We start from the raw sequence: 70,817 nt of genomic DNA, 5'->3' as shown, positions 1-70,817 counted from the left end.
GAATGCCCGAAGTCCACAAGCAAAGGTGGGAGAACTGGAATGTCTGGTGACAAGGGAAAATATTGACATAGTGGGCATAACGGAAACCTGGTGGAATGCGGAGAATCAGTGGGATACCTCAATCCCGGGCTATAAACTCTACAGGAGGGACAGGCAGGGGCGTGTTGGAGGTGGGGTGGCCGTTTATGTTAAGGAAGGGATAGAATCCAGCAAAGTAGAGATTGAAGGTGGGTCCGACTCCACCGTAGAATCTCTGTGGGTTAAATTACCAGGCTTGTACAGCGATGTAATACTGGGGGCGTGCTATCGTCCTCCAGACCAGAAATCGGATGGGGACCTTGAAATTAGGAAACAGATCAGGGAGGTGACAAGGAGGGACAGGGTTGTAATCATGGGGGACTTCAATTATCCTCATATTGACTGGGTCAATTTGTGTTCTGGTCATGATAAGGAAACCGGATTTCTTGACGTGCTAAATGACTGTGGCTTAGATCAGCTAGTCACGGAGCCCACCAGAGGACAGGTGACTCTGGATTTAATATTGTGCGGTACGCAGGACCTGGTTAGAGATGTAAATGTTACTGAGCCATTGGGGAACAGTGATCATGCTGCGATCCGTTTTGACGTGCACGTTGGGGGAAGAATACCAGGCAAATCTCTAACTAAAACCCTTGACTTCCGACGGGCGGACTTCCCTCAAATGAGGAGGCTGGTTAGAAGGAGGTTGAAAGGGAGGGTAAAATCTCTCCAGAGTGCATGGAGGCTGCTTAAAACAACAGTAATAGAGGCCCAGCAGAGGTGTATACCGCAAAGAAAGAAGGGTTCCACTAAATCCAGGAGGGTGCCCGCATGGCTAACCAGCCAAGTTAGAGAGGCTGTGAAGGGCAAGGAAGCTTCCTTCCGTAAATGGAAGTCTTGCCCTAATGAGGAGAGTAAAAAGGAACATAAACTGTGGCAAAAGAAATGTAAGAAGGTGATACTGGAGGCCAAGCAAGACTATGAGGAAAGCATGGCCAGCAACATTAAGGGGAATAATAAAAGCTTCTTCAAATATGTTAGAAGCAGGAAACCTGCCAGAGAAGCGGTTGGCCCTCTGGATGGTGAGGGAGGGAAAGGGGAAATAAAAGGAGACTTAGAGATGGCAGAGAAATTAAATGAGTTCTTTGCATCTGTCTTCACGGCAGAAGACCTCGGGCAGATACCGCTGCCCGAACGGCCCCTCCTGACCGAGGAGTTAAGTCAGATAGAGGTTAAAAGAGAAGATGTTTCAGACCTCATTGATAAATTAAAGATCAATAAGTCACCGGGCCCTGATGGCATCCACCCAAGGGTTATTAAGGAATTGAAGAATGAAGTTGCAGATCTCTTGACTAAGGTATGCAACTTGTCCCTCAAAATGGCCACGGTGCCAGAAGATTGGCGGATAGCAATCTTCACACCTATTTTTAAAAAGGGAAAGAGGGGGGACCCGGGAAACTATAGGCCGGTCAGCCTAACATCCATACCGGGTAAGATGGTGGAATGCCTCATCAAAGATAGGATCTCAAAACACATAGACGAACAGGCCTTGCTGAGGGAGAGTCAGCATGGCTTCTGTAAGGGTAAGTCTTGCCTCACCAACCTTATAGAATTCTTTGAAAAGGTCAACAGGCATGTGGATGCAGGAGAACCCGTGGACATTATATATCTGGACTTTCAGAAGGCGTTTGACACGGTCCCTCACCAAAGGCTACTGAAAAAACTCCACAGTCAGGGAATTAGAGGACAGGTCCTCTCGTGGATTGAGAACTGGTTGGAGGCCAGGAAGCAGAGAGTGGGTGTCAATGGGCAATTTTCACAATGGAGAGAGGTGAAAAGTGGTGTGCCCCAAGGATCTGTCCTGGGACTGGTGCTTTTCAACCTCTTCATAAATGACCTGGAGACAGGGTTGAGCACTGAAGTGGCTAAGTTTGCAGATGACACCAAACTTTTCCGAGTGGTAAAGACCAGAAGTGATTGTGAGGAGCTACAGAAGGATTTCTCCAGACTGGCAGAATGGGCAGCAAAATGGCAGATGCGCTTCAATGTCAGTAAGTGTAAAGTCATGCACATTGGGGCAAAAAATCAAAACTTTAGATATAGGCTAATGGGTTCTGAGCTGTCTGTGACAGATCAGGAGAGAGATCTTGGGGTGGTGGTGGACAGGTCGATGAAAGTGTCAACCCAATGTGCGGCGGCAGTGAAGAAGGCCAGCTCTATGCTTGGGATAATTAGGAAGGGTATTGAGAACAAAACGGCTAGTATTATAATGCCGTTGTACAAATCTATGGTAAGGCCACACCTGGAGTATTGTGTCCAGTTCTGGTCGCCGCATCTCAAAAAAGACATAGTGGAAATGGAAAAGGTGCAAAAGAGAGCAACTAAGATGATTACGGGGCTGGGGCACCTTCCTTATGAGGAAAGGCTAGGGCGTTTGGGCCTCTTCAGCCTGGAAAAGAGACGCTTGAGGGGGGACATGATTGAGATATACAAAATTATGCAGGGAATGGACAGAGTGGATAGGGAGATGCTCTTTACACTCTCACATAATACCAGAACCAGGGGACATCCACTAAAATTGAGTGTTGGGCGGGTTAGGACAGACAAAAGAAAATATTTCTTTACTCAGCGTGTGGTCGGTCTGTGGAACTCCTTGCCACAGGATGTGGTGCTGGCGTCTAGCCTAGACGCCTTTAAAAGGGGATTGGACAAGTTTCTGGAGGAAAAATCCATTATGGGTTACAAGCCATGATGTGTATGCGCAACCTCCTGATTTTAGAAATGGGTTATGTCAGAATGCCAGATGCAGGGGAGGGCACCAGGATGAGGTCTCTTGTTATCTGGTGTGCTCCCTGGGGCATTTGGTGGGCCGCTGTGAGATACAGGAAGCTGGACTAGATGGGCCTATGGCCTGATCCAGTGGGGCTGTTCTTATGTAGCCCCCTAAAGTTAGTTGGCTTGGCTAGCTCAGCTGATGTTTCTCAGTCCCAACCTCTGCCCTATTATTTCTGTGCCTGAGTCCCAGAACTGTCCCCTCATACCCCGGTCCTCAAACCCAGATTTTTCTACAGCGTCACTGTTATGGGTGCAGCAGCAGCCAGAGCTGTGGTAGTGGATTGCTAGCAAGTGCTTGTAAAGGGCTTTGCTATAAGGATGAGACAGTAGCCCAGCTAGAGATGGCGAATCTAATGCAACATTGTGCAAGTAGGCTGTGCAGTAGTATGCCTGGGTGAGCAAAAACTTGGAATAACATAAGAATCAAAATCCCAACAGGATCCCTGCAGAAAGCAGGATAGCTCCAAAGGTGACCCCCACCAAAAGGAGAGTGAAGAGTCCCACCAGTAGATTCTGGACTGGGACCAGCACCGCACACGCCCAGCAGTGCAGAGACCCTTGTAGCTCCAAAGCCCTTTTTTAGCATAGAGAGGAGGTAACAGCGAGGAGACCTCTGGAACGCCTTTGTGTTCTAAGGACCCTGAATCGATCCTTTCAGAGCGTGTGTCTAATCCCACGGCAGCTTCTTTTCTAGCTGCATTCCAAACCTGAGTTCTGTACCCAGTCCCCAAAGACAGTCCTACTTCCTTTCTTATCCCTTAGAATTTTTATCCCTTGATTTCTAGGCTGTGTCTCTGTTGTGTGTATCCTTGTTAAATCAGCCCCACATCTAGTCTTTGCCAGTTGCTCAAGTGCTGATTTTGAGAAAAAGTGAATTAATTTGTGTGCATTTGAATGTGTAAAGCTAATGTTGCAAAAATGCAAGGCTCAAATAGTTTGTATGTTTAGTTACTACTATAGCAACCTTCAGTCTTGAAAGACTATGATATCGCATTCTGAAGGGTAGTTCTAGAACAGTGTCTAGTGTGACCAAAAAGCCAATTTGGGAGTGGCTGTTCCTTTCACACTAAGAGCAAGTGTAGTCTGTCCTTGGTCTGTCTCCCTAGCTATAAGTCTTCCTTCTTTGTCTCTTTGCCTCAGTCTGTTAGCAAAGTGTCTCTTCAAATTGAGAAAGGCCATGCTGTGTAGCCTGTCTCCAAGCGGGCCACTTGGAGGCCAGGGTTTCCATGTGTTGAGGTCTATTCCTAAGGCTTTTAAATCCCTTTTGCAGTTTCTATCAAAAGTTACCTTTGTGTTGAAAGTGCACAACAGTATAAATATGTGTTAACAGTGTCTGTGTAAGCAAACTACAGGAAATTTTTTTAGGAGCACATTCAAATTGTGATATAAACTAGAAATGAATGAGCATGATCAACTTATTCATTCTTAGTAAAAGAATTGAAATAATAATTTCACAGGTTTGAAATACAAAAAACCTATATTTCACAGGTTCTCTTTCATAGTTAGTCTCCCAAGTATCAAGAATGTACCCTTCCAAGACAAAGCAAGACACTAGAGTTAGTAAGGCTTCAATACCAAAGAGTTAAGGTGCACTTAGGAAAGTGTAGTTAAAACTGATTGTTTTAGTTAAATATATACATGCAGTTGCAGAACATTAAGAAGCAAATGTACCAACATAACAAAGGCCTAGCAAAGAATGTATGTCCCCAAATCAGTAGTATAAGAGTGTGACCAAAATAAACACCAAGATGTTTATTTTGGTCAAGAAAAAAACGAAGGATTGATATAGATTTTAGGGGTTAACCTAACTTCTCTCAGAGGAGGAACATTAGGAAAAAGCATGACTAATGTTTTTCTGTTAAAAACAGGGTAGAAAATGTCAAGATGACCTGGAGAGAGAGAAAAACATGTGCGTCATAGCTTTCCCAAAAGGAACATTCCAGAGTCTTGTGAAATCAAAGTTGCAGGCCAGAACTTCCATACTTGGCTAACAGATTTCCCAGTTAGGGCTAGAACCATGCACCAGCATGCCAAATAAGGAGAGGAAAATGACGTGTATATCACATGGGTCACTTGTTTGTGACAGAGTACAATTAGTTTTGAGTGTGGTTCGGAGAGAAATCAAAGATCCACCATGGGGTAATTTCGAACCTGTATCCATCCTAATCTATTCCTAATCTGTAAATAGCATGTGAAATAAACTTTCTATATGCTTGTAAAATGAATCTGTGTCTGCTTAGCAATTTGACCCAGAGACCAAGTCCCAGAAATCTCTCTATCAATTATAAGAACCTAAGAAGACTCTGTCTGGCTCAGACCAATTGTCAGGAAGAGTGCTGGGAGAAGGCAGGCTGACTAAGGGGAGTAGAGCCTAGTGGTTAGCATGCAAACCTTCCTGCTCTCTGCTTTCCTTTTATTGGACCAGGATGTGAGTGCGAAGAACATTCATAGTTTTCTGCCATTGCCATCATCCCAGGCTACAGAAACTAGGCAGGAAGGGGAGGCAATCTGGGGAAAAAAATCCTCTTATTATAAGAACATAAGAACAGCCCCACTGGATCAGGCCATAGGCCCATCTAGTCCAGCTTCCTGTATCTCATAGCGGCCCACCAAATGCTCCATGGAGCACACCAGATAACAAGAGACCTCATCCTGGTGCCCTCCCTTGCATCTGACGTAGCCCATTCCTAAAATCAGGAGGTTGCACATACACATCATGGCTTGTAACCCGTAATGGACTTTTCCTCCAGAAACTTGTCCAATCCCCTTTTAAAGGCGTCCAGGCCAGACGCCATCACCACATCCTGTGGCAAGGAGTTCCACAGACCAACCTCATGCTGAGTAAAGAAATATTTTCTTTTGTCTGTTCTAACTCTCCCAACACTCGGTTTTAGTGGCTGTCCCCTGGTTCTGGTGCTATGTGAGGGTGTAAAGAGCATCTCTCTATCCACTCTGTCCATCCCCTGCATAATTTTGTATGTCTCAATCATGTCCCCCCCTCAGGTGCCTCTTTTCTAGGCTGAAGAGGCCCAAATGCTATAGCCTTTCTTATTTTTAAAAACCACCCCCCAGTAGTGTCTGCAGAGTGAAAAGACATAACAACCCAGTGAATTACGTGTGAACATGGACTAGGAAGGCAAGTAGCCAAACTGCAGCTAGTTTGTTCAAAGTCCAGAAGCAAAAGGAATTAAATAAAAAGGAGGGTGAAAAGGTGGTTAGAGAAAGTGCAGCAAGAAAGCTGATGGAAACTGGGAACTGGTCTTTGGAAGCAATTCTGCATATCACTGTCTACACCTCTCCAAGGACCCTATTTAAGGGGGCTTTCCAGCAGTAGCTGCATGCCCAGAATGACAGTGGTGGATTGTTCGGGTCCATCTATGGGGAGGGTTTGGTTTGCGGCTAGCCAGTAGGGTGGATTCCACCATCTTTTGATGCAGCTCTATAATGTTCCTGGATAGGCTTTGCATCTCCCACTTAAAATTTAATTTTTCTTAAAACACCCTCAGGAACTTCCACCTGCCGCTTTACAGATTTCTGCCGAGCTCCCTGAGCAATTTGTTGGCCTGAATTTGCCTTGAACTCCCCACCCCCAACCACTTCCTTGGGCACGACCTACATCTTAATGGCTGTTTTCGTCAAGATTTTTTCTGATGTTGCACAACTTCCCAAGCCAGGGAGGAGAAGAAAGTGTATTTTAATTAGCTGAGCCCTCCAGCATAATTAAACTTGGCACCCGGCCCTTGAAACGGAAAAGCAGCTTCTCAAGACCTGGATTCAGAGGTGGATGTTTGCTTTAATTTAAATTGATTGGGAGGAAATTCAGGACCCAAAAAAAAAAAGTCTTCACAAAGGGTATAATTAATTTGTGAAATCCGAGATGTGGAGATAGGCAGGAGCTTGGATGGTTACAAGTGGAGATTAGACACTTCCATGGAGAAGGGAGAGGTGGCTAGCAATGGCTGTTTGCCACAAAGGCAAAGGGGAACTTTCTGGGTCAGAGGAGGGGGCACATGTTGCCTCTACCAGTTGCTAGGGAGCAGCAGTGAGAGAGAGCCACTGCCTGGAACCCAGCTGGTGGGCTTACCGTGGGGGCATCCAGTTGGCCACTGCTGGAAACAGAACCCTGGACTCAGTGGGCCTTTTATCAGACCTTGCAGGGTGCTTCTTATTTGAAGAATATTTGAAGAATGGCCTTATTCGAAGGCCAATGATTGCCCAACAGAAGTGGAAAGAAGACAAGATCATAAGAAGAGCCCCACTGGATCAGGCCAAAAGCCCATCTCATCCAGCTTCCTGTGTCTCACAGAAGCCCACCCGGTGCCTCAACGAGCACACAAGACAATAAGGGCCCAATCCTATCCAACTTTCCAGTGCTGGTGCAGCTGCAGTGCAGCCCCAAGGCAAGAGACCAAATGTTCCCTAACCTTGTGGAGGCCTTCAGAACTACCCTCCCACCACATGATACAGTGCACACTCCATTGGTACAGTTACACCAGGGCTAGAAAGTTGGATAAGATTTGGCCCTTAAGAGATCTGCATCCTGGTGCCCTCCCTTGCATCTGGCCTTCTGAGGTAGCCTGTTTCTAAAACCAGGAGGTTGCACATACCCATCAAGGCTTGTAACCTGTGGTGAACTCTTCCTCCATCAATCTGTCCAATCCCTTTTTCAAAGCCAGATGCCATCACCACATCCTGGGGCAAGGAGCCCCACAGATTAATTACACACTGGGTGAAAGAATGTTTTCAAAGAAAGAAAGGATCGAAGCCTTGGAACCAGCATCTTGCTGAATGGATCCCTCCCCAAACACATCATTCAAACCCCCAGCCAGAGGCAGTCATTGATTTCTACAAAATCCACTCGCTTGCTCCTCGTGTGAGCTTCATCAAGGCTTAGTACTAGGACATACTCTCGATACCGAGTTAAACAAGCGCATCGGTAAAGCAGCTACCACGTTTTCCAGACTCACAAAGAGAGTCTGGTCCAACAAGAAGCTGACGGAACATACCAAGATCCAGGTCTACAGAGCTTGCGTCCTGAGTACACTTCTGTACTGCAGCGAGTCATGGACTCTTCGCTCACAACAGGAGAGGAAACTGAGCGCTTTCCACATGCGCTGCCTCCGACGCATCCTCGGCATCACCTGGCAGGACAAAGTTCCAAACAACACAGTCCTGGAACGTGCTGGAATCCCTAGCATGTATTCACTGCTGAAACAGAGACGCCTGCGTTGGCTTGGTCATGTCGTGAGAATGGATGATGGCCGGATCCCAAAGGATCTCCTCTATGGAGAACTCGTGCAAGGAAAGCGCCCTACAGGTAGACCACAGCTGCGATACAAGGACATCTGCAAGAGGGATCTGAAGGCCTTAGGGATGGACCTCAACAAGTGGGAAACCCTGGCCTCTGAGCGGCCCGCTTGGAGGCAGGCTGTGCAGCATGGCCTTTCCCAGTTTGAAGAGACACTTTGCCAACAGTCTGAGGCTAAGAGGCAAAGAAGGAAGGCCCATAGCCAGGGAGACAGACCAGGGACAGACTGCACTTGCTCCCGGTGTGGAAGGGATTGTCGCTCCCGGATTGGCCTTTTCAGCCACACTAGACGCTGTGCCAGAACCACCTTTCAGAGCGTGATACCATAGTCTTTCGAGACTGAAGGTTGCCAATACATACATAAGTACTAGGACGTGCCTTGGACAATCAGCAATGATTGGGAGAGCTCCAGCAGTGGGGAAAGCAGAGCTTTATCACTGTGCAGTTGAGCCTGGGGTGTCATCATGAGGACATTCATAAGAAGTGACAGGGCTTTGGCTCAGGATCATGACAGGAGCATCCCTGGATGGGCCACTTGATGGAGACGATTGGCAATGGCACAGGCAATTTTACAACCCACCTGCGTCCCAGATCAGGAGGGCTCCACCACTAACCTCCCAAGGAGCACACAGAAGTGATCACCGCCTTCTGACAGCAGATAATGAAATCGCCTGGTAAGCATGTGGCCAGATAAACCCCTTGATGCACGACTGCTGGACAGCGCTGCTGATGAATGACCTGAGACGGAGTCTTCTGACTCCTGGAGACCTTGGCCCTGAGCCAGCCTGCAGTGCCAATGACCACTCATCCCCCTCCCACAATCATCTAATGGCTGCTCAGTGGCCCATAAGACACGGCTGATTTCCCAAAGAATAGATGTCATGGCTGGTGGGAAAAAGTGTCTTGGTCCCAGTCACTAATTGTCCTTTTGTTTGGAGAAGGCGTTTAGCGTTAGCAGAACCTTGGAGACGAATTCACTTGACGGTCATATCTGAGTAACTCTCGATACACTGAGTGGGACTGTAGGGGTTGCCTGATCTGCGTCACTGTTTCAGGAGGACAGAAAGCAGAGCTGCAGTGCCTGAAATCAGGTGCATGGTTAAGATTTGTTGAGAAAGGAAGGTAGCTCCAGGTCTACTGAGATCAGCAAAGGTCTCTGACTTGCTGCAGCTTCTCCCAGTGGCACGGCCTTTGCTGGGCATGGCTTCTCTCCCAGCCTCAGTGTTTCTCAACAGTAAACTGGGAGTTCATGAACTTATCACCTTTGCCCAGGCCTATGTGCTGCTTTGCTGGACAGTTTGAATGTTGTGTTAGAAGCCCTGGCCTCCTGGGACTTTGAGGCAGCCTCGTCCTTCTGTTTGCATGCATGGTTTGTGGGGTGACAGAGGCAGTAGACAGAGTCCCCACTGGGCATCAGAACCAGCCCTAGGAACCAGTCTTGCTGCACTGTGGAACCAGATCCTGGAACAGAGCTGGTAAGCAGTGGCATAGTTAAGGGGGGGTCAGAAAGTACATTGCCCTGGATATCATGCTTTAAGGGGGTGCCAACCTGCACCCCTGACAGTGGAACTCAGGTTAAAAAAGCAGCCTTCTGAGGGATTCTGAGGCTCAGGAAGGCCACCCCCAGCCTTCCCGGGTCGCAGAAGGCCTCCCAGAGGCCTTGGAAAGGCACTTCTAGTTATTATGAAAACCGGAAATGCATTTCTAAGACCTTCAGGGAGCCTTCTGAGGTGTGGGGAAGCCATGCACTGCCTCACCGCACCTCAGACCACCTTCCAGACATCCCTGGGGATGTTAAAAAAATTTTGTGTTCCTGGGTGCCAGATCCCTTAGTGACACCACTGCTTGTAAACAAGCACAGGGGGGAAGCAATCTGTATCAGGGCCCTGTTTGTGTTGTGGCTTGCCTTTTCATCTCCTTGCCACCTTTAATAGCAGATGGTTCCTGCCTGTATGGATTTTTTTTTTTTTTGCTTTGTCTTGCTTTGATTGCTGGCCCCCTGTCCCCCCCCCCCCCCGCAACCTTTAGCTCTTGGTCCTTCAGTCTTTTACATCAACTCCCTCTGTGGTTTACTGATCATTATCTGCTGGGGCTCGGTTCATTAGGGGAAAGGTAGGGTGGCAGGCCTACTGGAGCACCTTCATGTCAGTATTAGTTGGGCTGAAAAGTGATCCCTCCAGTTTTAGAGATTCCTTGGACGTCCTGGAAGAGGCATGACTTTTCCAAGGTAGCCTCACCTCTGCCTGGCATTCCTGTCCATGGATGGCGTCAGCAGAATTCTCCCAATCAAATGAAGTGGGTGGGGGTGGTGTGATTTAGGGAGGAAGGGTCATTCCCAAGCTCTGCACATTGCCTGTCCTCCCACACAGCTGTGAAAGATGTCTGTGATGTTGGTCAGTTCCTGCCTCGTGTCCATCATCTACCTCTGCTTTCTCTCCTGTCCTATTCTGATGTCTGCCACTGTAGATGCGTTCTTCACTCAAGGCCACATTGCTTCAATGCATTCCTTGGCACCAGCTCACATGTTTACTTACCATATAAGACCAAGAAACCAAGCTGTGTGTGCTTGCAGGTGTGTAGGTGATTCTCGAAAGGGGCATCAACGCAGCATCGTGGCAGAGAGAATGAGTCATGTGGAAGCCATGGACTCACTGGGTGATGCCAGGCAAGCTACACTTCCCCACACCGAACCCCACTGTCGGCACTCTGGGCACAATAATACTTACTAAGGACAGAGAGTTATGAATAAGCATGGCTGAGAGCATCTGTCTGTATCACTGAGTATTTCAAGGGAACAGCTCCATCATTTGTGTTCCATAAGGCTGCAGTCCTTGATGAAGGACGGCAAGGAAATGAGCATTTTGGGGTGAGAAAATGCATCATACATAATGTTTAATTACATTCCATCATCAGTGCTGGTGGAGGCATCTGTCATGCCATGTCAAATGAGCAATGTCATTTTAGCTTTCCTAGATCTGTCTCTGGCTTTACAGAATCAAACTGAGTGTGGTGGTCTCTGCCCTGCCTGGCGGAGGGAAAGGCCAAACTTTGCCTTTGCGCTTTGCCCCTCCTACAAATCCCAACGAACAAGTGTTGAATGGAAGCACAGAGTGATAAATGACCAGTCCGATGGCTCCAGGCCCCCTTGCTTCTGGGGAAGCAGCTGGGATTTGAAGGTACTTTCCAAACAAAAACTTTCTGATGTCAGCTCTGTAGACAGCAGAGTAGATTAGATTAGCACCCTTGAGGCTGTGCAACCAAAATGCTTTGAGAGAGAGAAGGTGGACAGGACTGCTCCATAGCTGATGCCATTTCTGCCCCACCTGACTCCTCTCTGAAAGTGGATTGTCCCACACTGAAACAGAGTCCCAGCACAGAGACCCACAGAAAGCAGGGCATTGGCAGCAGCTGCATTTCAAATATAGCTGTGTTGCTTTCATTAGAATGTGCCTGCAAAGCGCCAGCTTTTCTCTGACTAGCACAATTTTATTAACTTGTAACGTAGCCATGAGAATGTGGCACAAGGGGTGAGCAGTGGGCTTTCTGAGTCTCCTGTTTTTGCAGCCACAGCAACAAAACCCAGCAACCCAGAGCTTTACAGAGAAATGTGACTTTACTTAAAGAGAGATCAACCTACCCCAATGGGAAGGTTGGGGAGCTAAGCAGGATTCAGTTGGCACAACCCCTGCTTCCTTTTACAGCCTAACTAAACTGGATGGCAGAAGTTCATGACTGGAGCTCCCGTCTCACTAGACCAGGAGTCTATAAACTTTTTGGCAGTCAGTTGGAGTGAGTGACCCTGGTTCTGGTATTGTGAAAGAGGAAGAACTGCTTCTCTCCATTCTCTCTATACTATGCATAATAAGGTAGGTCTCAATCTTGTCCCTTCTTAATTGCCTTATGTAACCTGACCTTAAGGAAGGTGTTCTAGTCCCCTGGTCATTTTGGTTACCATCTTCTGCAAGTACTCCAGTTGTACTCTTTGAAGTGTGGCAAGCAGAACTGATTAGAATATTTCAAGTGTGGCCACACTGCACATTCGTTTAGGGGCAAACTTATACTAGTAGTCCTATTCTTTGTCCTTTCTCCATGACCTCCAGCATGGAATTTGCTATCCTCACTGCTGCTGCATATACAGGGCTGGTGTTTCCATTGAGCTCTCCACCATGACCTCCAGCTCTTTTCTGTGGTTCATTGCTGACAGCTCAGGCATTATCAACATATAGCAAAGTTGGGCCACCTCACTGTTTACCCCACCTCTTTGATAATCTGTGAACAAGTTAAGGTCACAAGACAGATCCTTGAGGATCTCACTTCTTCATTCCCCCCCCCCTGCCCCCGCACTGTGAAAATTGACCCTGGTTATTCGCTGCTTGTCCAAGAGCCTTTGAAAGTGGGGAATCAGCACAACAGCCGTCTGCATTGTAGTAAAGATGCATTAAACCCCTGACACCCCAGGCTACTAGCATTGTTTATCAGCCCAGGAGGAGGTGAGTCCAAATCCACTGAGATAGTCAACATTTCACAGAAACCTTCTCAGGTTGCTCAGGTCCTAGGGAAGCCAATCACTTCTTGTAGTGGGGGATTCGATTATTAGAAACATAGAGAGGGGGGTTTGCGACGGATGTGAGGACCGCATGGTGACTTGCCTGCCTGGTGCGAAGGTTGCAGACATCACTTCTCGTCTAGACAGGCTAGTAGACAGTGCTGGGGGAGAGGTAGCGGCTGTGGTGCATGTCGGCACCAACGACGTGGGCAAGTGTAGCTGGGAGGTCCTGGAGGCCAAATTTAGGCTTTTAGGCAGGAAGCTGAAAGCCAGGACCTCAAAGGTAGCGTTCTCTGAAGTGCTACCTGTTCCACGCGCAGGGCCAGCTAGGCAGGCAGAGATCAGGGGTCTCAATGCGTGGATGAGACGGTGGTGTAGGGAGGAGGGGTTTAGATTCGTTAGGCACTGGGGAACGTTTTGGGACAAGCGGGGCCTGTACAAGAGGGACGGGCTCCATTTGAACCAGAATGGAACCAGACTGCTGGCGCATAACATTAAAAAGGTGGCAGAGCAGCTTTTAAACTGATCCCTGGGGGAAGGCCGACAGGAGCCGAGGGGCATCCGGTTCGGGACTCCTCATCCCTATGGGATGAGGATGGGGAGGTTAGAGAACAACAAGACAAAGGCAGGGTAGGAGAAGAAATTGGGAAAGGTAGGGACATGGGATGTGATAGACAGTTTGGCACAATGAGAGGATGCGGGGACAAAGGAGCAAATAAGCAGCCCATCCTGGGGCATTCCGTGTATAAATGCTTTTATGCGAATGCCCGAAGTCTACGAGCAAAGGTGGGAGAACTGGAATGTCTGGTGACAAGGGAAAATATTGACATAGTGGGCGTAACGGAAACCTGGTGGAATGCGGAGAATCAGTGGGATACCGCAATCCCGGGCTATAAACTCTACAGGAGGGACAGGCAGGGGCGTGTTGGAGGTGGGGTGGCCCTTTATGTTAAGGAAGGGATAGAATCCAGCAAAGTAGAGATTGAAGGTGGGTCCGACTCCACCGTAGAATCTCTGTGGGTTAAATTACCAGGCTTGAGCAGCGATGTAATACTGGGGGTGTGCTATCGTCCTCCAGACCAGAAATCTGATGGGGACCTTGAAATGAGGAAACAGATCAGGGAGGTGACAAGGAAGGACAGGGTTGTAATCATGGGGGACTTCAATTATCCTCATATTGACTGGGTCAATTTGTGTTCTGGTCACGATAAGGAAACCGGATTTCTTGACGTGCTAAATGACTGTGGCTTAGATCAGCTAGTCACGGAGCCCACCAGAGGACAGGTGACTCTGGATTTAATTTTGTGCGGTACGCAGGACCTGGTTAGAGATGTAAACGTTACTGAGCCATTGGGGAACAGTGATCATGCTGCGATCCGTTTTGATGTGCACGTTGGGGGAAGAATACCAGGCAAATCTCTAACAAAAACCCTTGACTTCCGACGGGCGGACTTCCCTCAAATGAGGAGGCTGGTTAGAAGGAGGTTGAAAGGGAGGGTAAAAAGAGTCCAGTCTCTCCAGAGTGCATGGAGGCTGCTTAAAACAACAGTAATAGAGGCCCAGCAGAGGTGTATACCGCAAAGAAAGAAGGGTTCCACTAAATCCAGGAGGGTGCCCGCATGGCTAACCAGCCAAGTTAGAGAGGCTGTGAAGGGCAAGGAAGCTTCCTTCCGTAAATGGAAGTCTTGCCCTAATGAAGAGAATAAAAAGGAACATAAACTGTGGCAAAAGAAATGTAAGAAGGTGATATGGGAGGCCAAGCGAGACTATGAGGAACGCATGGCCAGCAACATTAAGGGGAATAATAAAAGCTTCTTCAAATATGTTAGAAGCAGGAAACCCGCCAGAGAAGCGGTTGGCCCTCTGGATGGTGAGGGAGGGAAAGGGGAGATAAAAGGAGACTTAGAGATGGCAGAGAAATTAAATGAGTTCTTTGCATCTGTCTTCACGGCAGAAGACCTCGGGCAGATACCGCTGCCCGAACGGCCCCTCCTAACCGAGGAGTTAAGTCAGATAGAGGTTAAAAGAGAAGATGTTTCAGACCTCATTGATAAATTAAAGATCAATAAGTCACCGGGCCCTGATGGCATCCACCCAAGGGTTATTAAGGAATTGAAGAATGAAGTTGCAGATCTCTTGACTAAGGTATGCAACTTGTCCCTCAAAACGGCCACGGTGCCAGAAGATTGGAGGATAGCAAATGTCACGCCTATTTTTAAAAAGGGAAAGAGGGGGGACCCGGGAAACTATAGGCCGGTCAGCCTAACATCCATACTGGGTAAGATGGTGGAATGCCTCATCAAAGATAGGATCTCAAAACACATAGACGGACAGGCCTTGCTGAGGGAGAGTCAGCATGGCTTCTGTAAGGGTAAGTCTTGCCTCACAAACCTTATAGAATTCTTTGAAAAGGTCAACAGGCATGTGGATGCGGGAGAACCCGTGGACATTATATATCTGGACTTTCAGAAGGCGTTTGACACGGTCCCTCACCAAAGGCTACTGAAAAAACTCCACAGTCAGGGAATTAGAGGACAGGTCCTCTCGTGGATTGAGAACTGGTTGGAGGCCAGGAAGCAGAGAGTGGGTGTCAATGGGCAATTTTCACAATGGAGAGAGGTGAAAAGCGGTGTGCCCCAAGGATCTGTCCTGGGACCGGTGCTTTTCAACCTCTTCATAAATGACCTGGAGACAGGGTTGAGCAGTGAAGTGGCTAAGTTTGCAGATGACACCAAACTTTTCCGAGTGGTAAAGACCAGAAGTGCTTGTGAGGAGCTCCAGAAGGATCTCTCCAGACTGGCAGAATGGGCAGCAAAATGGCAGATGCGCTTCAATGTCAGTAAGTGTAAAGTCATGCACATTGGGGCAAAAAATCAAAACTTTAGATATAGGCTGATGGGTTCTGAGCTGTCTGTGACAGATCAGGAGAGAGATCTTGGGGTGGTGGTGGACAGGTCGATGAAAGTGTCGACCCAATGTGCGGCGGCAGTGAAGAAGGCCAATTCTATGCTTGGGATCATTAGGAAGGGTATTGAGAACAAAACGGTTAGTATTATAATGCCGTTGTACAAATCTATGGTAAGGCCACACCTGGAGTATTGTGTCCAGTTCTGGTCGCCGCATCTCAAAAAAGACATAGTGGAAATGGAAAAGGTGCAAAAGAGAGCAACTAAGATGATTACGGGGCTGGGGCACCTTCCTTATGAGGAAAGGCTACGGCGTTTGGGCCTCTTCAGCCTAGAAAAGAGACGCTTGAGGGGGGACATGATTGAGACATACAAAATTATGCAGGGGATGGACAGAGTGGATAGGGAGATGCTCTTTACACTCTCACATAATACCAGAACCAGGGGACATCCACTAAAATTGAGTGTTGGGCGGGTTAGGACAGACAAAAGAAAATATTTCTTTACTCAGCGCGTGGTCGGTCTGTGGAACTCCTTGCCACAGGATGTGGTGCTGGCGTCTAGCCTAGACGCCTTTAAAAGGGGATTGGATGAGTTTCTGGAGGAAAAATCCATTATGGGGTACAAGCCATGATGTGTATGCGCAACCTCCTGATTTTAGGAATGGGTTAAGTCAGAATGCCAGATGTAGGGGAGAGCACCAGGATGAGGTCTCTTGTTATCTGGTGTGCTCCCTGGGGCATTTGGTGGGCCGCTGTGAGATACAGGAAGCTGGACTAGATGGGCCTATGGCCTGATCCAGTGGGGCTGTTCTTATGTTCTTATGTTCTTATGTTCAGAGCTGAAAGTGCTGCACCTGGTCCCCAGGTGAGTCCTTTTCCTGCCAAGATTGGCTTCTGTTTTTGGAGATTAGCTAGAGGGACATGTCCCAGGGTGCGTTTCCTGGAGATTGGCTTTGGGTTTCTGATTTCAGCAACCTCCAGGTGCTTAGCAGGGCATCCAACTATGTGTGAGGCTGGGGCAAGGCAGCCCTCACCCCACTTCCCACTCATCTGCCTCTAAACTCAGGGTCCAAGAGTCAAGCCTTTGGCAGGTGTGACTAAAGCCATTTCCAGGTCTGGTGAGTACAGGTGAGTTCTTACCCAGGGGCATGAGAATGACAAGTAACCAGGCTGAAAAAAAAAGAATCCAAAAGCAGGAGTGGTGTAATACTCCTTCTGCAGACCCTAATAAAATGTCAGCAAGATGCGAGCCGGGGTTCAAATTCCCCAGAACTTAAGCACAACAAAGGGGAAAAGAGTGGGGAAGATGGAACATTCTGTCATTTGTGATGGAGTGGAGGGCAGGAGGTTCGCAGGCTGAACTGGGCTGGATTGTGCAGGATGCTAAAAACATGTTTTCAAATTGCTCCCAATGCTACTGGGACAGCCAGTCCATAACTGTTCTGCCTTTAAAAGCACAAAAGTCAACCGTTTCCCTTCACTTTCCCCTCTCGTCTTCTTTCATTTTCTAAATGTGCCTCTTGAGATGGAAAACCCGCAGGCTGGGTCCTGTCACCACGTATGTTAGTCATACAGTTTTTCAGATGCTGAAGAAATTGTATTGTGGTTTTTGCCGCTGCTGTTCTTTCAATTGGGACCTTCATCCAGTGTAAAGTTTGGCAGAGGTCCTGGCAAGGCAGCTAGCAGAAGCAGGACAGATGTGTGGAGGCACCAGCTCTCTTTTGTGTGAGCAAAACTGGAGGTGAATTTTAGGTGCTGATTAATGGTTCAGCTGGAAGAGCATCAAGAGGGATTTGTTTCGAAAAGTGAACACCTGAAATGATCATCCTTCTCTGATACAATAAAAACGGTTACCAAAAGGCATGCCGGTGTTTAAAATGTGAGCTGATAAACACTGCACCTGTGGTGTGTACTCAGGCCTGGCACCTGAGGCAGGTACCAAATGTTGCCTCCCTGCATGACAGGTGATGTACCAGCAGGCCTAATTCTAGAGGTGGGGGGGGGGACTATTTTTTCAAGGGGGGGCAATGATGTCAGGTATCTATAATGGTGTTCAAAATGAAAGGATAAGTCTGGAGAAACATCAAAGACCCGAAACTCTCCCAAATTTCACGAAGAGAAAATAATGTGGGTTGTTTTTTGTTTTTTTTTGAGACATGCATTCATTAGCTGTAAAGCCATGTGACAATAATTTACATAGAATAAATGCATCTCTGCATGCAGTGCAAAATGTATTGCCTACATGCAACATCCTTTCATTTATACACGAGTGCAATACAAAAAAGTAAAACATATCACTGTGATGCAGATAGTATTTACTTGTATTGAAAATGCCTATTTAACACCTATATAGCACCTAACACCTATATACTGCCTATCTAACACCTATATAACACCTAACACCTATACAACACCTATCTAGCATCTAGCGCCTATATAGCACCTATCTACCTATATAATGCCTATCTAGTGCCTATGCCACACCTATATAGCACCTAACACCTATATAACGCCGATCTAGCACCCCACACCTATATACCGCCTATCTAGCAACTTTCTCACACCTATATAGCACCTACCTAACACCTATCTAGCACCTATCTAACACCAATATAGCACCTAATACCTATATAATGCCTATTTAGCAACTTTCTCACACCTATATAGCACCTATCAAACACCTAGCACCTATCTAACACAATATAGCACATAATACCTATATAACGCCTATCTAGCACCTCTCTACCGCCTATATAGCACATATCTAACACCTATATAATGCCTATCTAGCACCCATATAATGCCTATCTACCGCCTATCTAACACGTATATAGCACCTAACACCTATATAACGCCTATACAATGCCTATCTAGCACCTATCTCACACCTATATACCGCCTATCTAGCAACTCTAACACCTATCTTCCGACTATCTACCTATCTACTGCCTATCTAGCACCTATCTACCGCCTATATAGCACCTATCTAACACCTATATAGCACCTATCTAACATATCTAGCGCCTATCTAACACCTATCAAATGCCTATCTAGCACCAATCTCTATATAGCACCTATCTAACACCTATATAACGCCTATCTAGCACCTATCTATTGCCTATATAGCACCTATATAATGCCTATCTAGCACCTATCTACTGCCTATCTAACACCTATATAGCACCTATCTAATACCTATCTAGCACCTATATAATGCCTATCTAGCACCTATCTACTGCCTATATAGCAACTATATAATGCCTATCTAGCACCTATCTACTGCCTATCTAACACCTATATAGCACCTATCTAATACCTAGCTAGCACCTATATAATGCCTATCTAGCACCTATCTACGTACCGCCTTACTAACACCTATATAGCACCTATCTAACACCTATATAACGCCTATATAATGCCTATCTAGCACCTATCTACTGCCTATATAGCAACTATATAATGCCTATCTAGCACCTATCTACTTCCTATCTAACACCTATATAGCACCTATGTAATACCTAGCTAGCACCTATATAATGCCTATCTAGCACCTATCTACTGCCTATCTAACACCTATCTAGCACCTATCTAATACCTAGCTAGCACCTATATAATGCCTATCTAGCACCTATCTACCGCCTTACTAACACCTATATAGCACCTATCTAACACCTATATAACGCCTATATAATGCCTATCTAGCACCTATCTACTGCCTATATAGCAACTATATAATGCCTATCTAGCACCTATCTACTGCCTATCTAACACCTATATAGCACCTATTTAACGCCTATCTAGCACCTATCTACCGCCTTACTAACACCTATATAGCACTTATCTAACACCTATATAATGCCTATCTAGCACCTGTCTAACACCTATATACCGCCTATCTAGCACCTATCTAAAACCTATATAGCACCTATTTAACGCCTATCTAGCACCTATCTACCGCCTAGATGTTAGACCCTGTTGTTATGTTCTTATGTTCTTATAACAATCCCAGTGAAATTGTTTAGTGTGACAACATTTCCTGCATGACTTTCTTCAGGGGTCACTAACTTTTATTTTTTTTAAAATGCATCCATGCATTTACTCCAGAGAGCTGACTTGAAAATATGTTTTGAGTTTCCCACATGCAGTCATAATGCTGTTCTCAGTCACTGCAAGCAAGCAAGGAGTCTTCTGTGTGCTGGCCCTGGTGAGCCTTCTCATCGTAATCTACACTCTGCAGAAGATGCTAACCAAGGTAAGAAGAGGAGAATATAAACCGGGGGAAGAGGCAATGCATAGCCATCATGACTAGTAGCTACTACTGAGAAAGTTCTGGTCTTCTTTGAATGTCTCTGATCCCCTTTTAAAGGCATTCAAGCTGATGGCCATCACCCCAACTTGGTGATGATGTCAACTCCACAGGCTAATTCTAGACTGTGTGAAGAAGTACCTCTTTTTGTCCATCCTGAATCTCCTTCAACTTCTCTCTATCCACTCTCTCCAAGCAATGCATAATTGTGCAGGTCTCAATCATGGGCCCTCCTTCCCGTTGCTTTCCTTCCTTGTGTGTGTGTGTGTGTGTGTGTGTGTGTGTGTGTGAGAGAGAGAGAGAGAGAGAGAGAGAGAGAGAGAGAGAGAGAGAGAGAGAGAGATTTCCTAAAAAGGGGTAAGACAGGGAAGGGAACAGAGAAGTCACATTCTCCCCCTTTCTCCCCTGCAAATCCTTTGTGGAATTCACTGTATTTCACAGACCCCACCGAACCTTCACAATTCACATGGAAATAGACATAGTGGTGGAGGTAAAGGTCAGGGAGGCTTTGATATGACAGATCTAAAAATTAACTGAGATATGCTACATATCAAGGGAAAGAAATCACACAGATACAGATGCACGCACGCACACGCACACACACCCATCTTTTCATCCAGCCACCCAGTGAGATTCAGCCATTCCCACAATGAGAACTCATTTCATAAAAGCAGAAGCTTATAGCCTCCAATTGTTTTAGAAATGTGCATCCTTGACAACTTTGCAGCATTTGAGATACCACAAAAGGTCCCCTTTTGTCCCTAGAAAATTAAATCAGAGTCGAGAATAAAAGATGAGCTAGGGAGCTCATCCCCAGCTCCAGTTCCATGCATCTCAAGTCCAGTTTCTTCCTGTTTCCAAGCCAGGTTCCTGCCACACATCCTTTGTAAATGGCAGGAACCTCTGAGTACCCTCTTTGTTAGATTACAAATAACACCACCACCCCCCAAAAAATCAGGGTTCACTATCTTCCTTTTGAGTTTTGTTCTTGGGAAGGAATGTCCTGATGGTTCTCATGTCATGCCTTAAAACTACTTCAGTTTTTAGGATAAAAAAAAACAGAACCACATCTGAAACAGCTGTTCAAAATGACATCTTCAATACAGGTGGAGAAGCAGGATGGAAATGAATGCTGAAAACAGAAAAAAAAAAATATTTTAAATTGCAATTCAAGTATTTTGTAAACCTCAGGCTGTTATCCACATGGCCCCAGGGGCCTGACCCATGGCATTCTTAACCATGTCATGAACACTTCCAGATTCAGGGAATAATACCTGCTGTAGAGCAAAGGGACTGGTATGGTGAGTGCAAAATCAAGGAAAAACAGAATACCACCACCATCTGAAGGGGCGGTGGCAAGGTGCAGAGCCTTCTTGGTTGTGGCACCTCGTCTCTGGAATGGGCTACCAGAAGACGTTGAGGGCAGACCCCTCTTTGCATGCCTTCCAGCAGGATTTAAAGACATATTTGTTTCACTTGAAGAGGAGGGAGGAACTATCTAGGGACCCTTTCTAACTCAGGTTGCTGACTTATGTTATTTTAGAGCTGATATACTTTTTAATCTGCTCTGTATCACTTTTAGTTTTTAATGTTTTTATTTAGATGCTTTATCTTTTGTATGTTCCATCTTCTTGTATGCAGCTTTGAGTATTATAAAAAGTGGTGTATAAATCTTCATTCATTCATTCATTCATTCATTCAATCATTCACTAAATTTCCATCCTGCTTTATCTCCCCAATGGGCATTTGACTGACTGACTGACTGACTGACTGACTGACTGATTGATTGATTGATTTAGTAGGTTGATGGAACCTTCTTTATTTATTACTAAAATCTTGAGGGTGCAAAGTGGTGGCTCAGGGGTGGAACCATTTACCTACAGCAACCCATGGGGCATATGCTGGGACAACCTGTACAAATCTGTAACTGAATTACTAGAGAGCTGGGAGAACTAGAGAGCTGGGTAGCTAGAGGGCTACCCAAAGACCTCATCCGAGGCAACCCATGAATCCTCAGATTTTACAAGGGAGGAACATTGAGGCAGAGGCAAAACTGTGCAGGAACACCAGACCAGCCTTAGCAAAGTTCACAACTGTGCATGGCCTGGTTAAGCTATTGGAAGTCACTGCCGTCTCCCAGAGATTGATCAGTAGATGGTGTGAGATGAGACTGAATTCATGTCACAAAGCAAATTTGACATATCAGAACTTGCTGTTGGAGTCTGACACTGGGAAAATTATTCCTCTGCCCTAGAGAAAAGTCACTGCCTTGAAAAATCTCCCATGTGGCTAAGAATTGATGGATTTATACTGAATGCCAAGCAATACCCCCAACAGGCTGTGATTACTGGGTCTGTTTCTGTTACCTGCCTTGTTTGGTGGGTAAACAGGGTAGACTGGAGTCCCCTTTAGGCACTGAGAACTGAAAATCACTAAAGAAACTGCTTTTGATTCTCTTGTCTTACTATTTCTCTTGTTTCTTCTTATGCCCTCCAGGTTGATATGTTCAGAAGCTACCATGCAGGTTCCATTCAGGGTGCTACAGAAACAGGCACGGCCCCTTGGCTCAATGTCATTGGGAATGGAATGTGTCAGTACTGGGTGAGGCAGAGGAAACAAGATCAAGAAGTCAAAGACATCCTTGCAAGACTGGACCAGGTGATGCCCAGTGTCACTTTCACAGATGTAAAGACTACCACAAGTGCCAAGAACAGCCGGGCCACCCTACTGAACCCCAAAGACTCTTATTGTGTAGGAGACCACTTGATGGTTCGGCTAGATCTGTACGACTACTTGGGGAAGAGGAAGGAGTATGGGGGAGACTTCTTGAGAGTGAGGATCCATTCCCCAAGTCTCCAGGCAGGAGCTTCTGGCCATATCAAAGACTACAGGAATGGAACATACCTGGTCAATTTCACCCTATTTTGGGAAGGTGCAGTCAGAGTTTCCCTCCTTCTCATCCACCCCAGCGAAGGAGTCTCTGCACTGTGGGCAGCGAGGAAGAAAGGGTTTGACAAAATAGCCTTCACGGGCCAGTTCTTAAATGGAACAGCAGCTGTTCTCACTCCATGTGGTTTCAATATCTCTGGAAGAGCCGAACTGTGCGAATATCGAGATGAGCGCGACCAAGAGGTCTTCTACTGCGTCAAACCAAAGAATGTGCCTTGTGAAGCTTTTGTTCTCCTGAAATCCAGCAACAAACCTGTCTCCTACCTCACAGACTTGGAACAGAGACTTCTAAAGAGGTATGTACAATTTCATAGCAGAAGTACAGTATATTTTCAATGCTTTAGACAGGATTGCACTCTTAGTGAATGCCAAGGGATCCCTCTGGAAGCAGTAGATAATCTCACATATACTGTACTTCTGACCTTTGGAAAAGCAGCATTTGTTACGTTCCAGGGACCTTTGAACAGTCTGGGAATTTCCAAAGCAGGAATCCCAGAGGAATTGGAAGTTTTTTTTTTTCTCAGCTTGGTATCCATATCCTGTTCCAAAGTGGCTTTTTCCTTTGAGTGAAATACCCTGTTGATGCAAAAACTAACCAACTGAAGCCTGATATGAAGGATTTGGTTTGAAAAACAAGAATGTTTTAACAGGGAGGTAGGTGTGTTAGTTTGATGGGGGCAGGAGGTCTGGTCTAGAGGGTAGAGCCTCCGTTTGCCTGAAGATAACATCCGAAGGTCGCCACCGGCACCCTGAATGGCGAGACCTTGAAGCAGCTGACAAGCCTAGCCAAGTTATTCCAAGTTATTCCACCTGCTCTTTGGCCACTGTCAGCGGGTGTGGGAGGAAAATAGAGGCCAGAATGTGAAACCAGATCATATAAAGATCCATCTGAAATGTGGTTCTTGAAAGACAGAACCTTCTTCAATTGTAAAAATCCCTATTGGGATTTAGTATAGCCTGCCTATGTAAACCGCCTTGAATTAAAGTCTGAGGAGAAATCTGACGACCAAGAAAGGCGGTATATAAATACCTGTATTATTATTATTAGTATTATTATTATTTGATGCAGCAAAAGCAACCTAGACTCTGATAGCATAGTTTTTAAGGCTGCAATCCTCTCGGTACCTGAGAGTAAGCCCCAGTGACTATAATGGGACTTACTTCTGCATAGACATACATAGGACTGGGAGGTAAGTTGTTCTAACACCCTTGGTGTGGTTAACTGCTCTGTAACATATTAATAACAACTAACAGTAAATCCTGAGACTATCAATAACCAAAAATTCAAATGCTTCTCACACTTGCCTGATCCAGCCAATAGGGTTGATCTGTACATGGGATCTTATGCTTGGGTCACCCTCTGAATTATGTCCCACACAGGCGGATTATCTCTGAACATGAGAAAGCCCTTGCACTTTGGAGATCTGTGCTGGATCAGGCCCACGCATCCACCAAGTGGCAAGTGGTATGGCCAAATTTGCCTGTGCCAATCGCTTATTTGAAGGAGCAAAATCCAGGGCCCACACTTCTCCTTCCCCAACAAATGATGTGCACCATCAAAGTTCATCACAACAACCAACTATGGATCATCCTTATGCACAGGACCCAGGGCCATAGCTGGGGAGGGGCCAGGGGGGGCTCTGCCCCCCCTGAGCCAGCAGTTTGCCCCCCCCCCAGCATTTTTTCCAAACCTGTCCTCTTTATCTAATCTGGTGTCAGTTGGGGGTGATTTGAAGCCCTTTTTGCAACATTTTTTTGTGCACAGGAAGGAAGACGGCTCAGTGCTTCTGGCAGGGATTGGGGAGGAGAGAGAGCGCATGTGTGTAGAGTGAGCAGAACACGATCCTGGGGGGCTCCTTGGAAGTAAGGACCTCTGGTCACCCTGTCCCCATCCAGAGCACATGGAGAGCGGGGCTGGTCAAGAGTAGCTACAAGAAGGTTGGGAGAAATTTCTCCTTGTACTGGCTGGGAGGGTGCTATTTCTTCTACTGTGAAACATGCTAATTACTACGATGGTACTGCTGTGGGGGGGCAAGGAGAAATGTTTCTGTTGGAGAAATCTTGGGGGCAGGTTCTTGCCTTTCAGATATTAATGGCTGCTGCTTGGGGGCTGGGGAGACCCTTTTTCTGGTGGGAGGAAACATGGAAAGCATTTGAGCTAAAGAGAACCAAGAACTTGAGTGTGGGAAAGGTTCTAAGCAGGGGCGGATCCAGGGGAGGACATGGGTTCATACCCCCCCCAACTGTCCTGCCAGCAGAGAAGGGCGCCCACCAGGATGGAGAGCAAAATCAGGTGTCAGGGGAACACCCATTGGGCGGGTGTCAAGGAGATTGGCTGGAATGGGAGCCCAGGTCTACCCACACCCAGCAAAAAGCCACAGAGGCTTTCAGCTCAATCAGGAGCCCAGGTCTACCCAAGTAGGTAGACCTGGCCTCCAAGTCCAGGTGGGAGCCCAGACCCAGTTCTGCCTGCCCAACAAATGTCCACAGAAGTGATAAGCTCAAGAAGGAGCCTAGGTCTACACAGCAGGTAAACCTGCGCTCCAAGTCCAGATGGGAGCCCAGGTTTACCCACCCAGCAAATGGCCACAGAGGCGAGAAGCTCAAGCGGGAGCCCAGGTCTACCTGCCTGGTTGACCTGGCTCTGAAGGTAGTGCTCATGACCCCTCCCAGACAGACACTGGATCCACCCCTGGTTCTAAGGAGTTCAACTCTGAGAAAGCTGGGAGGATACAGCTCCACCAGGTAGAGTCAATACATTCAAATCTTCTGTACTTTGGTTTTAAAAGTAATGAATATTATAAAAAAAAAAAGTAATATTATAAAAAAAAACAATGGCGCTACTGTATTTGACTAGCATATCTTTCCTCTTGCTTTTATGTAAATAAATTTTATTTTAATATGTATCAATGCATCAGCAATGTGTCATTGACAAATGTTATAAAGGCATTATATAGGCGCTGGATAGGCGCTAGATAAATGCTATAGAGGTGTTAAGTAGGTGCTAGATAGGTGTTAAATAGACACTATATAGGTGTTAGATAGGTGTTATATAGACGCTATTTAGGCATTAAATAGGTGTTGTGTAGGGGCTAGATAGGCGTTATATAGCTGTTAGGTGCTAGGCGCTATATAGGGGCTAGATAGGCATTATATAGGTGCTAGAGAGGTGCTAGATAGGCATTATATTGGTGCTAGATAGGTGTTAGTCGCTATATAGATATGTGTTAGATAGGTGCTATATAGGTGCTATATAGGTGTTAGATTGGTGCTAGATAGGCACTATAAAGGTGCTACATAGATGCTAGATAGGCATTATATAGGTGTTAGATTGGTGCTATATAGGTCAGATAGGCGCTAGATAGGTGCTAGATAGGCACTAGATAGGCATTAGATAGGCACTATAAAGATAAAAATAGGCACTAAAGATAGGCACTATAAAGGTGCTACATAGGTGCTAGATGGGCATTATATAGGTGTTAGATGGGTGCTATATAGGTCTTAGATAGGCTCTTTATAGGTGTTAGATAGGTGCTAGATTGGTGCTGTATAGGTGTTAGGTGCTAGATGGGCGTTATATAGGTGTTAGGTGCTATATAGGTGCTAGATAGGCGCTAGATAGGTGTTAGATAGGTGCTAGATAGGCGTTATATATGTGTTAGGTGCTATATAGATGCTAGATAGGTTATATAGGCGCTAGATAGCTGTTAGATAGGCGCTATATAGGTGCTATATAGGCACTATATAGTTGCTAGAGAGGCGCTAGATAGCTGTTAGATAGGCGCTATATAGGTGCTAGATAGGTGCTAGATAGGTGTTGCATAGGCACTGGATATTCATTATATAGGTGCTATATAGGTGTTAAATAGATGTTAAATAGGCACTTTCAATACAAGTAAATACTATCTGCGTCAGTGATATGTTTTACTTTTGCAGGCCTGTGTATTGCACTAGTGTGTAAATGAAAGGATATGTTGCATGTTATTTCTATGTAGGCAATACATTTTACATGGCATGCAGAGATGCATTTATTCCATGCAATTTATTGTTACCTGGCTTTACAGATCATGAATGCATCTTTAAAAAAAAAAACAAAAAAACCCCACTATATTTTCTCTTCATGAAATTTGAGGGAGTTACAGGTATTTGATGTTTCTCCAGACTTATCCTTTCATTTTGCCCACCAGTAGAGATACCTGACATCATTGCCCCCCCCCCTGAAAAAATAGTCACCCCCCCACCTCTAGAATCCTGGCCATGGGCCTGACAGAACCATTGCAAAATACATGGATTCAAACTTTGAATGATTAGAAGAATGTAAAATTAGGAAGGTATAAATGTCAACTTCTGCAACACTTTGAGAATTTTGCTTTCAACATAGTTCCCCTGGCAAACCCAACGGAAGGGACATTTTCACATTATCCACTCTCCCGTGTAACATAAAATGTGCACTGCTATCTTCAGACATTCACTGCCATTTTTTTCTGCCTTTAAAGGTCCAACATTGGGGTCGCGATCCCTGAGCATTTTGGAGAGATCCACGTCTTAACCTGTAACAGTAAGTTGCCTCTTATTTTATTTCTCCATCTACAGCATGATCATTTGCTTTTCCCTGGATTGGGATCAATTGCCACATATCTCCTCCGCTAATGTTAGTGTAGAGCAGGGGTGTCCAAAGTTTTTGGCAGGAGGGCCACATCATCTCTCTAACACTGTGTTGGGGGCCAGGGAAAAAAAGAATTAATTTCCATTTAAAATTTGAATAAATTCACATAAATGAATATATTAAAGATGATCTTATATGAATGAATGAAGGACTTGCAATAGATCAAGGCCTATAAAAGGCCTTGTACAAATCACATCTGGCCTTTCCTTCACTACCACTGCTGCGTCACAGATGTAAAACAGCAAGAAGTGGAGGGAGCCCTCATCCCACAGCTCATGCAAGACGTCAAACTGTTGCTCTCACGTTGGGCCAGTGGGGGCTCCAACAAATCTCCAGAGGGCCAGAGGCTCATTGGAGACTGGGGGCTCCCTGAGGGCCGCATTAAGAGGCCTCGAGGGCCGCAAGTGGCCCCAGGGCCGGGGTTTGGGCACCCCTGGTGTAGAGGTACCCATTCCACAGAGGTTTCTCAGGCTGCAATCCTAACCACACTTTCCTGAGAGTAAGCCCCACTGAACAAAATAGGACTTACTTCTGAGTAGACCTGGTTAGGACTATGCCCCCAGTCGTATTGTGCCCCAGAGTCACTCTTCTAGAAGTGGGAGAGCAGGGGAACCACCGTGCATCTAATTGCGCCACAGTACTGGCTGTGTTGCAAGTAGAGGGTGTTGCAGCTGCTCCAAGCTGTAGCAAGTTCTGCTAAACTGACACATTTGCAGGGTGAACAGCATTTTCCTTCCAAAATTCAGTATTGCTATTCTTGTTATTTCTTTAACTCTTCTTAGCCTGCTCTTTCATTTGTCCTCAGAACAATCCTGCTGGTGTTGATCCCATTTTACAGACATAGAGTTGAGGCTGAGAACTAGGTTAGTGATTTGTCCAAGGCCAAGAAAGAATGCTCACAGCTAGGATTTGCCCCATGCGTCCAAGTTCAACATGCAGCATTTCTGCCATCTGAGCACTCCCTAGATAAAGATCATTTCCCCTCCCTCCATGTCTTCCTTGCCAGTGGCAACTCTCAACCAGCATGAATTTCACTAGAGGAAAAGGATTTCCAAGGTCATATTGGGTTACTTTGTGGCACAGCCATGCCATTCCCTAGATTGCAGTGCAATGTGGGCTGGTGGGATTCATCCATGACTATTTATACTGTTGGCATCAGAGTTGTCAGTGCTGAATGTGTTATAATAGCATTTTGCTGGAAAAAAAACTTTGCAGGAGTCTGTGCTGACAAGTCTCTTCCTCCTATTTAAACATCCACAGTATCTCATAGGCTAGCATTTTTCCTCCCTAGTAAATCAATTTTCTAGCCTCTCCTGTTTATGAAAAATACCATTCTGTGAGGCTCATTTGTGGCTCAAAATGTCACCTGCAACAGAATATAGGCCTGGACCCAAACTCCTGTGTAAATAGGTCCCAACTCGTGTAGGCCTTTATTGGACTTTTTTTGGTTTATTTGTTTCAATTTACTTTGTAAAACTCCCTCTTTGAGGCTGCTTCAAGAGCCCTGCAAATTCTGTTTGCCAGTTCTGGCACTTCCTTGCCCATTTCTCTGCCATCGGTGTCGGAAAGAGCCAGCAGAACCACCCCTTCACGATGCACTGAGCCCCATAAAACACTCCTGATGGAAGATGTTTGCATTCCACACAAGGCAACTGTGCTTACAATCGCACACTTCTCCCCATGTTCACCTGCACCTCTTCCTCGCCTTGTTTTGGTCAGGAAATGCCACAATGTCAAGAGAAAAGTGCCGGATCAGGCTGGGCTCACCCCCTGTGCCCAGCGGCTACGCTCTGCAGAATGTCTGGCACCCGGAATTTTGCTCTGTGTCCGATTTTAGCACGCTGGACAAGATCCATGCTTGCCTGAAGGGGAAGATGATTTATCTCATGGGAGACTCTACATTACGCCAGTGGATTTATTGTCTAACTGAGAAGGTGACAAGTACGTTTTTCTCGGGATGCGGATTTTCTTCAGACTTGCTCTTGCCTTTGCGTTTTAGCTCTTCTGTGACTTCCGTTCTGGCTCCTGGAGTTCTTGGTTCTCCGTTTTGTTCCTCAGCCTTCTGTCTTTGCATGCAAGCTTCAATTCTGTTGTGCTGTTGGCTTGGCTTTGCTTTAAAAATAAAATAAAATAAAGAGCATCCAATGGAATGAATTCTAAGTAAAGTGACACTTGAAAGAAGGAAAAAACAGCTTAATCAAGGATCTGGATATTTGGGGCAAAGACCAACAAACAAGCACAAAACCCCAATTTTTTTGCTCCAAACAAGGCCAAATTTTGCAGCTTTTTAAAAAATGTTGCTTTTGATTGATGGCTATTTTTCATAACTTAACCTAGATCCATCTGGTTGTGTACTCAGTTATATACATGCAGTTGTGTGTGTAGGTTTTTCTTTTCCAATGTCTTGGTTTTAATTGGACTACTATGAGATAAAGACTTGTGGTTTCCGCAGTTCAAAATCAGTGCTAGGCAAACGACTGTGCTTCTATTCTCATGGCTGCAAACCCTGGCTCTTTGGGGTGGGATAGTTCTTCGAAACCTCAGGATCACACATGGAACCGTCCGAAAGGAATGGTAGCATGTGCTTATCTACACAAAAGGATAAGAGCCACGATACTCTGCCCCATGCAGGATCCAAGACAACTTGGATCAGATTGGTCTGAGCTGGTGCTGTCAGCACCATCAGCCAACACTAACTTTAACCAGTGGAGATTTTTGAGTCTCCCTTGTAGATGCAACAGCCCACAGACATTGTTCCCATTTCAAACTCTGCTCCTTTATTCTTTACCAGCACTGAAGTTCTTTGATCACCATGATTCTGGGCCGTTCAGCACCCATGTGGCGATGGACCTGGAGAGGAACACTTTCGTTCAGTGGAAAAAACACGGGCACCCCTTTGTGACCAAAAAGTGGTTCCTGATCAAAGACGACCATTACGTTGCCAGTGAAATTGACAGACTTGCTGGGGGCAAAGACACAGCTGTTGTCATCACCCTGGGCCAGCACTTCCGCCCATTCCCCATGGACCTTTTTGTAAGGAGACTGCTCAACATCCGCAGGGCGATCCAGCACCTTTTCCTGAGAAGCCCGGACACCAGAGTCATAATCAGATCAGAGAACATCCGGGAGATGGACGCAGAGGTTGAGCGCTTTGGGGACATCCATGGCTATCCCCAGAACCTGGTCATGAGGGACACTTTCAAGGACCTCAATGTCAGCTTCATCGACGCATGGGACATGAGCATTGCCTACGCTGTAGATGATGTCCACCCCCCGACCCATGTGGTCTTCAACCAAATCATTATGTTTTTAACTTATATTTGTTAGTCAGCATATAAGTGGCACGCAATCCAAGGTGCACAGGTTCAAGATGGAGCCCTTCAGAAGCAAGTGACTATGTCACGTGACAGGCAAGGACACCCAGTGGAAGAACTACTGGATTGCTTTTCTTGCTGTGTCAATATGATAACTCAGGGAAGAAATATCCATAGGTGATGGAGCGTTGAGCTAACCACACACATAGCAGCACTGAAGACTTATTGACACTCAAAGCCTAGTCTTCTCCCTCCATCCCACCATTTTCTAGGGCCACTACAAGGAGTTCATCTGGAGGAGAATGTTTCTGAAAAGGAGTAGCACCAGCCAGACAGAAACATCATTGCCGGTGGTACGCAGACTCATCTTTTTAGCGCTACTGTCTCTCATCAGGCAGAATTTGCTGGTGTTGGAAAGCCGAAGACTTGATCTCACCAGAGACAAAGTAGAATGCTTGTACAATCCATGGGCAAGGAGGCTGCTACCATATCACTGTCAACATTGGGGAAAAAAAATACCTGGCACCAAGTTAAAAGAACATAAGAACAGCCCTACTGGATCAGGCCATAGGTTCAGCTTCCTGTATCTCACAATGGCCCACCAAATGCCCCAGGGAGCACCCCAGATAACAAGAGACCTCATTCTGGTGCCCTCCCTTGCATCTGACATAGCCCATTTCTAAAATCAGGAGGTTGCGCATATACATCATGGCTTGTACCCCGTAATGGATTTTTCCTCCAGAAACTTGTCCAATCCCCTTTTAAAGGCATCCAGGCCAGACGCCATCACCACATCCTGTAGCAAGGAGTTCCACAGGCCAACCACACGCTGAGTAAAGAAATATTGAAAGGAAAGTCTTTGCACTCATTGAATTTCACCAGCAATCCTCACACCCACCCATCTAGCACAAGGAGGGCTTTTTGGAAGTTACCTGGACTTTCTTGAACCTGTTCTAAAACATACCACCTTGCAGAGGGCAGAGATGGCTCCTTCCGAATGGCCTGCCGCAGCCTCTGCATTACATGAGAGTATCTTCTTAACAGGGCCAACCATGCACTGAGCCGGAGCATCAAGCATGTACTGAAGAGGCATTCCAAGGGAATGACCCTGAGCTCTGGAATCCCTTTTTCCCAGAGACCCACCAACCCTGGAACCTTTTTTAGTAAAAGCTGTAAAAATGTCCTGGCTAATGGTACACTGGTACGCTGGTTGGGGTGAGGTTTTTAGCCATTGTTGTTAGCATCTGGTCTGTTGGCAACCTTCAGTCTCGAAAGACTCTGGTATCGCGCTCTGAAAGGTGGTTCTGGAACAGCGTCTAGTGTGGCTGAAAAGGCCAATTCGGGAGTGACAATCCCTTCCACACCAGGAGCAAGTGCAGTCTGTCCCTGGTCTGTCTCCCTGGCTACGGGCCTTCCTTCTTTGCCTCTTAGCCTCAGACTGTTGGCCAAGTGTCTCTTCAAACTGGGAAAGGCCATGCTGCACAGCCTGCCTCCAAGCGGGCCGCTCAGAGGCCAGGGTTTCCCACCTGTTGAGGTCCACTCCTAAGGCCTTCAGATCCCTCTTGCAGATGTCCTTGTATCGCAGCTGTGGTCTACCTGTAGGGCGCTTTCCTTGCACGAGTTCTCCATAGAGGAGATCCTTTGGGATCCGGCCATCATCCATTCTCATAGCATCTGATATAACAATGTTTATACACATATTTGTGTCACTCTGAAATAATTGTTGTTACATTCCAAGCCTTCAGGACAGGTGGTGACTGTCAATCAAGATATAGGGTAAGGTATACGGAGTTTCTGAAACTTGAGCATGAAACAAAAATCTAATATAGGTTGAGTATCCCTTATCCAGACCGCTTGGGATGGGAAGGTGTCTGGATTTTGAATTTCTCTGGATTTTGGAATAACTGCATACATATAATGAGAAATGCTTCCTCTTGTTCTTTTCACTGTTACTTATATGGGTGTCAGCTGGCCTTTTGGATGTTTTTCTACTATGTCTGTACAGGTACACACCACAGAGCAGAGGACAGAACTTACAGCCTGTACCTGCACTGTACCTGTATATTTTTAATTTTAAGCATTTATATCCCACCCTCTGAGCCATGAGCCCTTGATAATGGGCCTGCCTTAAAGCGTAGCAGATTAATTTTTTTATATATATCTGAGCTGGGTTTTGCAGCCACTAGAAATGTGTTTGGCAGGGACTTGCAACAGGACCCACCCAGCCTATGGAAGTCTCTCTATGCTGTGATCGGATCCACCTCTTTCTTTCTAATCTCAGATGGGTAATAAAACTTTCTTATGCCAAGGTCTTCCTTTAATTGGGTTTGCTTTCTACTCCTGTGAGTGGGTGCCTGATTTGTTGTGTTGCCTGCTCTGTTTTCTCATCAGTGTTGATTTAGATGGTTTAAAAATAACCATGTTTTACTGGTTCAGTAGTGATTGATCATTATGCTGTAAGCTGCCTTAAAGTTTTCCTGCCAGGTAAGGAAACATGGGATAATTTATTTATTTAAAATTAAACACATACTGTGACGGTTCTCACCATCTTACCCAAGAGGGCTCTTACCAAATGAAAGACGCTTTAGCCAAAGAATCAGTTGACTTTGCCAAAAACGCAGAGTTCTGAAGCAATAAGTCTTCCTTTCTCGGCTTTAGGGTGCACACTCATGCAGAACAGGCATCATCTCAGCTACGAGGCATTCTTCTGGTATGGGACAGAAGGAAAATGCCTCTCTTCTGATGCTTCCTGCCATCAACAATTTATTATTTGTTGTATTTACAGCTGTATTATTTTGTTTTTAATCTGATTAATCAGGGGGCATCTGTATAGTTGATTAAGATGAAGCCTAGATGGAGCAATAGTAGATCTAAAAAATTGATTACAATGTGTATCTCTCTCTCTCTCTCTCACACACACACACACACACACACACACACACACACACACACACACACACACACAATGTCCCATTATTGACAGATGAGGATGCAGTGCTGTGAATTTGTGAATCTTGTACTTGTGTGGACAACACCAGGTTCTAGGCTACATGATGTTCTGGTCTAGAGGCTCCCACCACCCTCACACTAATGCTCGTGTAGGCAATCTTAACGTATCTTAATTAACTGGTCGTGAATGTCTTCTTCCAACCATCTTTGCCATGGGAATTTCCTGTTGGCTAAGCAGGTTCTAGCCTGGGTTGACCTTCACAGTGCTGCCAAAACGTGAGCCTAGAAATTGCCAGCTGTGCTCTTGTGTCACCATTATGCAACTGCAAATAAAGATTAAACACTGCTTTTGATGGAAAACGGAGTTCAGCCTTGGGTTCAGGGTTAGACCAAAGATCAATATTGAATTTGCAACAGTCACACAGGTCAGCAGAAAGAAAAGCGTCTCCTAGAATACGTGGGCTCCAGCTTCCTTTGACACCACCCACAGCCAGGGATTCTCTCCTCAGTGTGGTTTCACAGTCTTAGGGCGCAATCCTAACCCCTTAAGTCAGTGCTTTCCAGCACTGACATAAGGGCAGTGCAGCTCTGAGGTAAGGGAAGAAACATTCCCTTACTTTAAGGAGGTCTCTGTGAGTGACACCCAACTGCAGGATGCAGCACACGTCCCATTGGCACCACTATGCCAGTGCTATTTGTATACTCCCTGCCAGCATTTTCATTCCCAGATTAGCTTCCAGAAATAGCAGTTTAAAACACTTCAGGAACACGATTATCAGTGTCAGCTGCAGGGCAGGACCTTGACTTTCAAGAAAAGCACAACTCAGATTAAGCCCTAACCTTTAATCACTCCCTGCTGAATGTACAGATCACCTTATCTGACACTAAGCTATTGGTCTATCAAGGCCAGTATTGTTCACACCGGCTAGCCATGGCTTTCCTGGCCTGATGGGTGCCTCTGCGTGCCAAACACCTGCCCTGCAGCTCCACCAATGCGGTACGCACCCAAAACCGCCTTACCCTGAGCCAGCCTGTTGTAGCTCAGCATGGTGGCTGGTTCGCTAGCACTTCAGGCATGGGCCTCTCCCCAAGGCCCACTCAAGCTGGGCAGTGTGCATGCAAGCAGAGCTCTCCCCCTGGGCTATGGCTCCATCTCCGAGTACCAGATAGATCTATTTTTAAACCAATTTTTGTTTATGTTTTGATAGTTATGGGAGGAAAGGGAATTACAGCTCCAACCTTGCTATGCACTGATTTTTTTATACACGGATTTGACTCAACACGAATGGCCCCTGCAAATGAGGAATGTGCTGATCCCTGGAGAAGGGGAAAATGCATCCCTTTAAAATGCTTTTCTTACTGTTGTAGAGATTTTTGTCTCAACATGATGAGAAGGGCCCTTTAAATTAATCGAAAACAGTCCTTTACAATAGCCAGAAAGAGGGCAGCTAACTGACAATCCATCAATCATTCTCTCTCCAAGGGACCCCCTCCCTTCCCCTTGAACAGTGAAAGAAAATTCTTTCTAAGCACCTGGATTGGATTGTCCTCTTAGTGACTCTATCTTAACATCACAAAGGTCAGCAAGGCTGTTTTAAAATCACCTGAGGAAAGGCACTTTGTTTTCTAAATTGATTTGCTATAGTGCGATTTTTGCCATCCATGTGAGTTAACCCACACAAATAATGAGACTCACAGCCCAATCCTATCCACACCTTCCGGGGAGTAAGCCCCATTGACTTTAATGGGATTTACTTCTGAGTAGACATGCATAGGATTGGACCTTCAACCTGTATTTCTAGAAGGTTTTGGCGTATGACCTTAGTGGTGAATAAAAACCAGCTGTTTGCAATGATGCTGGAAAAGCAGAACTGCAGTGAAATTTGTGGGGCAGGAAAATAAAGCAAAAAGACACTTTTCAATCATGTCCTTCTCAGTATTTAACACTGATGCTTTTAAACCTGCTTGTCAGATTGTATAAGAATTCATTTCACATCCTTTTTGTCTTCTCTGACATAGCAAAGCTCGGTCCACAGGATTGACCTATCCAGAAACTTCTCAAGCGTAGGAAGGTGTCTATAGACAGCTCCCTGCTCATCAGTTTAACCCATGATGCAGGGGGAGGGGCACTTTACCAGGGATGAATCCTTGAAAAGACTCTAGCCCTTCACGCCACTGCACCAATCATGGGCAGGTCCCTTTTGATGCAATAGTCACAGCCTCCATCCTCAGTGTCCTGTCCCTTGTTTTGTTTTTCCAGGAGGCAACAGCACACCAAGCAAGCAATGCAGTGTTGGAATGCGCTCCCCACCATTTCCCAGCGGCTTTGTGTGGCATGATCAGTGGTACCCTGTTTTCTGCAGACTGCCCGGCTTGGGGACCTTGAATCAAATCAATACCTGCCTGCAAAGGAAAATGGTTTACTTCATGGGAGACTCAACCGTGCGGCAATGGATGGAGTATCTCACAAACACAGTGAGAAGTAGGTTTCTCTCTAGGCAGAGCACCTGCCACCATCTGGCCAGAAACAGACCACTTGCTCCTGGGTTGCCCAAGCTGTGCTCCTGCTGCAAGGCATCCTTCCTTGGAACACTTTCTGTCGACAGTCGGCTCTTAACGTTGACTTTCCAGCCATCCCTTGAATCCAATTGTAGATCAAGTTCTCCCCATACAATTACATCTACTTTGACTGCGGGAGGGGAGAGGCTGCACATCCACCAGTGCGGCCAAAAATCGGCACCATGCACAAAATACAGACCACTGGCATCGATTGCCAGTGACTGTGAATGGGACATCTGCTGCCTGCACAGCTCCTTGCCCCTGCCCGTGGCTTAACTATGCAGTTTAACGCAAAATGGCACACACTACACAACAAACTGGGCAAGCAACTCGATTTGCTTCAGCAGGCAACATTTGTGCAGGATTCAGAATTCATCCAGGCACTGGCAGCTCTACTAATACCTCCTGCGAGGGGCCGGCGAGTGCAGTTGCTACCTCTGCTTGATGTCACTGGGTCACCACCAACTCGAACGGTCCAGCTGTGGTTCAGGCAGAATGGCAACAGCCTGGCTCCTCTCTATCTATAGTCAGGATGCAACATCCATGACCAGTAAAGGCTGGGACAGGCTCTGCTGCTTCAGTCAGATTTGAGAACCTATTCACATTGGTGGAATGAGCTCTCAGATATCTGGCCAAGACAGTGGAATTTGCTACCTCTTTGGGGGTTGTGCCTCTGGGCAGCAGAACAAGGGCAGGAGCCACCCCATTTTGGTATCCTCCAGCCAAATCCATGAATGGGCCCATGATGAGAGGGCACATTCTGATCTTCTGTTTGCCCAAGAGCTGCCATTGCTTTCCAAACTGGTTGTTTAGTATTTTCATTGCTCACCAGACCATTTTGCTTATTGATGAACCCCTTTGAGAAAAGGTAGGCAAGCAGGGCACAAACTACGCAAGAAAAATCAGGGACTCTAGACTGAGAGATCCTGAAGGCCATAAAGCAGCAACAGAACTTTGTTTGTCAGATTCCCCAGGTACCCAACCAGTTCAAACCGCAATCCTCTAACATCCAGAATACTGAGGAGTGCAGTGGAAGCTTGCATCAACCTGGTGAAACAACTGTGCCATGCTTGGTGCAGCAAAACCAGTGGCTCCTTATCTTCTGCAGAATAGCCAGTTCTTCGTGCTTTGGGCCACACCAACAGTGGCTTCAAAGACAGGCCCGTTTGGCCCAGGGGAGTGTCAAAGACAGCAAGAACCAGGTTCCCATTAGGCCAGCAGTTAAGAACATAGGAAACAACTTATCCCTCAGTCCACTGACCTGGGTAGTGACACTCACTGGCAGATGCTCTCCAGTTTCAAACAGGGCCTTTCCCAGTCCTACCTGGGGATGCCTGTCACTTCTGCTATTGCCCCTCTCTAAAACAGCAGTCACTATTGTTTGCTCTGAGACAGAGGAAGCCTTTGCTGTACCCATCTGTTAGTCAAGTTCCTCCCTTAAGGACTTCTCATCACTGGCCACACTCTTGTGTCCCACTATCAGCCCTCCATTAAACCTTTTACAGGAGACTCTCTTACAGATCCCAGACTATAGCTCTTCATTTTCTTGTCAGTTATAGCTACCTTGGTTCACAGGAGAGTTGCCACAAGGAGTTTTGTTTTCACGGTCATCCCTTTTGTCTACGGTGTCATTCTATATCAGCTGTAGCTTTATATCTTTTCTGCTAGTAAGTTGCACTCACCCTCTGCCTTTCTTTTCTCACTAGCCCTAAAAATTTTTGATGCCCACGGAATTGGGAAGCTTCAGAACTTGCTTGCTGTGGATATGGCTGGGAATATTCAGCTCCAGTGGAAAAAGCATGGCCACCCCATCACTGCACACAGCTACACGATGAAAGATCACAGCTACGTCGCTCGGGAGATAGACAACTTGGCAGGCGACAGAGACACAGCGGTGGTTGTTTCCCTGGGTCAGCACTTCCGCCCCTTCCCCATCAAGCTCTTCATTCGAAGGATTCTTAATGTTCGGGCAGCGATCCAGCATCTCCTCTTGAGGAGTCCAGGCACAAGGGTCATCATCAAAACAGAGAACACCCAGGAGATGCCCACAGATCCTGAGCGATTTAGCGATTTCCATGGCTACGCCCAATATCTTGCAGCAAGAGACGTGTTTCGGGATCTCAAAGTGGGCATTATTGATGCCTGGGACATAACTGTGGCCTATGCCACGACCGAAATTCACCCACCAGATCAAGTCATTGGAAGCCAAGTTAATTTGTTCTTGTCCTACATCTGTTAAGAATGGAAATGAGGTGCATCTCTCACATCTCTCCAGATATAAAGGATGTGTTTTCACATCCTGCACACTCCCAAACATCTTTGAATGCGCTGTGCTAAAGCCTTGGCCTTATGACTTCATGGCCAGCTCCTTTGGATTTGTGTTTTGCATGGCAAACCTCATTTGAAACTGGAGGGCAGCTGCCATTCAAAGGGGGGATGGGAAACCACTGCACAGATCCAAATCTGTGGCCTTGCCTAGAAGTCTCTCTTTGGACCCAAATCCATGTTCCGGAAACATGTGCTTTTACCTCAGTGTCTACAACCCTCTGAGCCTGACAGCCTGCTGTGAAGAGGGGGGACTCCTGAGAGGAACCCAGCCAAGCCATGGTCTGTCAGGCTCTGTGACCCATCAGCAACATGGGGGCAACACCACAGCTGCCTGCCTTGCTGTGCGGTCACAACAACAGTAAAGCACTATGCAAATTCAGTCAGCCTCCTGGCTACACAGAACAGAGACATACACTCCTTTTGGAGCCCAGGCAAAAGAGGCTGGGGATGGGGGAAGCCGTGGAAAAAGAGAACTGGAGTGAAGATAGAAGACAACAGAGAAGCAGGCCCTCTTTCAGCAGGGTTGGTTTCATTCTGTAACAAAAAGGTGGCTAAAACCAAAGGAATTTTCTAACTGCAAAAGAGACTCCACGCACTTGAACCAAACAGCTGTGACGGCCAAGACGCCCAGCCTGCTGCTTAACTAACCAGCCACAGCCAGGACTCTGTCTTTGTCAACAATCTTGGGGAAGCGAGTAACAGGAAGGAGATGCTTCCTTCACCTGGGGTGAACAGAAAGGGGCAGGAGGCAACCCTGGCATCTCGTGCTTTGCGAGATCAACTGGTGGACTTGTTGCTTTCGCCGTTCTCCACTAGTTTGCGCTTCTTTTCATCCGTTTTCCTCTTAAAGATGCTGCTTCTGTAGAACTGAAGCTCTTTGATACTCTCCCTGATGTCATCAAGGGCTCTAAAGAAAAGCCAGGAGACAGAGATTGATTTATAAACACGTGTTCTATCAAGCCCTTCCATAAGCATTTAAAATACAGACAAGGGCTAAGTATGGGTGTCTTTCCATTACTGATACTTAAAAATATTGCTTAATGGGCTGTGCAATGTCATATTTTACTTTAGGGCTGAATGTTTGCACCTCATGAGTGCCTGCTCAGCTTACCATTAAAGCCTGCGTAAATATATCACCATGTCTCTCATATCAGCCACTTCCATGTCCTTCATCTGCTCTCAGAGTTGGGGGCAAAATCAAATTTGGTCAACAGATGGGTCAGGTGCTCTTAAATAATGATCTAGCATTTCTAAAGCATTCATTTATTAGCACAGAAAAAAATACAGTTAATCATCAGGTTTGGTACTTGCATTAGTTACAAAAAAAAATTAGCTAACTGCCATTGTAAAATAACAAAATTACACCCCCCCCACACACACACACAAAAGGAAAAAGAATTATAATGATTCATTAGTTTAACAACATTTTCTATAAGAACAAACAATTCACTCAAGAGTGTGTTTTGTTTTTTTTAAATACTGCTCTTAGCCTGAAAGGCCCAGGTGAGTCTGCATTTAAAAAAAGAAAAAAAAAAGATTTAAAACAAAAATAAACCAAAGTAATTGCAGCCATTAAAAAATGCAGGTCAATTCTTCAAAGATCATGGCTTCATGGAATACCTGAAGTCAAATAATCAGTGATCAGTTGTCCAGTATCCCAACTCCGGAGTACCCTCTCCCTGTTAAGTGTCCTTTCCTAAAGCCTTTTGAGCTCACATCCGTCACTTGCCCAACGTGGCAGACAGATATGCACTTCTTCATCTGCCCGCTCCAGTGATGCTTCCAAATAGCTCCACTTTCTCCACAAAGTGACAGCCTGGGGGTGTTCCTGGATCCAGCGTGGAACCTGGGTGTTTTGATGATGACTGTGGTCCAGAGTGTGCTTCGCCACCAGCTGTACCCCTTTCTGCACAAATCAGACCTGACTTTGGTGACCCCTGCACTAACGGGTTGTACAACCCGGGTTGTACAACTGCAGTGTGCTCAACATGGAGGTGTCTATGAATGTTCAGAAACTGCACCTGGTACAGAAAGCAGCCACCAGTGTATGTGTCACGCCTCTGCTGAGCCACCTTCATTGGCTGCCCCCACATTTCTGGGAACCATTCAAATGGCTGGTGATTATCTATAAAGCTCCCAACAGTTTAGGACCTAAGTAGGTGAAGGATAGACTCCCTCCAAACAAATCTGACTTCTTGGTGAGGTCATCTAGGCAGGCTCTGTTGCAGATGCTTTTGCCACTGGAGATACAGCAGACAGGACCTTCACTATTGAGGCATCTAGCCTGTGGACCTCTCTTCCACATGACATCAGGACTGCCCCTTCTCTGCAGATATTCCATAGGGGGAGGCATTAAAACATTTTTGTTTCACCAGCCCTTGAATTCATAGTTTGCTATCTCCTCTGTATGTTGTGGTGGTTCTTAATTCTCATGCTGGCTGCTCTATTTGCTATTGTTATTTGATTGGATTGTTAGTTTTGCTTGATTTTTAAAAAATAGGTTTGTATTGACTTCTTGTTTCATAAGCCACCTTGACCTTTACTGCTGGGTTAAGAAAGGCAGGGTAAAAATGTCTTAAAATAAGCACATACACAAGCAAAAGGAAGGTATGGAATGTGTGGAAAAGCTGTAAAGGTAGGAAAAAAACAAACCAGCTACTTGTGTTTCCAAGAGAGTTTTGTGCCAGGAGCAGAAAGGAACAGGGAAGACTGAAAATTGAAATAAGCCACCCAACCAGTCTGCGACTGAGGGCACAATCCTAACCAGGTCTGCACAGAAGTAAGTCCTATTGTGTTCAATGGGTCTTACTCCCAGGAAAGTGAAGTTAGGATTGCAGCCTGAGTCTTTGAAAGGGAGCCCCAAAGGCCAAGGACAATAGTTTACCTGTGAGAAGCAGCCTTCTTCGGGGCAAACTCGTAGTCTTCTGGGTACCAGCGTCTGTCCACAGAGAATAAGTTTCAAATCTATGGATTAAGAGTCCAATACTATGCCTATCTGCTCAGAAGTCCCACTATAATTGATGGAGTGTATCCTCAGGAAAGTGTGGATAGAACTGCAGCCTAAGGGCCCAGTCCTATCCAACTTTCCAGCGATGATGCAATTGCAGTGCAGTTCCAAGGTAAGGGAACAAATACTCTGTGGCTGCCCCCCTACTGCAGGATGCAGCACATATCCTGTTGGCACAGCTGCATCAGTGCTGTAACTTTGGATAGGATTGGGCCCTAAGTCTCTAAAATCTAAATTAAGTGCCAAGCTAGGACTGTGTTACAGAAGCACTGAGCCTGCCATCTGCTGGCAAATCTGACACTCCCCAAACATCAACATGCATGCATGTAGTTTGATAATGTATTTATTTTTTTTTAAAAGCAGATTCTAGTCTTCAACACTGCTGAGAAATATCTTTCACATCCCAAAAATGTCTCCATTATTTGAAAGCCTTAAATGTAGAATATACAGTGCTAAAATAAGCAGATTTATGCAGATATAATTTTATGGCGATTGTAGAAGTTAAACTTTGTAAATGATGTGTTTAGGTGCAATTACAGGCATCTCGGTGACATGTGTCACAAGATGTCTGCAAGGCTCCCACAGCTTCAGTGCCTGTCAGTCATATTGCCCCTGCTCCATCCTTTCTGCCCACCTCTTTTCTTCCCCTCCCACCTATCTGCCCACCCTCTGTTCCAACACTGCATCAATATTCACCTGCAGAGCTCTTTCACAGTGCTCACATCAATGATCCGATAGTGAAGGTGCTTCATGAACTGGGGCATGTGCTTGTCGAGAAACTTCTTGTCTGCATGAACTGAGTTCCCTAAAACCAGATGCAAAAACACAGATTCTGTTCATGCAGTCAGAGCGAGAAGAGGGCAGAGAACGAAGCTACCAAACTTGATGTCTGACCCCCTCCCCAGACATCTTCTTTCTCTCCCAGACATGCGTCCCGCTGGTCAAGCCTTCACAAGGCAGGGGCTCTCTCTCCAGGGTACAAGACGGCACAATTTTTAATTCAAAACAAGGCTAGGTTTTATTGAAACAACCTGTTGCCTGCTACAGTTTAAGATAAGCCTAGATCAGGCTTCACAGTGAATGAGTTGCCTGGTGTAGTGCAGAGCTAAAAAAACAACAAAAAGGTGGAAAGCAAAGCACCAGTTTTATTTGAAACCTGTGGCTCCTCAAATGGCTCCTCAGAGACAAAGCCTCAGATTGGACAGGCGCCCCAACATCTCGGGCAGCAAACCTTTTATACTGTTCGTACAAAACAACTCTACATAACAGCCAAAATCACAAAGTCATGGTCCTTTGCCTAAGCAGTGCTCTTCGCTCAGTACTTTTCTACTATGCTTTTTGCAAGAGCTGGTCAGGCAGGAGGCTCGTGAACCTTCCCCCCAGCCATCTTATCGGCCAAGCAGCATTGTAACTTTGCATGGGACGCGTGCACATTACAACATGTGCTCTGTTGTTTTACTCTTTATCTCTCCTTCTCAGCCATGTGGGACCTTGAGTCGCTTACCCGCAAGAGGAATTTCATTTTATTCCTTCGGTTGAGGCCTACCAAGACCTAGCAACTCTAGTAAGGCCTAGTAACTCCAACAAAACAACAGGGGAGAGGCAGGGAAGTTTAATGGAAGCCCGGAGACAAACAGCCAAACTCTATGCTTCAGATCAGAGGCAGAACCAGCTTCTGTCTAACACAACCAGACAACAAAGCTTGTCATCCTCCTGGAACAGAAGAGTAGGACACCTTAGCCAACTATCCATGCTAGCTGGACAGCACGAGGTTTCTTCCTGTCCTGGCATGATGACCCCAGCTGGTCAGCTATTTTGGATGGTGGCGGTGGATAGGTTAATTAACATTCACAGATCCCCAGATTTCCCCTCTGCCAAATGAGACAGGTAGGCTTGAAACAATGACAGGTGTGCGTGTTCAACTCTGCAAGGGTTCAGTCAAAGTTTTTCTTTCCCTCGACAATCCCAGACAGGCTGGTGCTCTTCCTACACATTCTGGATACAGCCTGGCTTTGGCGCACACAGCAAAGCACCAACAGAATGGCGAAGGTGACAGGCTGACCTCTAGGGAAATCCCACTACACCCAGATGGGGGTATCATTTAGGAGAAGCTCACTACAGCTGAGCGGGTCCCCTGCCATGAACTGGCAAGCATCATCCAAGGCTCTGCTCCATGCCCCCAACTTCTGAAAATGCAGGTTCCAGGGACAGAGCCTTCTCTGTACTGGTACCCAAGCTCCAGAAATCCTCTTCCAGGGAGTGGCCCCCTCTCCTTCCAGTGAGAAGTGAAGACCATCTTCTTTGACTGGGCTCTTGGAAGGGGAGAGGAACAACTATTCCAAATTATAGCTAGCTGCAAATTTCCTGATTGGTTGTTATTATTCAATTATTTTGTTATTCATTGCTCAATCACTTGTTGATTGGGAGAGATTCTTAGCATGTTCTTTTTGTTTCTTATCCTCTTTACATTTCCATTTCCTTAAGTCATGAGCCACCCTGAACACTTCTGCAGAAAGGCAAATCAATTTTTAATACCTAAAATATTTCTTTTTTAAAAAGCGTCTCTTACCTGCAAGGGGGCAGAGCCCTGGTGGTGTCTGCTGTCGAACAAATGACAGGAATTCATATTCTGCCTGGCGCAGAGAGATTGTGCTCTCTCTCACTGCCTTTGTAAGCCCAGACTGCAAGAAGGAACAATCATAAGTCAAGTTATGCACTTGTGCATTTCAGCACACAGAGTCGCTTAGAAGTGACTTCACAATACAGTCCTCAACCACAAACAGAGGCACAATTTCACAGTTCACAGGGGTGGTATTTGCTTCTGTTATGATTTTGTCCCCTATGTAGAAACAAACAAATCAAGGACCATCATGTAGGCGATGGCAACCATTGTGCTGATGAAGGGAACCTGCAGCCACAGTGGAGGGGAGTACCAGCCTCCTGGCCCCTTCCAGTAATGCACCAGCATGTTGGCCCAGAAGGAGGCCCCTGAGATGCATATCTTGCCTGGGAAGATCAGGCACAAAAAGATCAGCTTTGCAGGGAAGCCAAAATCAAGCTCCTCAGTTCACAGGTATTCTCACTGCACAAAAATCTTCTTACTCACCAAACACTACTTTGACGCAAGCCACCTTCAGATCAGGTCTGCTTGAACACTTTGAACTATGTATCTGAACAAGTCAAATGTTGTTCTAAAACTACATTACAGTATGTAGCTGAGCTAGAGTTAAGTAAGAGTTAGAATATTTTGCATGACTATGATCTGTGTAAGGCTGCATACACTGAGGAGGGGAACCAAGAGGAAGCCTGAGTGGAAGGAGGCATTTGCATGGCTCAAGACAAGATCCCACAGGTGTGAAATTGCAAAAGATCAGTTATTTTTCTTAAAGAGCAACAAACAAGCAAGAGAACCTTTACCTTCCCATGATGCTCCTTGCACCAGTCCGACATGCTGTCCAGCAGCTCATCTGGCTGGTTTATTATCAGGTTGGGACCCTGTCCATGTGAGAGAGAAAACAAGAGACTTGAAAACACACCTGCAAGTTGCATGTATAAGAATGGCAGTGGTACACAATTTTTTTTTTTACTTCCAAATAACACTAGCCTGGGTAAGCCACTTCTCTTTTAACTACACCCTCTGAGCCTCACCCTGTCCTCATTGGTGCTACTCCAAGTTTACTCCAATGTAAGTGTACACAGGATCACACTCAGCCCAGTTCTAACCAATTTTCCTGCCCCAATGCAGCCACAGGTAAGGGAACAAACATTTTTGTTCCGTCTTGTTTTTGTGTGATTCACAGTTGTCTGTCCCCTGTGTCTCTATAGCTGTGCTTTGGCTTAAATAGTTGCTCCCCTCTCAGTTATTATGGCCCTTTAGATTTTTTTTTCATTTGTTTTATGAATTGCACATTTTAAACCTTAAATTGCGAGCCACCTTTGCTCCAGCAAAGGAAAGGCTGGATACAGATCTTTTAAATAAATAATAAATAATTTTGATGAGGGCTCTGTGACTGCTCCTTCATCACAAGTGTGCCACTCCATTGACACAACTGCATCGAAGATTGAAAGTTGGTTAGAACTGGGCTGAGAGCCTGTGAGTTGCAGTTTTTTACCAAGTAAAAAACCGATTAACTTTTAGACCCAATGACAGCAAATGACCATTATCCAAACAGGGTTCAAGTTTCCAGCGCTGAGCTGACTCATTTGTCATAGCACAAACATCTGGAAATTGTGTGTATAAAAGGGGTTTTGTTATCTCCCTCCCTCCCAAACAGTTTTCTGGCAGAGTATTCAGTAGAAACTCATTCCTGACAGGCAGGGTCCCTCTCAGGGAGCAGTCAAGGGCGAACTGCAAGTTAACTGGTGCTGAGCTCACCCCAGGGCAATGCAAAACTGCCACCTACTTCAGCCAAGACGTTCAAATCTGAATCCGTGATGAGACAGGCCATCTCAATGATCTGGTCCTTCTCAATCTCCAATCCAGTCATCTGGAATCACACCCAAAAAGTTAACAAGCAGATGAGATCAGAAAACTTTTCAGCTCTGCTCCCTAGCAAAAGAATATTTATACAAGCCCAAATCTCTTTGCACAGCTGTGTCTTGCTGCCCTGCTACTTTGTAAGTTAAGCAGGCACACACAACAGACTATAAATGAGGAGGTCAGAGAACCCATGAAGTGTGGGGCGAGAGAAGCAGCTGGAAAATTAAAAGTTTAACTAGTGGCCAAAAAAAGCAGCTAAGCTTCATTCTGTGATCCTAAAGACACTCTCTCACCCAGACGCAGAGTTTTCAGACCTCAAGATTATAATGGCTGCCCAAATCTACACGTTAACCCCAGGATGTTCTGATTAATATTCTGAAAAGTGTAGGGAAGTATCTGTGGGGAGTAGGTCTCTCAATGCTTATTAGCTGTGATCACTGAAATGCCTTCCTCTTCAGAGGCTTTGCACCTCTCAGGGCGCCGGCTGTCTCCTTTGCACCTGGCCTGCACTTCCCCAACAGGTACCTGGATGGTCATAATGAGAAAAAAGGAGCTTTGGAAGACTATCATGGGCTAGAACTGCCTAATCCTCACATCAGTGTTCCTCAACCTGTGGATTGGGGTCTTGAAGCCTCATTTGGCAGGGTTATAGCCATCTTTCAAAGCCCATACAAGAGAGGGTGCAGATCCAGTCCAACAGTGCTACCTTATTAAAAATGGATATACCCCTGCATAGCCTCTTCTGGCTATCTTGCCCCACAGCTCCTTAGACCTGCCCTGTTCAGGTTGCTACCTCACAGGATTGTTGTGAAGACACAAAAGGTAGGGGAAAATGGGACGGGCAGGGGGATCGGGTCCCAAGAAGGGGGTAGCATTGGTGGTGGGTCCCCAGTCTCATACTTTATTTGTTCTGGAGATCATGGCACGAAGAAGGTTGAAGACCAGGCCTTACATCACAAGACGCCCAACTTCCTAAGAGAGGATGGAACATCTTCCCCATTCCATCACAAGGTGACCTGATATTAAGATACAGGGCACAAGGACTTTGCATCTCCTATTATGGCATCATAGCCACCCTAGATAGGGGCTACTTCCGTTTCATAATAGTCCCTCTACATAGGGGCTGCCCCCTCCTCTGAGGCATGAGCCTATTGGCGGTGACTATGGGATGGAGGCAGCCCCTATCTAAGGGGGCTACTACAGGCAGCCTCTATCTGGGGGGCTATTATGGGATGGAGCCCCCCCTTTGGCACACCTCCTCAGTATGTCCCCCTGGGGGGGCATATTCTGGGGTGGCTGAGCCCCACCCCCACCCCAGGACACGTGTCTGCAGGAGGAGCACCGCCCCCTCCTGCCCCCCCCACTCAGGGGAGGCACCGCCCCCTCCTCACCTCTAGGTCCACCCAGACCATCCTCTGCCCCAGGCCGGCCTCGGCCACGGCCGCCCCTCCGCCGCCACCGCACGCTCCGGCCATGCCTCGCGGACCCCGCCGCCACCGCCTCCCGCCCAGCAGCTGCAGCGCCCGCCAAGCTTTTCCGCCCGCTCGCATCGCCGCCGGAGCCCCAAAAACTACGACTCCCAGCAGGTTCCGCGCCTCTTCCGCCCTCTGGCTGCAGCGGGTCGTGGTCCCACCACCTGCTGGGAGATGTAGTTCATGCGGCCGCAGGACCAGCATGGCGGTTCGCAGGCGGCCGCGCGGCATGCTGGGGCTTGTAGTCTCCGCCCGGGAAGATGCTCTCCTGTCTGCCACGAGGGATGCAGGCGCTCTGGAGGATGCTCCTTGCCCAGGCTGGACCACGGCGCGCAAACCGAGGGGCGTGGCCTGGGTAGCAGCCTCCAGCCAAGGAAGCCCAGCACTGGGGCTGGCCAAACCACTGCAGTGAATTTGCACAGGCAGGAGACTGGGAGCAAAGGGGGGCTCAGGCTCCACTCCTAGCCACACTTTCCTGGGAGTAAGCCCCATGGGCCTTACTTCTGAGTAGGCATGCATGGGATTGGGCTCTCTGCTATTTACAAAACACTTGCCAAAGCATGATTTGCAACTAGTATTGCTTCTGTAAGTAGACTATGGCCACGCTTCTGCAGAATCAAGCCCACAGCATATGGATCTTTACATCAAGCTGATGTACAGTGCTATACAATACCAAAACAGCATGCATAAATGGGAGCTGGGGGGAGGGGGAGGGCCATAGCTAGAAGGGGTGCAAAGCACTAAGTTTTGCAGGCGCCTGAATTTTACAAGGGGTAAAATTCAGCACCAGGAATAGCTCCGAAGGGGAGGGGGTGGAACCCCTTGCACAGAGCATTCAGGTGCCTGCAAAACTTAGTGCTTTGCACCCCTTCTAGCTAACCACTGGCAGGGGCCTTTAAGAAGTCCCTGCAAAACTTCTTCACACATTACGTTTATTTCTACTGTACGTGGATGTGAAAATGTCACATATGCATGTATGTTTATACAGGTACCCCACCCCCACAACAGGTATGGTACAAGAAGCAGCAAGCACCAGCCACATCTCTTCTCACCCCCCCCCCACTACTACTATTACTTGAAATAACTATTTCAAATCCACGAAGGTAGAAGAATAAAGGGACAGGGAAAGGCAAATTCACCCTTTTGAAGGAATTAGAAAGACAACATAAAATGGCTTCTATTTTTACTGAGGAGTTTCCAATTGTAAACAAAATAAAACCCACAGCATCTTATAAGGATACGTCAGGTTCTGTGCTTCATGCTTCACTGAAGTCCCTGCTCTGACTTTCAGAGATAACAGAAATAGTTCACCTAGGAAAAAAAGATGCACTTGGAACTCGCTCTGCACCTGAAGTGGGCCAAACCCACCAAACTCCCCTTCCCCCAAGTAAGGAAAGCAGCCCCACAATGGGGCTACTCGACTCTGTGCTGGCTACTTAGCCAGCGCAGAATAAAGTAGTCCTGTGTCAGGCCAAAAGGCCCTATGTGGGGCTTTGGATCCAGCAGAGCTGAGATCCAAAGCCCATCCTGCTCCCTTCCCCTGCCGCATCTTCCCCCCACCCTGGAAAGCTTTCCCCCCTGCCCACTCTTTGCTGGCGCTCCATCGTCTGCCCAACACTGGCTCAGGGTGGGCTCATGGTGTCGCAGGCATGCCTCACAGCACATTTGCGACACTGAGCTGGCACAAAATGTTCAGGATCAGGCCCTACGGCTCAAGGTTGCTCTCTACAAACAGCCACAGGTACCAAAATCCTATTTTGTGTTCACATCTTGCGTTCAATGATAGTTTGCAAACAGGTCCTCAGAAAATAATTTAGCTTGCACACCAGAATATTTTGAAAGAATGAAAATTTATTTTTGTATAAATATATACACAAGCTGAAGTGTATCGTTTAATACCCTTCACAATATTGCTTGAGGAAAAGTTTTAAACTGAGTAAGTTATACTGTTTTGTTTAGGGGCTTCTTTTCAACCATGCCATAGATACACCATCAGTGAACATTGTAAAAATTTAGAACACTAAAATTATTTTTTTTTAATGATCAGTTTAGTTTTCAGTAAGAGAGGCTCCCAAGTCTTATCTTCCCCTCCAGTGGCCAAAGCAAGCAGCACGCAAGCACAGTTGAGGCCAGAGTGGCCAAGATCAAAGTGGGCTAGAAGGAAACAAATCTTGATATACGAGGCTGCAGCAGAAATAAAGATGGGCATTTCAGAGCTGCAGCTATTACCCACTTTCAACGTTGTTCCTGATCAGGATGACTGCAGAAAGACGGGATACTTTTGTCACAACAAAAGAATATGCAGCTCACATCACATCACATCACAGCATGATGCCCATAATACACACCAGGGCTCATGCTTTTCTTTTTTGAGAGGGGTTGTGGGTGGAAGGCAGCAATTTGAAATGCCAATCCAAACAATGGATTTAGACTTCAATGGTTATGGACCAAGCTAATGCTCAAAAGAAGCAGGAGAGAGTACTGATGCCATCAGGAGTGGCTCAGTATTAACTTCCCCAGGACATTTTTTTTTTTAGTCACCCAAAGCTGACCATTTGGAAGTCTCATTGAACCCTGACTCGGTAGGACACATCCCAACCAAATGTGTTTCAGAATAGAGAGGAAGCTGCAGTTACATGGCCAAGCTGAGAGCATTCTAAATGCACAAAGCTGACTCAAAAGTTAGATTCTGCCCTTTAAGCCATCGAGACTTGATTAAACAAGGATTAGAACCTCCAGGATGACTTGCAGTCACCTCCTTGTGAGAATGCAGATTCCTGGAGACTCCCTACCAGCAAGTCTGGAGGTTGGCAGCCATTAGAAAGGTGAGGAGGCAGGAGGGCAGACTTTCTCTGAAAGAGGGAGGGAGGGCATTTGTAAGAGCACAAGTTGACCCTCCATCTATCTTTCTTATAAACCAGATATTTCCAAGACAAGATACCAACATTATCTTATTTCATTTGAACAGTTTATAAACTTTAGTTCCGGTCTTTTTACACTGAATCTAGCCCTTAAGGCCAGATCCAGAGGAAAAGAGGATTGCTGCAGCATATAACATATGACATTATTGTCATTATTAATACCACAATAATATATTACTTAATAGATGGCATGAAAATTCTATCCTTGAAAATCTGCTGTTCCGAGAAGTTCTTAGAACTTTATAAAACTTTGGTTTTAGTGTGAACCAAAAAGTCTCTTCTGAAAATTTGGTTACAGACCCCAATGCAGAAACAGCTTGAAGAAATGAAATCAAAATTATTGCAAAGCATAGATGAGGAATAGCATGCTCTTCTGCAGAAATTAGAATTACAGTGTGAGCTGATAATTGTCTTTGATAAGATGCATAACAAAGTAATTGCGCTGTTAAGTCGATCAAAGGATATATTGTAGAATCATACAATAAACAAGCCATCAGATGGAAAATTCTATTGCAATTTTGGATTGTGGTTTACTGTGAGAATTTGAAAGAGACTTTCAAGGTCTTTTGGAACTACTCATCAGACAATTAACAGGCCAATCCTAAGCACATCTACTCAAAAGTAAGCCATTATGTTCAATGGGGCTTGCTCCCAGGAAGGTGTGCATAGAATTGTAGCCTAAATCCACAATTGAAGATTTACTGGAGCAAGCCCAAAACAAACTTAAAGGATATCTGTTCAGAACCAATACGCAACAAAACACCTGGTATAGTACCCTGGAACAACAGCTCACTTTCTGAAGCTGCAAAGAAGCAACAAAGAATGGATCACAGCATTCAGCCTTCTTGTTATACGCATAATGAAGAAGCCTTCTCTTTCTTACAAATAGCACCCAGGAAGGAAGAGCAGAGGCACTGGTGCCTCTTAATGGCCTTGTATGAGAGGCTGGTCTTCCAGAAGCGGACCAAGGGTTGCCAGAGGCACAAGCGTTTGGTGTGAGCTGAAGGGCAAGCGCTAAAGGGCTCTTTGCCCATGACTCTTCACCTGCAGATCAGAGCCTGTGAAGTCCAGGGCACAGCATCTAGAGGCAGGAAGCATCTGGCAAGCTTTCTAAGGATCCCTAAACAAGTCACAAAACTATGCAGTCAGACAGCCAGCAGCAGGGTGGAGGCTATCCAGTGTTTTGCACTGTGTGCCACGTGTATGACTACATGTCTCTGGGGTATAAGTCATGGGTGTGTCCTCGGTGCAAGGAGCTCCAGGGTCTCAGAGAACGGGTCTGCTCCCTTGAAGCCTTGGTTGCCAATCTGGAGAAGCAGAGGTAGGTAGAGAAGGGCCACGGTGAGACTTCTGGGGACATGCTGGCTTTGACCCACCCTCAGGACGGCAGCTCCCCAGCTGCCGGGGTAACAGGTCTCATGGCTGGAGGACGTCAGCCTGGAAGAGGGAAGTGATAGCCTGGGGGAACCATTTCTTCAGGGGATGGGCCCCTAATCCAGTCACATGAAGGATACTCATTGGCGGGAAGAGAGTCAGGGGGCTTCTTGTAGTGAACAAATTGATTGTCAGGAACATAGAAAGGGGGGTGTCAACAGATGTGAGGACCACATAGTGACTTGCCTGCCTGGTGCGAAGGTTGAGGACATCCCATCTAGATACTGGTAGAGAGTGCTGAGGAGGAAGTAGCAGTTGTGGTGCATGTTAGCACCAACGACATGGGGAAATGTAGCCAAGAGGTCCTGGAGGCCAAATTTAGGCTGCTAGGTAGGAAGATTAAGGCCAGGACCCAAAAGGTAGTGTTCTTGGAAGTGTGTCTATTTCATGTACAGGGCCAACTAGGCTGGCTGAGAACAATGTGAGACAATGCGACAATGGTGTTGGGAGGAGGGGTTTAGATTTGTTAGGCACAGGGGAACGTTTTGGGACAAGAGCGACGGGCTTCACTTGAACCAAAGGTGCCAGAGCAGTTTTTAAATTGATCCGTGGGGGAAAGCTGATAGGAGCCGAGGGGTATCCGGTTAGGGATTCCTCATCCTTATGGCATGAGAATGGGGAGATTAGAGAAAATCAAGGCAGGGACAGAGTAGAAGTAGGAATTGAGAGTGAAAGCATGTTGGGATGTGATAACCCATACAGTAAAACAAGACTGCAGGGATAAAGGGGTAAATAAGCAGTCCATCTTGGGGTATACAAATGCTTTGATGCTAATGCCCAAAGTCTCAGAGCAAAGATGGGAGAACTGTAAGGTTTGGTGGCTAGAAAAAACACTGACATAGTGAGCATAACGGAAACCTGGTGGACTGCAGAGAACCAGTGGGATATCGCAATCCCAGGCTATAAACTCTATAGGAGGGACAGAGAGGGATGTGCTGGCAGTGCGGCGGCCATCTATATTAAGTCAACCTGCAATTTGATAATCAAAAGGAAACATTTTACAATAATATTCCATAAACTTCAGGGCAAAGGATGTATTCACAAAATACCTTGCTTCTCTTGCTTGCATTAAATACAATACTATTTCTAAACTTCATCTAAACAGAATTTTTTTAAAAAATTAAATATAGAACTTATGTACAGAGAGATGCCATGATTTCCTGAGTAGTTTTCATCACTTTCATTTTTGAAAGATTTATTTTTTATACTGCAGGTGCTTTTTCTCCAATAAAAAAATTAAGGGACTCCAAGAAAGCAGCTGGGGAAAAAATAAACATATACTTAAGTACAAATTATCAAGTCAGCAAGCAAATGTATTTCACCCCTCTCTCTTATCAACAGGCTGAATGGCTATTTAACACAGATATGCGCAGGCAACCTTCATTCCAGTAACAAAACACTGTCCAATCTTTTGACATGCCACTGAACATCCTTCTCTGTGACACTTTGATGTGGGATTACTACCAAAATCCACCTCAGAGGTTCTGTCATTAACACACTACAAAAATACCAACGTTTGTTTTAAAATACAACCCAAACGGCACAGTTTCTTCCTTATAAAATAAACTACAATTACTCTTCTTGTTTTTCTTTAAAATTGTGGCACTCTTTTTTTTTTCCTTTTTTGCCTAAACCCTGAGGAGAAAGTTAATACCACTGAGACAAAGCCATTCTCAAAATACATACTGCAGGTAATTTGTATAAAAACAGATTTTTTTTAAAAAGGTAACTTGTGAAGTTACTGCCTACAAGCTCTCTGTTTAAAAAAAAATTACATAAAAAAGAAAGAACCACCTAATTTTCCCCAAGAAAAGCTATTTAAAATCCATTTTCTGAATACTAGTTAGTGGCGAGAGGGGCGCCACTTGCCGTCCCGGTAGCTCTCCCTCCGGTGGTCGTAGTCATGACTCCATCCTCCATAGTTCCTGTCATCGTGGCTGTGCTCGTCCCGACTGCCCCTGAAGTGATGCTCATAGTCGCTCAGACGGGGTTGCTCCCAGCCAGAGTGCCTGCCGTCAGCTTGGTAGGGGTGAGAGCTCACCCTGCTCTTGCGCTGAGCAGACGTGGCTTCCGAGCGCCACTGCATCTGCGAGGCTGACGACTGTGGGAACGGGTAGTTTTGCTGGTGCCCTGGCGAAGCAAAGCCGGATGGCTCTGAGTGTGGAGAACCGTGCCGTCCACTGTACTGTGTCTGCTGCCACATAGCATTGTTCATCTGGAAAGAGAAACACTTCTGTTAAGATATACGACTACCTAATGCCAAGCAAGACTTCACAAGCACCAATAAGATTTAGTCTTCTCCAAGGCGCACAATGCACTAAGCACAGATCAGCTTGCTCAAAGGTTGCAAGCCACAGCAGAACACAGATGGCACACACATTCCACGTACAGCCCAAGAGTCACTTTGCTTTTTGCATGAACATTCTCTTCTTTCAAGGCAGTTGTGGTGGAAGGGAGAGGTAAATGGGTGTCGGGAAATAATCTCATCCTAGAGAAGCAGGGTCAAGATCCTTCTTACTAAACTAGAAGAAGACAAGTCTTCCCACGAGGAGAAGGTCAGTTGTCTCTCCTAAAGAGAAAGAAGCTAAAGGGTTGTACCAAGGTCTCTACCTTAACTAGAATCACATGTTCAAGTGTTCAGGGAAAGTTATTAGAAACTTTTGTAAAGGAGAATAAATTCCATCCAGCTGTAGGTGAAAGTAAGAACACACAGAGCTACAATACGGGTGCAATGCAGTGCATGGCAATGCCAAATGCTCTCAACATTACAATTCTTAACAAGCCATGCAAGTTCAAAGAGAGGACATTATCGAGGCACTGAAGAGTTCTGCAATGTTGCATTATTTAATTTGCTAATTAACACTAAAAAGGTGCTAATGATTAATCCATCAGCAGACCCATAAAACATGTTAACAGTTTTAAGACCAAGTCAGTCTTGGATTGGCAAGCACCCTTAGGATGAAATCTCTGCTATGTGGGAGAAACAGAAGAATTTAGCTGCCTGCAAAAGAATTATTAGTAAAGGTGAATTGTCTGAAAACAAAACATGCCTCCTGAGAAGCATTAATGCTTTTCATATGCATTTATGCAATATTTATTTAATTGGTGACAGGCCCAGATACTTGTTTACTTGTAGCTTCACTCTTCTCACAGCCTTTTTATTTTTGAACACTATTATGGAATTTACAAATATTTACAACACAAGACAACGTGCAATACCATTTAAGTTTGTACAGAAAAATACCAGGGATCAGCATGCTGAAGAAAGGGCTAAGAAAGGCACAGCAATCTGTAATTCGGGCAAGCGTTAAGTTGTGCAGTCCAGTGTAACAAGAGGTACACTGATTGATAATTGATAAATTAATTGATAATTAATCTAGAATTTAATCTAGATTAATTCATTCTAGATTAATTTAATCTAGATTAATTCAGCCTAGAATTTAATTGATAAATTAAAGATCAATAAGTCACCAGGCCCTGATGGCATCCACTCAAGAGTTATTAAGGAATTGAAGAATGAAGTTGCTGATCTCTTGACTAAGGTATGCAACTTGTCCCTCAAAATGGCCACGGTGCCAGAAGATTGGAGGATAGCAAATGTCATGCCTATCTTTAAAAAGGGAAAGAGGGGGGACCCAGGAAACTATAGGCCAGTCAGCCTAACATCTATACCGGGTAAGATGGTGGAATGCCTCATCAAAGACAGAATCTCAAAACACATAGACGAACAAGCCTTGCTGAGGGAGAATCAGCATGGCTTCTGTATGGGTAAGTCTTGCCTCATGAACCTTATAGAATTCTTTGAAAAGGTCAACAGGCATGTGGATGCGGGATAACCCGTGGACATTATATATCTGGACTTTCAGAAGGCATTCGACACAGTCCCTCACCAAAGGCTACTGAAGAAACTCCATAGTCAGGGAATTAAGAGGACAGGTCCTCACATGGACTGAGAACTGGTTGAAGACCAGGAAACAGAGAGTGGGTGACAATGGGCAATTTTCACAATGGAGAGAAGTGAAAAGTGGTATGCCCCAAGGATCTGTCCTGGGACCGGTGCTTTTCAACCTCTTCATAAATGACCTGGAGACAGGGTTGAGCAGTGAGGTGGCAAAGTTTGCAGATGACACCAAACTTTTCTGAGTGGTGAAGACCAGAAGTGATCGTGAGGAGCTCCAGAAGGATCTCTCCAAACTGGCAGAATGGGCAGCAAAATGGCAGATGTGCTTCAATGTAAAGTCATGCACAATGGAGCAAAAAATTAAAACTTCACATATAGGCTGATGAGTTCTGAGCTGTCTGTGACAGATCAGGAGAGAGATCTTGGGGTAGTGGTGGACAGGTTGATGAAAGTGTCGACCCAATGTGCGGCGGCTGTGAAGAAGGCCAATTCTATGCTTGGCATCATTAGAAAATGTATTGAGAACAAAACGGCTCATATTATAATGCCATTGTACAAATCGATGGTAAGGCCACACCTGGAGTATTGTGTCCAGTTCTGGTCGCCGCATCTCTAAAAAGACATAGTGGAAATGTAAAAGGTGCAAAAGAGAGCAACTAAGATGATTACTGGGCTGGAACACCTTCCTTATGAGAAAAGGCTACGGCGTTTGGGCCTCTTCAGCCTAGAAAAGAGGCGCCTGAGGGGGAACATGACTGAGACATACAAAATTATGCAGGGGGTGGACAGAGTGGATAGAGAGATGCTCTTTACACTCTCACATAACACCAGAACCAGGGGACATCCACTCAAATTGAGTGTTGGGAGAGTTAGAACAGACAAAAGAAAATATTTATTTATTCAGCGTGTGGTTGGTCTGTGGAACTCCTTGCCACAGGATGTGGTGATGGCGTCTGGCCTGGATGCCTTTAAAAGGGGATTGGACAAGTTTCTGGAGGAAAAATCCATTATGGGGTACAAGCCATGATGTGTATGCGCAACCTCCTGATTTTAGGAATGGGTTAAGTCAGAATGCCAGATGTAGGGGAGAGCACCAGGACGAGGTCTCTTGTTATCTGGTGTGCTCCCTGGGGCATTTGGTGGGCCGCTGTGAGATACAGGAAGCTGGACTAGATGGGCCTATGGCCTGATCCAGGGGGCCTGTTCTTATGTTAGGTAGAGGCTCTCTGGTCTGTGACCCACATGCCCCCACCCCTCCAACTAGCAACTCTTGGCTGTCCATTTCCTTTTAATGTTGTTAATGATTGTTGCAATGTTGCCAAAAGAATGCTCACCACAGCTTGTCTCTGGAGGTTATCAGGAGAAGAATATGACCTCTGCACCGTTGGCACCCCTGTCGACATATGATCCATGTTCCTTTCATGTCTGCTAAGCCAAGTTCAGAAGTCAGTCTTGCAGCAGGTAGAAATCACACAGTTTCACAGTAACAAGTTACATTCAAAGTTAGCTTTACCCTTCCACACTACACATCTGAGAAAAGTTATAAAAATGAAGTCTTGACACATGAGTTTTTTCCCCAACCTGAAATAAGTGTTTTGAAAATACAACACTAATATTAATTCAAAAATTTTATACCACTTTTCCATGCAACGTGTGCAAGAGACAATGGAGCCTAAAATGAGATAAATATTTTGACTCATTTCAATAAGCTAACATGAATCATTGAATCATTAACAGACTTCATGCATTCTACGTTTTCAGCTAGAATTCTAATCTTCAACTTTATAACTTATACACCTGTCAAAGCAACACAAAAATGCAGATTGAACACATCAGAAAAATTTCTGGGAACTTAATTCACATCTTAATTTAACACATTCTGGCCAAAGGGTCACAGTTTTCCCCAAGGGAAGCTAGTTACTTGCCTCTGTTGCTTTATCAACAAAATATCTTATGCGTCAATTCAAAGTTCTCTTAATAGCACCTATTTTATATACCTGCTCTAAAAATTAAATTATAATAGCCAATTAGCACTAATTGTAAGTTAATTTATTTTCCAGACAGAGACAAAGCTGCAGACAAAGACCAAGACCAAAATGCGCTAAAGGGGGTTGTGTGAAAGATGCTACTTACGTGACACCCTTAAAAAACTGACCAGATCATTTCTGACAAATAACAGTGAATGCTAACAGCACAATCCTATGTTGTTTTCTCAGTGGTAAGCCCCACCAAGTTCAGCAGAACTTCCCCTCTAGTAAGTATGTTTAGGATTACCAAAATAAAAAGGGATTACCTGCTCAATCCTGGCGACGGCTGTGGCACACTAGAGGGGCTTCCATTAGCAGATCCATGGTGGGAATAAGGCAAACTGCCCTCCTGAGAGGTATGACTACTCCCTACAGACAAAGGACATTTTGACTGAAACAAGCTTCATTCGCCTTGATGCAGAGAGGAGAAAAGGGATGGTGCTAACACATGGAAACCATGGCACATTACTTAATTGGCTCTGGAGCATCACACCAGAGAACCACTACAGCATAAAAACAGATTTCCAAAACAAGTGTTGCAACCCTTTGGAATACCCAGTGGTGAAGATGCAATCGAGGTGCAACACTGACTGAGGACACAAAACCCAAGTTAATTGCAATGGTGCGTCATGCAACACTGAACTTTCCTCAAGTGAAAAGTGTAGAATGCTCTTTAGGACAAGCCTCCTCAAGAACTGCTAGTAAGTATGGAAGTGTGCAGCATCTTTAATCTAATGTAGATTAAACACACAAATGTTCATTAATTGTTTACATACTAGAGAAGCAATTTTAAACCAGTGTGCCGTGGCCACAATTTATTAGTAGTGCCATTGGGGGATGTGAGCCCTCCACTGGCAGTTGCGGTGTGCTTTGACCATTTTAGCACCATGTTGAAAATTCCTGTACTAAACTTTTAAGCATCAGGTCAAGAGATGACCGTTCTACTTTGCCTAAAACAAACAGGCAGCTTTAAAAATCTCACAGGTACCTGATCGGAACTGGATTTTGAGAGGCCTCCCATACAGTTTGATCCCATTCAGCAGGCTCATGCTGTAAGGTACAGACTCCTCATGCTTGAAGTTCACAAATGCAAACATCTTCGGCTTTCCATCCCTGTCCTTTGGGATCTTCACTTTAATGACTGGGCCTGCCTGCAAACCAAGAAACAAAATACTGTAGTACAGTGTTTCCCAAACTGTGGGTCGGGATCCACCGACCTTGACTCATGACTTTTGGTGGGTTGTGAAAAGTTTCTGGAAAAAACTTTGCAAGTACCCTTGCTGGTGGTTCTTGCAGAAGAAAATTGTTAGCTGGAATGCTAACATACGAGGTGTGGAATGCTGTGATACAAGGTAATCTTTATACCCCCAAATTAAAATGTCAATTCTCCAATCTTCTCTAGCAACTGGCATGCCACAGTTCACATGTGAACCCAGTTTCAGCCTTCTGTCTGGCCTGGAAGTTCCTAACAGCACATCCTGCAGTACAGCCTTCCGGATGCCCTGGGATGACTGTAAGGATTGGGGAAACTTCCTTGAACTCCCGTTTCTAGGGAGAGACAAGCAAATGCCAACACACACATGGTCTCTAGCAGTGCTTCCCAAAGTCTGTACCCCACCATACCAATGCAGATGGTCCACCTATTGGAAGTACCACCAGAAATGACTTACAGTGATGGCATTTCCAGTTACTTCTGGATTGGGAAGCCAGATGCAATGCCGCTAACCGGGCAAAAGACACTTTTTCAAGTGGTCTTGTGCCCAGTTAGCCCAGTTTGTGCAATTGTTAGTGGCATTCCTCTTGCATTTAGCAGGGGGAGAATAACTGTCCCTTTTCACTCCAGCACAGGGACTTTTCTAGTGACTGCCTGCTGGTGTTCTTTGCATCTTTAGTTATTTGACTCTGTAAACCGCTTTGTGAATTTTTTGTTGAAAAGGTATATAAATACAGTTAACACCACCTGTAAGAGGCTCAGGGTGGATGGCGGGCTTTTTCACGCTGCTGCTGCTTGTTGCAGTGAATTGCTGGTCTTGCTGCCAGACGGTGGGGGTCTGGGGATTCCACTTGTACCACTGAACATCACCTCAAGTACCACCAGTGGTATGGGTACCACTGGTTGAGAAACACTGCTCTAGCCACCTCAACACTATAGGAACCAATTATTGCTAATAATTTATTATTATTAATTAATAAAGCATTACCAAGTAAAATACTTTATTAATAAATTATCATCAACAAATTAGTGTTATCAATTCATTATTACTAATTATTAATACAGCATTACTGGCTGTTAATAATGCTTTATTGTTAATAATTAATAATGACAATGTATTAATGATAATTTAATGATAATTTATTATTATTAAAGATATTAAATGGTTTTTTGTCTAGTGTTTTAAAAAGCAGCTGGTCCAACTCCCTGGATCTCCCAAGGAGCCCCCAGCACCTGCTCCATTCCCCCACCTCCCCACAGGGCAGGGGACCCTCCAAGTCACAGCCAAGGGTGCCTCTGAGCATGTGCAGTGTCCGCCGTCCCTGCCAGGTAGGTCCTCTCCTTCCCATATCCCATCTCCCCACAGGGCAGGAGGCCCATCCATGTCGTAGTCAAGGGTGCCTCTGAGCATGTGCAGAGCACCCACCACCCCTGCCAGCGAGGTCTCCCCCTCCCCACAGGGCAGGAGGCCCCTCCAGGCCGTGGTCAAGGGCGCCTCTGAGCATGTGCAGAGCGCCGGCCGCCCCAGCCAGGTAGACCACTTCCCGCCCCTCACCTGGTGGAAGAGCTCGAAGAGCAGCTCCTCGGTGACTTTGGCGTCCAGGTTCCCCACGAAGAGCGTCCGGTCCGCCTCGGCCGCCGCCGCTCCCATCGCCGCAGCCCGCCGGCCGGCCAGCCCTGCCCACTGCGCATGCGCGCGAAGCGACACGGGCGTTCCTAACGGCAGCGGCCGTCGCGATCACTGCGCATGCGCCAGTGCTGGCGCTTGCACGGCAGCGTTCTCTACGCACGCGCACAGCCACGGCCCGCTGAGAGTCTCTGCGCGGAAACCGCCGCTCACTCACTACGCAGGCGCCAGGCCGATTCTGCGCCCGCGCACAGCCACGGTCATGCTCAGGCTATGCCCCGCCCACCACCGCCGTTCCAGCTCGACCAGCAGTTCGCAGCCCTGACGCGATTGGCTGGTTCTCCCCCCTCCGTATAAGCATGTTTGTGTGAGCGAGCGAGCGAGCGCGCGCACCAAGAATGGTTGCCCGGCAACAGAACTGGGGATTACTATGTAGAAAGGCCGCCTCGAGGATTGGGCGGTGAGGAGGCCCCGCCCCCTGGCGCCTAGGCCCCGCCCCTTATTTGTATTCCCTCCTCGAGGAGGCTGCCGCGCCTCTAGAGGCGGAGTGCAGCGCTGCAAGAGCTTGTCGGAGGGGACCTGAGCTGTCCTCTGGGCGGAGACGGGATGCTGGGAGAAGCCCTGAATGGGGAGGCTCCAAACCCCCCCTGGAAACACTCAGAATTTGGAGCATTTTGTCCCAATTTTTTAATCTTAGTTTTTTACACTTTATCCTAATTTGTAGCACTTTGTCCCAAATTTATCCCAATTTTTAAATTTTAATTTTTTTAACATTTTATCCTAATTTTTAAGATTTTACCCCAGTTTTATCCTCATTTTTAAAACTTTTTTTGTACATTTTATCCTAATTTTTAATTTTATCCTAATTTTCTAATTTTTTCTCTCCCCCCCCCCACCCTGTTTTTCGCGTCCCTTTGCTCTGGGGCTACAGATGGTGCTGCAAATGTGTGATGTCATCAGATCCCACCTTGTGATCTCAGAGAGAAACCCCTCCTGCATCCCAGGTGTGGCGGGGATGCTTCTGCAGGGGACAGGCATTGTCGGAGGGCCTCACTCAGTGCCCAGCACTGGCCCAAGTGCCACACTCATCAGGGATCCACCTCTGGACTCTGGCAGTGGTAGCAGCACCGAGCGCATCATCAGTGCAGGGGGTGGGGGGGCCATGGGGGGCCACCACAGAACGTTGCCCCAGACAGGGCTGGTCTTACACTGAGTTAAGAACATAAGAACAGCCCCATTGGATCAGGCCCCAGGCCCATCTAGTCCAGCTTCCTGTATCTCAGGAAGTGGCCCACCAAATGCTTCAGGGAACAACAGGCAATAGACACAACCTGCATCCTGGTGCCCTCCCCTGCACCTGGCAATCAGAGGCACCCTACCAAGTGCTTCATTTTCTCCTGCAACGCAAGACAACAGATTCCCCCATCTGCCTTGTGGCTGCCACTCCTCCCAATCCAAAATATCACATTTCCATAAGCCAGTTGCAAATCTGCTTGAGGTCATCAAGAGAATGACATTTAAGATAAACCCCACCCCAAAAGATCACTCCAAATTTCTAGACACCAACAAGACTTTTTAAAGATGAGAATCCATTTAGGCACCCAGCTGCACAGGACTCTTTGAACCCACTAAGTGCCTGGGCACCAGCCTTGCACTTCCAGGCATCCAAATTGGCTCTAGCCTCCACAGCAATGACATCCTCCCCTGGAACTGCGGATAACACAGGGAGCAGGAATCCTTCCCACCATGTACGACAGATAAAACTGTATGCTGAACAGATGCTGAACTTGTCCAATCCCCTTTTAAAGACATCCAGGCCAGATGCCGTCACCACATCCTGCGGCAAGGAGTTCCACAGACCGACCACACGCTGAGTAAAGAAATATTTTATTTTCTCTGTCCTAACCCTCCCGACACTCAATTTTAGTGGGTGTCCCCTGGTTCTGGTGTTATGTGAGAGTGTAAAGAGCATCTCTCTATCCACTCTGTCCATCCCCTGCATAATTTTGTAGGTCTCAATCATGTCCCCCCCCCCCCCTCTGAGTTGCCCAATTCAACAAGGCTCCATGCAACAGCAGCATGGCTACATTGAGCTCCCATAAGAGCAGGGATGTGCCGATGCTGTGCAGAGCGCCTGCCACCCCTGCCAGGTGGACTCCTTGAGTCTAACTTGAGTTGAGTTCTCAGTCCCCACCTCCCTCTCTCCCCCCTCCCCACCCTCAGCTCCATCTGGAAGTGGATGTAGAAAACAAGCCAAGGGTGCAGCATGAGGAACAAGAAATTGCTTTCTCAGGACTGTGGCTGCCAGTCAGGCACACAAAGGAGGATGTTTGAAGCCATAAAGCTTTCTTTATAGGACTGAACAAATTCCTACTGCAGGTAGTCATCGGGTACACTGGTGATCTTTCCACACAATCCTATGTATATCTGCTCAGAAGGAAGTCCCACTGGGGATTTCCCAGTGGGGTTTGCTCCCAGGCACATAGGTTGAGAATTGCAGCCTCTTTTCTATCTTGAAGTGTGGATGAATTGAGGGTTGTAAAGCAGACGGAGTGTTTGTTGGCGCCATGATGAGACGAGAGATGGATCAGGAACAGAAATCTTTTCTTAAGGGACACCTTCTGCAGCACAAGCAGAACTTCTGCAAATACACACAACTTTTTCTTTGCTTGGTGTCAGTGGTCAGCTGGGGTCCATGATATTTGCAAGAGCCATCAGTATGTTTTGTGTTGTTTTCCTTACAGGACAAAATTAAGGTAGTCAAATTGCAAAAGACAAAACCAAAAACAATTTCTGGCACTCAGAGCTGCATGAAGCTGACACTGGGGTGGTTCTCACCAAGTGTCTAGATCAGGGGTGCCCAAACTCTGGCCCTGGGGCCACTTGTAGCCCTCAAGGACTCCCAATCTGGCCCACTGGGAGACCCCAGTCTCCAATGAGCTCTGGCCCCCCAGAGACTTGCTGGTGCCCGTGCTGGCCTGACACAACTGCTCTCAGCATGACGGTCAACTGTTCAACCTCTCACATGAGCTGTGGGACAAGGGCTCCCTCTGCTGCTTTTTGTTTCACGTCTGTGATGCAGCAGAGGCAGCAAAGGCCGGCCTTGCTTTGTGCAAGGCCTTTTATAGGCCATGAGCTGTTGCAAGACCTTCATTCATTCATATAAGTTCCTTCTCTAATGTATTCATTTATGTAAATGTATTCAAATTTGAAATGTAAACTAACTGGTTCCCCCCCCCCTCGACACAGTGTCAGAGAGATGATGTGGCCCTCCTGCCAAAAAGTTTGGACACCCCTGGTCTAGATCAGCCATTTTCAACCACTGTGCCGTGGTTTAGGGTTCAACTTTGGGGATGCTGGACCTTTAACAAGTGTATAGAAGAGAGAATTTCAGCAGGTGTAGCTATATAAAACATAATGAAATCAGATGTAAACTAGAAGCCTGGTTTGAAGTAAACCAGATGTAAACCAATCTGATGTAAACCAGAACAAAGTGCTGAACACCATCTGCTTCCAAGTTCATTACAAAAGGGGAAGTCCAAAGTCCAGGCTGCATCCTGCCTCCACAATCCCATTTCACCGTCCTCCACTTTCCTCCCCAAATACAGCTGGCCTCTTTATGTAAATCACTTGTGGGGAAAAAAAACAAAAAACCAAGTTCTGGGCTCCAGCATTGGTTCTTGAGCTGGTGGGAGGAAGGTGTCTGGGGCAACACCCTCTTGAGAGCCGCCAGGCTAAAGGCAAGCTGGGCCACCACCACTCTCCTTACTGGAGCCTGCTGACCTGAGCAGCAGAGAACTTCATGATGGAGGCATCCCCAAGGAACATCCCCTCGTATGTGGGGCTCTCCGTTTTCACGATGCTGTGTTGCTGCCTGCCGCTGGGACTTGCAGCTCTGATCTACTCTCATGAAGTGAGTCTGCTGCTTATTTGGTTGTCTTGCTGCCTTGCCTGTGACTCAAATGTGTTCTTACATCAGGACACACATTTCATGCTTGTCACACTTTTTTTGCATCCAGATTTGAGCATTATCCTCAACAAGTGATGTTTGCTTCAGCAGTACCTGGACTTTTGCCCACTTTCACATGCTTGACTTTCATCACTTCGCTCTTATAACCCCATTTCTAATTTCATCCACATGCTTTCCTCTCTCCTCCAATTTCATCCAAACTTTCCCAATGTTCTTATGTTTGTTTTTCTTACATTTAGGTTTCACATACATTTGTGTGTATTATATAGTTAGTTACTTATTAGTCACTTGCCAAAATAAACTAGCAAACCAAATAAGGCTCTGCTTTGACATTCAGCCATTTTTGACTTTCATCCCTGCTCTAGTCCCTAGTGAGATGAAAGCGCAACGTGTTGCTGTACAACAAATATGTGGATTTCTCCTAGCAAAGATGAATGGAATAGAGATGAACATAGTTTGCAATAAGGAGGGGTGTAGTGTGAATGAGAGCAGCAGGCATGGGTCTGACCGGGGAGTGGGGTTCTGGTTTTTGTTCTAATTTTTGTATTAGTTTGGATTGAAAAATCTAGTATAGATTCAACCAGCAATTTCTGGTAGATTTAAAAGGCAAGGCTTCAATTTCCCCTTCTTCCCAACTTTATCTTTTTTTCCTTTTCCCCTGCCCTTCTGCAAAACCTTCTGCAGAGGTGGTGAGGGGACATCCCAGAGCTGCAGTCCATTTCTGCTGCTGGAAATGACTTGCTCCATCCTTAGGATTCTTTGTTCCTGGCTCTTCCATGTCTGCATCTCAAATTCACCAGAAAACAATCTAGGAGACAGGATCATCCCAGGATAAGGAACTCACCCCTTATCAGGGGTGCTCAAACTTTCAACTTTAGGGATGCTGGACCTTTAACAAGAGTGTAGAAGAGAGAATTGCAGCAGGTGCAACTTGTCATTCCACAGATGACAAGCTGCACCTACTGAAATTCTCTCTTCTATACACTTGTTAAAGGTCCAACATCCCTAAAATTGAAAGTTTGAGCACCCTTGCCTTAGGTCCATATATGGATTTATTGGAGCCTCAACAGGGCAGGAATTGGCAGAGCATCTTTGATCACCCAGAGATTGATTCGCAAGAAGCGAAATGTGCCACCTGAGATTGGACAGTTGTGGGTCCAACTCTCTGATCTGGCTGCAAGGAGGAGACATGTTCAGGGAAAGAGGGAAGCATCTGAGTCACCAGACTTCAGGAGTAGTTTTCCTAGAAGCCTCAATCTCTGTCTCCTTCTTCTCCCCACATTTTTTTTCTTCTCCCCCCTCCCTGCATCTCACCCAGGGATCAGAGCACCCAAGATCCAAACAGAGCCCCCTCCTGCAATCACTTGTCACCCTTTGCACAGTGGACTGAAAACTTGAGGAAGGATCTGGGTGGGCTTCCTGGGACTTGGCTTTCTGCTCCCAGCTGGTTTTTCATACATGGGACTTTATTATTATTATTATTATTATTAAACAGTGTTTATATACTGCTTTTCAACTAAAAGTTCACAAGCGATTTACAGAGAAAAATCAAATAACTAAATGACTCCCTGTCCCAAAAGGGCTCACAATCTTTAAAAAAAAAAAAAAATCACTTGAAAATCACTGGAAGATACATGTGTTTGGAAACAGCACCGAGCCCCCAAGCCCACCCCCTGATGCAGAGCTGATTTGGAGCTATGAAGGGATGGACTCTCTCTCTCTCTCTGCGCGCGCGCGTGTGTGTGAGGGATGTGCGGTGACTCCGGTGAGTGCAGAGACAGGTGAGGCAGAGCCTCTCCACCTGAGTCCCTCAAAAAGCCCTGCTGCAAGGACCAGGAGGACCACCGTGAGGACCATGAGGTCCTAGAGCAACAGGTGTGGTGGGTGGGAGGCAAGTGAGGCAGAGCCTCCCCAGCAGAGTTCTTCAAGTGTGGTGGGAGGCGTGCAAACATTCTCAAGCCGTGCGCTCTGCTTGTGCACCTTCCAAGGCTGCAGGCTTTTTGAGGGACTCTGCTGGGGATGCTCTGCCTCACCTGCCTCCCCACCCACCACACGTATCCCTAATGCTTTTTGAAGGACTGCAGTGGGGAGGCCCTGCCTCACCTGCCTTCCCACCCACCGCAGGTTGCTGGTGTGAGTGTTTCTGTCCTTCCTCCTTGGAGTGGCTCAGGACAGGAGACAAGAGAGCCAGAGTTTATGAGCTGGGTGGAGGTGAGGGGCGCAAGGCCTGCACAGTGAATGCCCTTCCAACCTGGGAGAGAGAGCCGGGGGGGGGGGGCTCAGAATGTGCAGAAGCAGAGGCCAGAGCTGCAGGCGAGGGTCCAGGTCTCTGGCTGGGTGGCTGACTTGGAAGCGGCGATGGCTCCCCCTCACCTCAATGCCCCCCTGCACTTCCCCAGCCTGGCTCTTTGCCCAGCAAGGGAGTTTCTCAGGGACGGGAGTGGAATCTTCTCTTCCAAGGCAAAGAGCACCAGGCAAGGACCCCATTCAGGCAGAGGCGGTGCAAAGCACTCAGTCTTGCAGGGAGCCTCCCTTGGGGTGACCAGGTACAGGTGCTTCTGCCTTGAACCACTTTATAGAAGAGGGCATTTGGGCAGGTGCACCTTCGCATGGAAGGGTCTAAAAAGGGTCTGGAAGGGTGGGGGGGCACAGCTGCAGTGCCTTTATTCTTCCACAGCAGTGAAGAAAGCTTGTGTGCTGCTGCTGCTTTTGTTGCTGCCGATTTTGATTCAGAGTTTTCCAAAGCAGCACATACATAAGGAATGCCGTCCCTTTTGCAAAAGACGGGCTGCTTTGTTTTGAAAGCAAAGAACTGAATTTTGGGGGTTTCGGTCATGGAGCTCCTTGTGGGCGAGCAGTCCTTTGCTTCCTCCTTGTTTTTAGAACCTCCTTATATGAAAACGGAGAAGGCCACTGTCGCAAACTTAGGGGGGTTTGGGGTGCTCAGAGTTCTTGGCTCTCGAACCCTAAAGCCCTCAAGGCCCCCCCCATTCAGTAGTACTGCCACCACCCTGTATGTGCCAGCGCCTCAGTCCAGGGACACTGAGTCCCTCTAGGCTTAATTCTATCCCTTGCAGGCATTGAGCGCTTTCGCCAATTAAAGCTTCAGTCCTCAAGTTACTAGACCTCAATGAGCACTTGGTAGCTTGCTGAACCGCTAGGCAGGATTCTGAACCTTTGTCCCCAACAGACAATGAAACAACTTGGTAAAAGAGATTTTAGTTTATTAAGCACATAAGGTTACATAAAGTTACAGTAAGGCAGCAAATGCTAGAGGCGTAAACATCTAGGAAACATATCAGCAATGAAATAATAAAGCTAGCTGGCTATCTCTATTAGTCCCTGTCTCTCACCTGGGTCAGCTTCTCTTGTAGATCTTTTAGCTCCAGGCTACCTGTGGACCAGATGCCCATGGTGGACAATGGAGACCATGGTGTCCCATGGTGGCCCATGGTGGACAATGGAGCGTGTAGGATGTTGCACCCAAAACCTCTGTCCAACAAGGAACCGGACACACCCCTTGGGCACTCATTATTATACTTCTTATGCTAATAGTACTGAGGTGACTTCATACTTATTTAGACTGTCCAGTCAGAAACTTTTGAGGACAGAACCTTCTTGAAGTGGGTCTGGTTGCTTGTCCTCCTAGTTCTTACCCCTCCCAACTGGAGATCCACAGCTGCACTTCATCAGCTTGATAGGGTGCTTTTCTGTCTGCAAAGGTGCTTCATTCCAATGAGTTGTAATTGTTGTTGTCTGTCCTTTCTGGCCAGCAAAGGAGAGACAACAATTTTTTTGTTTGTCTACTCACATTTTTGCAGCTGGGAACTGTGAGCCACTTCTCCGTTACTGGCTTAGTTTGGTTCAGGCTTCACATGCTATCCAAGGCCTAACATGTACATATTCACGACAGCCACCAGTGTTGGTGGCTTGGCCCAGTTTCTATCCCAATTTGTTGTAAGCTTGACCCCTCTAATCTCCCCTGCACCACCCCTACCTTTCCAGGTGGACAACGCCATGAGGTCAGGAAACTTCAGCCAAGCTTCCAGTAATTCCCGCACCGCTCGCACTCTGAATCTCCTGGGGATCGTCATCGGGATCATTGCTATCATCGTTGCTATTGTGGTTTGGGTGACCATTTTTAATAAAAGAGTAAACTGAGAGGGGCTGCCCATGTTCCCAGAGCCAGCTTCCGCAAAGGCCCTTGTGCACGGATCTGGTATACCCCAAGGAGCACCAGGAAGACAGTCTCAACACTGCAGTGAAGAGGAAAGCCTGTCCTGTGTCCTTGCCCTCTCGGTGCAGAAAAAGCTTCAGTGCTCTTTTGTATTCCTGCTAATTGCACTGCCTTTTCATGCTCAATGCTATATCTACCGTGCTGTCAGAGTGCAACAACTTGTAGGCCAAGAAACCAGAATGCCAAGCCTGGATCACACAGCCTGGGAGCGATCCCAGGGTTGCTGAGGAAACTCAAAACACCCGGTTTAGGCATGGATTAAAAACACAGAACACTCTGTCTTTAGTACGCTCCTTGTGTGGTTCCTTTACTGGACTCTTTGACATTTCCAGAGAAACAGAAAACGGCCTGCCATTCACTGTGGTTCTGATGGCCGAATCCCACCCAACCAGTGTTCCAGCAGCAGGGTTTGCATGGCAGCCTTCATAAGTGGCTTTATGGAAGCGAGCAGAGCCACCTGCTTCCATCCCGCTGCTGGGGAGGCTGTAGGGGCATCGTGAGTAGCGACGGGAATGACCACTGCTGCCTGCAGGCAAGTTGTGGGGGTGGGTAGGGAGGAAAAGGGACAGGCTGGGAGGGGGGGAGCAGGTGGCAATGGAGCGCACCAGATCCTACCCCCTCTTTTTAAGCCTCCCTGCCCCTTTCTTCTCCTAGGACCTGTGCCAGTTAGCACAGGTCCGAAGAGATCCATTGCACAGCAGGAAGCTTACAGAGGGCTAAGGGGAAATCATTCCCCTTTCCCCTCCGAAGGCTGCTCCACTGCATACAGCGCACACCTTTTCAGCGTGGCTACATCGGTGGGGGGGAAAGGATAAGATTGCAAATAGCCATGTGGTGGGGGGATTTCTGCTGGGTAGATGGCAGAAAGGGAAAGAATTAACCCCTCCTTCCCCACTGTGTGCAACTGGCCCAGTCAGGACTGCCCCCTGCAGCTCTTTTGTTGGTTGAAAAGGGGCCTTTAACTGCCCATCTAGCCTGACTCTAAGTTCCCTGCTGCAGCGAGCATCTTGCTGTTTTCGACCCAAGAGCCTTTACTGACCATGATGCATAGTCATCGTCGTCCCCCATAAAAGCAACCATTCCTTTCCTGGAAGGAGGTCCCCTTTTTCCCTATACATATTTTAGATCTGGATACCCCCCCCCCATTGCTAGTGGACTCCCTCCCACTCATCAGGAAATGTGCTGATCTGCCACTGGCCCGGGTCCCAGCTGTGGCCTCGGAGGTTCTTCGGAATACAGAAAATCCCAGGGTCAGTTTGCAGGGTCAGGGATTCAGTGCCAGGGTCAGCTGGCAAAAAGACACTTTATTGGATCTGAGTCTAAAAACAAAGCATTCAGAGCAAAGTATTAATAGCACTGAAATTGCACCCCCCCCCCCAAAAAAAAAAATGGTAAGATTTTTAGCCCTACCCTGTGCCCAGTTCAGTAAGTTCTTGTATTTAAGCCAATTCAATGTGATTTGGGACAAAATCTGTTTTAAATCCAATGTGTTTTTTGTCTGGTCTGGACTCAGATTCAAAGCTTCTCTCTAAACCAGCCATTTTCATCCACTGTACTGTGGCACACTGGTGTGCCGCAAGTGGTCCACAGGTGTGCCACCGGAAGGTCATTTATTAGTAGGGCCAATGGGGATGTGAGCCCCCCACTGGCAGCACGGTGTGCCTTTGTTGGCAAGGGGAGGGAGTCTTCCTCCTCAGAGCCCACTTTCCCAGGATGGTTGCGCAGAAATAAGGCTGAATTGAAAGGTGGCATGGCAAGGAAAACTGTTTATTCTTTGAATTCAAAGAGGAGCTCTCAGTGCCATTGGCTGTTACTGAGGAACTCGGGAGAACATACAAGTGA

At 46.5% G+C, this 70,817-nt stretch overlaps 3 protein-coding genes and 1 long non-coding RNA gene across 4 annotated transcripts; 2 read left to right on the top strand and 2 right to left on the bottom strand.

The window, feature by feature from the left end:
* Positions 1 to 22,614: 22,614 nt before the first annotated feature.
* Positions 22,615 to 38,597, top strand: LOC136662215 (NXPE family member 4-like). Its single transcript, XM_066639336.1, has 4 exons — positions 22,615 to 23,166; positions 27,367 to 27,428; positions 36,060 to 36,281; positions 38,065 to 38,597. The coding sequence occupies exons 1-4, from the start codon at positions 22,688 to 22,690 to the stop codon at positions 38,595 to 38,597; spliced, it is 1,296 nt and encodes a 431-aa protein (XP_066495433.1). The 5' UTR covers positions 22,615 to 22,687.
* Positions 38,598 to 39,198: 601 nt separating this feature from the next.
* Positions 39,199 to 47,738, bottom strand: REXO2 (RNA exonuclease 2). The gene is made up of 7 exons (XM_066639337.1): positions 47,565 to 47,738; positions 46,097 to 46,180; positions 45,111 to 45,188; positions 44,263 to 44,374; positions 42,390 to 42,498; positions 41,571 to 41,624; positions 39,199 to 39,593 (listed from the first exon to the last, which is right to left on the bottom strand). Exons 1-7 carry the CDS (start codon positions 47,721 to 47,723, stop codon positions 39,464 to 39,466), a joined length of 726 nt encoding a protein of 241 aa, XP_066495434.1. The 5' UTR covers positions 47,724 to 47,738; the 3' UTR covers positions 39,199 to 39,463.
* Positions 47,739 to 51,255: 3,517 nt separating this feature from the next.
* Positions 51,256 to 60,811, bottom strand: RBM7 (RNA binding motif protein 7). Its single transcript, XM_066639777.1, has 5 exons — positions 60,697 to 60,811; positions 58,917 to 59,079; positions 58,195 to 58,297; positions 57,236 to 57,326; positions 51,256 to 54,215 (listed from the first exon to the last, which is right to left on the bottom strand). Exons 1-5 carry the CDS (start codon positions 60,790 to 60,792, stop codon positions 53,844 to 53,846), a joined length of 825 nt encoding a protein of 274 aa, XP_066495874.1. The 5' UTR covers positions 60,793 to 60,811; the 3' UTR covers positions 51,256 to 53,843.
* Positions 60,812 to 64,507: 3,696 nt separating this feature from the next.
* LOC136662401 (uncharacterized) lies at positions 64,508 to 69,260 on the top strand. The gene is made up of 2 exons (XR_010794980.1): positions 64,508 to 64,681; positions 68,744 to 69,260. It is a non-coding gene; the product is annotated as an uncharacterized lncRNA (long non-coding RNA).
* Positions 69,261 to 70,817: the final 1,557 nt, after the last annotated feature.

Source organism: Tiliqua scincoides, chromosome 11 (assembly GCF_035046505.1).
Source record: "Tiliqua scincoides isolate rTilSci1 chromosome 11, rTilSci1.hap2, whole genome shotgun sequence".
NCBI classification, from domain to species: domain Eukaryota; kingdom Metazoa; phylum Chordata; class Lepidosauria; order Squamata; family Scincidae; genus Tiliqua; species Tiliqua scincoides.
Note: the sequence above shows the minus strand (reverse complement) of the source record. Positions and strands in the feature narration are given on the sequence as shown.

Bases quoted from the DNA above. Each gene is read 5' to 3' on its own strand.
- LOC136662215 (XM_066639336.1), top strand. From the start codon at position 22,688: ATGGTTCGGCTAGATCTGTACGACTACTTGGGGAAGAGGAAGGAGTAT. The intron at 23,167-27,366 runs GTATGTACAATT...CTGCCTTTAAAG, and splicing joins GAACAGAGACTTCTAAAGAG to GTCCAACATTGGGGTCGCGA. The intron at 36,282-38,064 runs GTAGGTTTCTCT...TTTTCTCACTAG, and splicing joins TCTCACAAACACAGTGAGAA to CCCTAAAAATTTTTGATGCC.
- REXO2 (XM_066639337.1), bottom strand. From the start codon at position 47,723: ATGCGAGCGGGCGGAAAAGCTTGGCGGGCGCTGCAGCTGCTGGGCGGG. The intron at 46,181-47,564 runs GTGAGGAGGGGG...GTGTGATTCCAG, and splicing joins TGGTCTGGGTGGACCTAGAG to ATGACTGGATTGGAGATTGA. The intron at 42,499-44,262 runs GTAAGAGACGCT...ATCTGGTTTTAG, and splicing joins AGGGCTCTGCCCCCTTGCAG to GGAACTCAGTTCATGCAGAC.
- RBM7 (XM_066639777.1), bottom strand. From the start codon at position 60,792: ATGGGAGCGGCGGCGGCCGAGGCGGACCGGACGCTCTTCGTGGGGAAC. The intron at 58,298-58,916 runs GTACCTGTGAGA...CTTTGTCTGTAG, and splicing joins CAAAATCCAGTTCCGATCAG to GGAGTAGTCATACCTCTCAG. The intron at 54,216-57,235 runs GTGAGCATTCTT...TTCTCTTTCCAG, and splicing joins ACCTCCAGAGACAAGCTGTG to ATGAACAATGCTATGTGGCA.